Source organism: Heteronotia binoei, chromosome 13 (assembly GCF_032191835.1).
Source record: "Heteronotia binoei isolate CCM8104 ecotype False Entrance Well chromosome 13, APGP_CSIRO_Hbin_v1, whole genome shotgun sequence".
Taxonomy (NCBI): Eukaryota; Metazoa; Chordata; class Lepidosauria; order Squamata; family Gekkonidae; genus Heteronotia; species Heteronotia binoei.
This window is the reverse complement of record NC_083235.1, coordinates 57,866,654-57,938,742: the sequence shown is the minus strand read 5'-3', so window position 1 is coordinate 57,938,742 and position 72,089 is coordinate 57,866,654. Positions and strand designations below refer to the sequence as shown.

Sequence of the window (72,089 nt, the reverse complement as noted above, 5' to 3'; positions counted from 1 at the left end):
CCCAGACCTTCTCAGCTTGTCACCAGCGGTGCTAGCTCTGTCTCAAGCTTAATCACAACTGTAGGGCCTTGGCTGTTATTCAAGACAACCCCCTACATAATGTTATGTAATATAACTGTATTATGTCTGAAAGGGGAGCACTGGCCTAGAAATTAGCAAAGATCAAGTAGAGGGAACAACCCCACCCCCAGAGGATTAGCCAAGGCGGGGAGAGGAGGGCTCCTAAGATTCTTGCACAAAGTTACGCGTTACCCTGACATTCTTAAATGAGCAGCAGTCTGCCCTTGCAGCAGCTAACTGTGCTGTGGATTACAAGGCTCCTCCCAACAAATTAAAAAGCACCACAAGCCAGAGTGTTGACTTGCCTATGCAAAAACCAGTAACCCTAAAACAAAAACTGGAGAGCACGGAAACACTTTAGCATTTACCAGTAACAGTTAGAACAAGTGGCAGACTGTAATTTTAAATACTTTCACACCAGTATCATATGGACAGATCACAGGGAGTGTCATGCCATGATTGTCCACTGACGAGGATAGTCTGGTTCCTTTAACTGCAGAAAAATGAAATTTCCATTAGTTGTGGATTTTGCATTGAGAGCTGGCAATGGCAGACTTTCTGAGCTGCCACACGACCTACCTCATAGAACTGTGTGGATATGTATGAATGCAGACATGGCTGTTCCAAGCAACAGAATGGGTCGATGTGAGCTCCCCAACATGCGCTTTGCTAAACAATATATACTGGAACTTGGAGCCTGTCTAAATAAGAAAGAGAACTTTTGATAGCTGTCTGAAGTTGCATTGCTATGAGCAGGGATCATTTTGTAGAAAAATAGGTGCTGGAGCTCATCCAGGGATTGTTATGCAGCTGCACAAATGGACAAGGTGGAGGAGGAGGAACTCTCAGAAAGGTGCAGGAGCTACGCTCTTGTGAGCTCCCACTGAATCTGAGACCTGACTATGAGAGTATATCTGCTGGCAAGTGTTTAATGATCGCTCCGAGAAGTGTGGTGAATGAAAACACAATGATGGATCTCTATCTGCACCCCAAAATTCCTGCATATGAATGAAAGATGTACACAGTATGAGAGAGAAGCTAGGAGCCTGTCTTCTGAACAAGAGCAACTCTTATCCCACTGAGGCCAGCATAATCTGTGATTTTACTTACTAAACAGTGTGTAGTATTTGACTGCAACATCACAGCATTTGGATTTGATTTTTTAAAAATATGTTTTCCAAGCTCTGAATAATTAGCACCAATGACAACCCTGAAGATAATTTTTGCTGCATGCACAAGAAGGCTGGGAAAGCCACCCCCACAGTAGAAGCAGCCATGAGAAGGGTGCAGGTGGGGAAACAAAGTGAGACTCTCTCCCTAAGATAACTCATTATGACCTCATCTGGGAACAACATGGGCTACTAAATGGCAGAATCAACACTACCACTTCAGACCGAGGTCAAGAGAGAACTTTTTTCAACTGTTCATAATAATTCCCATATAACTTCTCACAGATGTGGGGTTTTTTGTTTTTGTTTTCAGAGAGATTTTAATATGAAGTATGTTAAAGATGTGACCTCTCCCTCCATAGTGACAAGCCCATTCTACCCTCTTTGAATTCTACCACATAAGTTGATTGTTTGTGTAGACCATGATTTAGGGTCAACCTTGACAACACAGCATCCTTGAGTTTGCCCCAGGGAGGTGCCTCCCTTCTGTAGAGTGATCTCCTCCTGGGGAACTTCTGTTAACAAGACTGTAGAGACCCAATTCTGCTCAGGACTCGATAGCATAGGGGAAGAGGAGCTCTTGCATGCTCCCCCATGCTGTTTTCCCTAAGCCAAATAGTGCTAGGGGCATTATTTGCCAAAATGCACCAGCACATTAGTTTGTATCAGGAAAATGGCACACAAAGAAGGCAGGAACCTCTCCTACCCACATGTCAGTTCTGACCAGAATCAGGACCCCATGGCTCTGTTAAAAGGCCAAACTAAACAAGGTGGTGTCTCCAAGTTCCCCTTGGGGATGTGCCTCCATTTTGTAGAGTGAGTTTCCATGAGGGTAACTAATTTTACAAAATGAAGGCACATCGCCAAGGGGAACTTGGAGACACCACCTTGTTTAGTTTGGCCCTCACTTACTGTCATTTCTTGTGTCCTTAACCCTTGGGGACAGTGATAGAATAATCTAGATGTGCTCAAAGTATTTCATTTAGTCAGTCCAAAATCACATCCCAGTAATCACCTTCACTTTACCTAATGGTTTGTTTTAATTGTTTTATTGATGGTTTTAATCGTTATCATGTTGTGATCTGCCATTATAGGAAAGGGTGGACTATAAATTTACAAAATAAATAAATAAATGAATAGAAACTTCCAAGCCATGGCAACAAAAATCTCATAGGTTAGATAGCTTCTTTATACGAGATGTCTTGCATCTTATTGGGAGAGACTGCATACTATACAGAATCTCAGTGTTGGAAAGCATGCTCCCATCCCACTGCCCTTTGCATGGATATTCCACAAGAAGACAATTAGCTCCTTTCTCTCATTCTTTTCAAGTTTTACTCCCCCCACGATTGTTTTGAGCACAGCAACATTATGTGACCAGTTTGCATACACCACTTTAAACAATAAATCCCTCCTTTGCCCTCCTACCCCTCATCTGAAACAAAGGGGCTCTTTCTAGTGATGTTTCCCACACTGGATTTCACACGATTAAATATTTAAAACCTTGGCACTCATGAAGAACTAGTGCTGCAATTAGCACCATGACTGGCACTGCCATGCTCTGCCCTGGGCTGATAAGAGTTTGTGTGTGCGGGGATATATTCCTCTAAAACATCCCAGACTTAGCGAAGGAAAGCATGCACACAGACACACACATTCTCCAAAAGGGCAGTCATTTGCATAGCAGGAACTTACTAGGTTCCATGTGTGCTTGGTGTAACTGCACTATGTAGTTAAATCCACCAGTGGTACATCTGCCCACACAGCCCAATTCTATCCAGAAGTAAATCCCACTGAGCTCCATAGATTATTCTGTCAGTATATCCAGTCTACAGACCACAGCTAGATCTGCATGATCTAAATGACAGCTGGACAAGCTGGCATTGCTCCAGGTTGCATCAGCCAAGGTGATGTAATGGGGTAGTGCTTAGTGACTAAGCTGATTGGGTACTGAATTGTATAAATGTGCTATAGACCTGTTCTGCTTGTGGTGTGTGTATAGTGGATGTGTAGGTGGAGCGCTTTGTCAGTCTGTATAAATATTGTAAATAAACCTTGTATATAGTTAGCTTAACAGCAACTATGTACAGTCTTCATTCTGCAAGTCTCGAGAAGACCCCACGCTAAGCACAAACAGGGTTATGGGTCCAGCACGCTTCCGCTGCGCCAACACACACTGAGAAGTGGTGGTCTTCGAACAGCAAACGCAGAAAGAACAGAAGCGGAGGGAAGCTCCAGCAGTGCGGGAGAAAGCAGCTCTGAGGAAGAGAACAGCGAGGCTGCTAACCAAGTGCATAGCGGTATGGCTCAGGCAACAGCTATGTTGTGGTTGAGAAGCTCACTCCCGTGAACTATAATGTGTGGGCTGTACGAATGGAGCACGACCTGAAGAGAGAAGGGCTGTGGGAAAGCATATCAGAGCCTTCTACTGCACCCACACACGCAGAGGAAGTCCGTGACCAGAAGGCCCTAGCCACCATAATTCTGAGTGTGGCAGATCACCAGCTAGTACACGTATCAGGGAAGATGCACGCCAAGGAAGCCTGGGATAGTCTGAAAGCCGTGTACGTCCAACAGACTGCTGGCTCTCTAATTGCACTGACACAGAAGATGTATCACAAATGGATGCAGCCGGAGGAGTCGGTGAGAGAGCATCTCAATGCCTTGTCGGTGTGTTTCCAGGAGCTGGAGCAGAGAGGGAAAGTGATTCCTGAGGAGGATAAAGTTTATATTATCCTAATCTCCCTCCATGAGCGTTTTTCTATGCTGCTCATGGCCTTTGAAGCACAAGACACAGATAAGCTCACTCTGAGTTATGTGACCAGGAAGCTCTTGGCTGAGGACCAGCGGCAAAAGGAATGCAGAGAGCAAGCCGCCCACGCATGTCCCAGCCAGAGGCCGGAGAAAGCGAAAGAACCAGCCGGAGAAGGATTTTTGTCCAGCTGGAAGCAACTGGAGGAGAGAGCTCTATGTGTGAAGAAATGTTTTTTCTGTGGGTCGGAGAAACACCTAAAGAAAAACTGCCCAGAGGTGAAGAAAGGCAGGAAGAAGTCGTCTTATCAGAGACAACAGGTCACGTTGGTGAGAACAAACTTGCCCTTACAGCACGCTCCATGGATTGTAGACTCAGGAGCCATGCAGATATTCTGCCGGGAGAAGGGCCTACTCCAGGACGTTGTGCCAGCAAGCCTGAAAAACGTCAGTCTTGCGGATGGCAGGACAGTAGAGGTACTGTGTATGGAGAGTATCCATTTCCCTGAGCTTGAACACACATTTGAAGGTGTTCTGTGTGTTCCTAGCTTGGAAACGAACCTGCTGAGCATGTCAGTCCTGGACAAAGCAGGTTTTACAGTTTCCTTTGCTAATAAGAGGTGTAAAATCTTTAAAGGGAGCAAGCTGTTAGCCAAAGGTAATTTTGAGGATAATGCCTATGTATTAGAGAAAAGTGCAATGGGAGCAAAATTGGTAGTGAACAAAAAGCCTCACCACAGGTGTATCCACCTGCTACATAGGCGTTTGGGGCATGCAAGCTTTAACACCATAAACAAAACCTTGGCTATCTTAACGGGGAGAAGGTCATGCCCTGTGCTTCATACTTAGACTATAATATTTGTAAGCAAGCTAAATCAAAAGCGTATCCTGTGGCAAAGAAAAGTAACAGGATGTCAGCAAGGCCATTGTAATTAATTCATGCAGACGTAATTAGCTCATTTCCACATAGTATGTCTAAGAATCGGTTTGTCCTGATTCTGGTTGATGATAAAAGTCGTTTTGCCTGGGTCTATGCAATGAAAAACAAATCAGATGTGTTTAGTACATTCAAGTATTGGGCAAACAGGGTGCAAAAGCAGCTATGTTGTAATATTGGTGCTTTACAGACGGACATGGGGGGGATTTATCGGGCATCAATTTGAATTCTGGTTGAGAGAACAAGGGATAGAGCATAGGATAGCTAACGTGTCAGCGCCGCCTGAAAACGGAGTAGCTGAGAGAAAAGGCGGCATATTACAGTCTATGATGCATGCTATGCTCAAAGACAGTGATTTGAAGATCTCATATTGGTGTGAGGCATTAAAAACCTCCTGTTTTGTAGTGAACAGACTGTGGACACAGGCCATAAATGATATTCCCTACAAAGCACTGTATGACAAAAATCCCAGTCTGGAGTTCCTAAGGATTTTTGGTGCGAAAGCTTGGGTAAACATACCTGTAAACAAAAGGAGAAAAGGTGGAGCCAGAGCTAAAAGGTTATTGTTTCTTGGTTACCAAAATGGAATGAAGGCTTATCGGTATGCAGATGAACATAATATGTTAAGCTTCAGTCGCTCTGCCACTTTCTGTGAGGATCAGAATTGGCAGAGAATTCATGCAAATGAAGTGCCTTCTACCGCAATGTTGCCTCTGTTTCAACAAGCAGAGGAGGGGAGTGTAACTATAAAACAAGAAGTGTCTTCACCAAAGGCAATTCAGAGGTTACAGTTCTCTGAAGATGCACAGAGTGCAGAACAGAAAATAAGGGCGTCTGACAGATCTAACAAAGGAGTGCCTCCGGCAAGGTACGATTTTAGTGCTGCTATAAATTATGTGTACTTGCAAGAGCCGCAGAGCTATGAGGAGGTATTAACCTTAGACCGGGAGGAAAGGGGGCATGGATGCTTGCAATGCAAAAAGAATTTAACTCCCTAAATGAAAATAAAGTCTCCACACCTGCAGCTAAATCAGTCATTGGATGTAAATGGTTGTTCAAACTAAAACGATTGACAGATGGATCCTTTCTGAGAAAGGCGAGGCTGGTTGCCAGGGGTTTTACACAGCTGGAGGGCAGGGACTTTGATGAGAGTTTTGCCCCCACTGTACGAATAGAAACCCTAAAAGCAGCATTGTGTAAAGCTGGAGTGAGTGGCATGGCAGTCCATCACTTTGATGTCACCACCACCTATCTAAATGCCAAAATCAAAGAGGAATTGTATTTACAACAAATCCCTGGGTTTCCTGCTATTGATCTACCAGTCCTAAGGATCAACAGAGCACTATATGGTCCTAAACAGTCAGCAAACAAGTGGAATAAGTGTTTGAGCAATGCACTGGAAAGTTTGGGTTTTACTCAAAGTGTGGCTGATCCTTGCTTATTCTGTCATAGAGTATATGAACAGGAATGTTATATTCTGTTTCATGTTGATGATCTGTGTTTGTTATGCAAAAGTACTAAGCAGCTTGAGTGGTTTATTAGAGAAGCTCAAGCTCTGTTCAACATAAAACACCTGGGAGAGATAAAGCACTATCTTGGTATGGAGGTCACTAAAAGTACTGAAGGTCATTTCCAATTATGCCAGGTGGAAAAAATCCAGAATCTCTTAAAGGTATATGGGATGGCTGAGGCTAAGGTTGTACGGAGTCCTATGACAACTGGTTTCATTAAAGAAAAGGATGGCACTGTGCTAGAGAATAAAAGCATGTATCAATCCTTGGTGGGATCTCTTTTGTACTTGGCATGCTGGACCAGACCTGACATTTGCATGGCTGTACATCTACTGAGTCAAAAGTGTGCAGAGCCACGTCAAAGGGACTGGGTTGCAGCCAAACGTTTACTTAGGTACCTCAAAGGCACATCAGGGCACAAATTGGAAATGAGCACTAACAGTGAACAGGTTTTGATGGCTTATTGTGATGCAAGTTGGGGGGAAAGACAGGATGGCAGGTCTACCTCTGGGTGTGCAATATTTATGTTTGGTGCTCTGATCATCTGGAAATCACTAAAGCAAACGCACATATCTATGAGTAGTTGCGAGGCAGAATATTCTGCGATAAGCGATACTGTTATACAGATTGAGTGGTTGAAACAGTTATTAAGTGATCTAGGAATAAAGAATTCAACATCTGTAAATGTGTACTGTGACAGTACGGCTGCCCAACATCTCGCAAATGACAGAGGAATAAAGGGCCGGAGCAAACATATTAACATCTGATACCAAAATGTAAGGGAGGCTGTTAATAAAGGTTTGGTAATCTTAAAGCATTGTACATCTTCTGAAAATGTTGATGTGTTTACAAAATGTGTAACAGTTGACAGGTTAAGGGAAATGTTAATGCTGATGGTCTGAGACCTGAGGAGGGGGTGTCAGTATATCCAGTCTACAGACCACAGCTAGATCTGCATGATCTAAATTATCTGAATGATCTAAATGACAGCTGGACAAGCTGGCATTGCTCCAGGTTGCATCAGCCAAGGTGATGTAATGGGGTAGTGCTTAGTGACTCAGCACTAAGCTGATTGGGTACTGAATTGTATAAATGTGCTATAGACCTGTTCTGTTTGTGGTGTGTTTATAGTGGATGTGTTGGCAGAGCGCTTTGTCAATCTGTATAAATATTGTAAATAAACCATGTATATAGTTAGCTTAACAGCAACTGTGTACAATCGTCATTCTGGAAGTCTCGAGAAGATCCCACGCTAAGCACAAACATATTCTTCCAAACAAGCATGCATAGAATTATCAGTCTTATCTAGAAAAACATTTCAACCCAGTTATCATCAGGTCTGTTTCAGATTTTGGAATCTCCTTTCCATTCAAAGGCAAGAGGTGGGTGAGAAAAAATTCGTGTGCTTTAGTCAGCCTCATTGCAACATTAACTGATGGCCAAAAAAGGATGTTAATGGGTACATTAATTTGTTCTTTGATCGTGAGTATACATTTCATAATGCATAACTAATTCATGCCCAAATTAAAGTCAGTGGTAGGTAGAACAGGCAAAGCCAAGGGAGAAAAGGGGGGAGGGGGGAGAATCAGCTTTATCAACTAGTCATGACAATAAAGCATTGGGTAGCTTGGCTGTTCATGTCAACTAATTCTGTAATTGGTTAAGCTTTACTAGATATTAGTTGCACCACTCAAAATACCCAACAAATGTAAATAAAGCAAACTGAAGTATCACGGGATTACCCGTGCATAACTTCAGTTCAAGATTTCTTAAGACTGTTTGAAACCAAAAGTTAGCCCTTCCAAGTAGGCAACCAGAGGTCATAAACATATAAACACATTGGTAACACTTTTAATTCTGAGCAAAAAATAACCAAAACCCACAGGGATTTTGCTTGCAGCATGGGCAGTTAATTGGAGTACATGCCACTGGCCTGAAGACAACTATGTGCCTTAATTATGTCACAAGGATCAGCACAAGTGGCTGTGGATATTACTAGGAGATAGGATGTGGGGCTAAATATATCTGAATGCATATGTGCTGGATATTGAAAGACAGAAAGCTAGCACACCATTTGAAAATTTGGGAGGGGGTCAGCTTGTCATATCTGGACACAATGTCATGCAAATGAACAATAAGTGATGTTTTCTTGTTAAAAAGGATGTTGGAGCCAGGCCATGGGTAGGAATATATGTGTGTGTGAATATATACACACAAACACCAGAAAGCACAGAAGTCTTGGCTGAAGGCTTCTGCATCACTTTTGCCTATTAAGGAACAAATGCATTGTTCCATACCAAGCAACAATTAAAAAAAAAGCAGCAGCTCTAGAGTAGTAAAAAAGGGGAAAGGATGACTAACAACTTTATAATTCCCTTCTCATTTGGTGGCCAAAGTATTTGAGCTTCAGCTTCAGCATCTGACCTTCCAGGGAACAGTCTGGGTTGATTTCCCTTAGGACTGACTGATTTGATCTTCTTGCAGTCCAAGGGACTCTCAAGATTCTTCTCCAGCACCACATCTCAAAAGCACCTATTCTTCTGCGCTCGGCCTTCCTTATGGTCCAGCTCTCACAGCCATACATTACTACTGGGAATGCCATCACTTTGACTATATGGACTTTTGTTGGCAGGGTGATGTCTCTACTTTTTATTATACTGCCTAGGTTCGCCATAGCTGTCCTCCCAAGGAGCAAACATCTTTTAATTTCATGGCTACAGTCACCATCTGCAGTGATCTTGGATCCCAGAAATGTGAAGTCTGTCACTACTTCCATGTCTTCCCCTTCTATTTGCCAAGGTGTGATGGGGCAGGATACCATGATCTTAGTTTTTTTGATGTTGCGTTTCAAGCCTACGTTTGTGCTCTCCTCTTTCATCCTCAACAAGAGGTTCTTTAGGTCTTCCTCACTTTCTGCCATTAGAGTGGTATCATCTGCATATCTGAGGTTGTTGATGTTTTTCCCGGCAATCTTAATTCCAGCTTCTGTTTCATCCAGGCCAGCATTCCGCATGATGTACTCTGCATACAAATTAAATAAGATGACAGTATGCATCCTTATCGAACTTCTTTTCCTATTCTAAACCAATCAGTTGTTCCATATCCCGTTCTGACAGTTGCTTCTTGACCTTTATACAGGAGACACATGAAGTGGTCTGGTACTCCCATCTCTTTAAGGACTTGCCACAGTTTGTTGTGATCCACACAATCAAAGGCTTTAGCGTAGTCAATGAAACAGAAATAGACATTTTTCTGATACTCCTGTGCTTTCTCCACAATCCAATTGAATGTTGGCAATTTGATCTCTAGTTCCTCTACCTCTCTGAAACCCAGCTTGAACTTCTGGTAGTTCCTGATCTACATACTGCTGAAGCCTATTTGTAGGATCTTTAACATTACCTTGCTGGCATGTGAAATGAGTGCAATGGTGCGATAGTTTGAACATTCTTTGGCATTACCTTTCTTTGGGATTGGAAAATAAATTGACTTTTTCCAATTGTAGCCACTGTTGCGTTTTCCAAATTTGTTAACATAATGTGGACTTCCGGGGTTGGAAAATGCCGAGCTGAACTGCTTCTCAGAAGGGGAGCAGGCTGGAACTTCTGTTCGGGGTAGTGGAAGACAATCTAATGTCTACTGCCTACTTTTCTCAGTCAGAGATCAGTCCAAGATATGCACAGGAAACTTTGAGGAGATTTACCTTGGCTAAAAGGAAGTCCCGGGGGGGGGGGGGGCTCCTTTGAGGGATCTCTGGAGACAAGTTGCATTTTCATCATCTGCAGAAGTTTCCAGAGTCATTTATTTGACATAAGCTCGACAGGATCCTAATCTTCTTTGATACCGCTAAATACCTAAAGCTATACAAGACTGGTGTTGATCTGGATAACTACAGAAAAGGTACAGATTGCTATCTTTCATTCTGGGACTAATTAAATTTAAACAAAATAAAATCAGAAGGTGGGAAATTGAAATCTAGAAAGATTGGAAGGAGGGGAGAAATTTGGACTTTGTAAATTTAAAGGACAGGGCTAAAAAGTGGAAAGGAATTTATTGTTTGGTCTACTTGCGGTTTTGGAGAAAAAGCCCCATCATAGATTTGCAGCTCCCACAGTCAACACAAGAAATACGTCAAGTATCGTGAGATCTCTCTACCAGCGAAAAGCAGGCTTTATCCGAGGTCACTCGGGAGCTGATAATTGATAATAGAAAGATTGGAAGGAGGGGAGAAATTTGGACTTTGTAAATTTAAAGGACAGGGCTAAAAAGTGGAAAGGAATTTATTGTTTGGTCTACTTGCGGTTTTGGAGAAAAAGCCCCATCATAGATTTGCAGCTCCCACAGTCAACACAAGAAATACGTCAAGTATCGTGAGATCTCTCTACCAGCGAAAAGCAGGCTTTATCCGAGGTCACTCGGGAGCTGATAATGTTCGGTTAATTACTGACTTAATAGCCACTTATGAGAAGCCGGAATCTGCGTTTCTAATCTCTATTGACGCTGAGAAGGCATTTGATCGTGTGGACAGAGGGTTCCTGAGGAAGACGATGACATACCTGGGCTTTCCGGAAGAATTCCTTTGGTGGACCCAGTTGATATATCAGAATGCGACCTCGAGAATTAGAGTCAATGGAGAGCAGTCTGGAGTAGTCGATCTGGCATGCGGCACAAGACAGGGGTGTCCGCTTTCCCCACTCCTGTTTAACATCTGCATTGAGCCTCTCGCCCAGGTGGTGCGCCAAAGGACGAACATATATGGTATGAAGCACGGTCTCAGCGAATTTAAAATTCTGTTATATGAAGACGATGCCCTTTTGATGGTGACTGAGCCAGAGTCCTCTTTTCCAGCAATTATTAAGCTTACTGAAGAATTCGGCTAACTTGCAGGCTACAAAGTGAATTGGGGGAAAACAGAGGTACTCCAAGTGGGCGGTAAGAAAACTCCTGAGGCAGTGGGAAGGCGGTTTAGACTTCAGGAGGACTCGATTCAATACTTAGGAATACAAATTCCCAATCGAAGTCAAAACTTAGTGGGGATGAATTTTAGAAAGCTCCTGGAGAAAACACAAGCTGACTTTACCCGATGGAAACCCATCTCACTGTCATTGTGGGGTAAAGTGAATGCCCTCAAGATGGTTACATTCCCCCACTTCTTTTATGTTTTCCGAGGTCTCCATCAGTATATTCCACAGAAGTGGTTTAAAAGAGTCAATACTCTAATAACAAACTTCTTGTGGGAAGGGAAAAGGCCGTGACTTTCCTTGGCTAGGCTCCAGCTCCCAATTGATCAAGGTGGCTTTGGTATGCCAGACTTAAGTGCATACCATAGGGCCTATATGTTGGCAAGTGTTAGTAAGTGGAGGCAAGATGTAGGGAAGGAATCTCCAGACTGGGTGGCCCTCGAGGCTTCAACAGTGGCCCCTCTTTCTACGCTAGAGGTTTTGGGTTCGAAGCACCACCAAGGGGAAGTATTGCTTCCAGCAGTTCAGGCCACCAGGCGATTATGGCAGCTAATAGGTACCAAGCAAGGCTTTAACGCCTTCCTACATGGATCAATGACTCTTTGGGGAAACCCAGAATTGAGGATTGGAGGGTGCCAAGTGGTCTGGAAGGGTTGGATCGAAAAAGGGATAACAACTCTTGATCATCTACGAGACCCAAACAGAGAAGAATTCTGGACATTTAAGGAGCTTCAAGACAAGTATAATCTTGAATCTAACCAATGGCTACATTATTACCAAATAAAGACGGCGCTGACGCAGTTGCTGGGTCCGGATGCCTTGGCTGCCCCTGATCCACCATCCCTTTTAGCTGTCTTAAGGCGGACATGGCAACAAGACAACCCAGTGCAAGCCCTGTACACGTACTTTCGATATGGGACGCAACAACAACAGCTAATTGAAGAATTACGGATAAAATGGGCAGATGAACTGAACCTTAATATTCTACCATTCCAATGGTTCACAATCAACAGGGCGATCCGAAAAGTTTCTAAAGATCAACGCTTGATATTAATTCAGCAAAAAATTCATTTCCGTATTTACTGGACACCTGTTCGACTACACAAATTTAACCTCCTGACTTCACCAGCATGTTGGCGATGCCAGGGAAGTGAAGCGGGGCTAAGCCACATGATCTGGGCATGTCCGGTGCTGCTTGATTTCTGGGGCGATATACTCAGGTGGATAAACCGCATATTGGGAGGTCAGCACAGATTCACAGCCATGCAAGTTCTTTTAAACCACTTCCCGTCAACATGGGTGTTGTCTCGCCCACAGCAATATTGGGGATTTCGGGCACTGATGACGGCAAAGAGGATAATCATGCAGATGTGGAGAACGGATTTTTCAGGAACCGTGGCGCAATGTTTAGAGGACATGCTGCGATTGGCGGTGGATGAAAGGCTGGTCTACCGACGGATGATGCAACAACAACAATTCGAGGACATTTGGGGACCATTTTTGGCGGCTGTCAATAATTTACAGGGTCCGGGATGTGATTTTGAATATAGTTCCCTCTAGGCTGTGGGGGCCAAGGTGGTCCAGAGAGCAATACCAAGTATTAGGCATACAATAGGCAGTGATAGATAAGTATGGGCAACAAGGGTGACGGGTCACAGGGTGTTGGATGAGTGGATAATTATGAACTACGTAATTTTTGCTTGTTTAATTGTTAAATACTTATTATTACTATGGATTTGTTATATATACTAATCTCAATAAATGATGAATGTTTTAAAAAAAACAACCTGATAGTTGAAATTTAATTTGGTGAGGTCAAAATTTTCGGTGTTCTTACATGTCAGATCACAAGCAAACCTATGCAAGTAATGCTTCACTGGAGAAAATGCAGGACCAATTAGATGCAATGGAAGCCAGGATAATGAAAGGGATGAAAGAGATAACTGCTTCCAAAAAAGAAATTAGAAAAGATATTGAAGAGCTAAAAAAAGATATAGAGGATCTCAGAAATGAGACTGTGGTGACATCAAAAAAAATGCAAGAGGTGGAAGGGAGAGTGAAAGTACATGATTCCACCTTGTTAAAAATACAAGAAAAAGTGGCAATTAATGACTGCAAATTGATGGAGACCCAGATACATCTGAGAGGAGTACCTGAGGATGAAGAAACTGATTTGAAAGAATATATAATAAAAATAATTGCAGAATTTTTGGAGGAAGATCCTGAAGGGGCTAGAAACATGTATGACTATATGTATAGAGTGAACTCACTATATGAAAAAAATAATCTACCAAGAGATGTGGTTATAAGATATATGACAAAAAAAATGGTGGGAAAAATCATGAATTAAAACTTTGAAAATACACTGATAGTGGGAGGCAGCAGAGTAAGAATTATGAAGGAGTTGCCAAGACAAGTGATAAATGACAAAGTGGCAAAATAGAATTGAAAACTGCTGAAGAGCTGAATAATAAATATGATTGGTTCCAAATGCAACCAATAAGGAGCTTGGTGGATAATGATATTAAAACAGAAGGAATAAGAAAAGAGCAAACAGAAATGGAAAGAGTTCTGCTTGGAGATAATGAAAAATTAATTTCAAACTATATAAATTACTTTTAAAATGGTCTACGGAAGATGAAGTAGTGAAATCTCAAATGATTAAGTGGGCAATAAATGTAAATAAAGAAATACAGATGGAAACTTGGGAATATTTGTGGAAGAACTCTATGAAGCTTTTGACGTGTCATAGTATTAAAGAGAACTGTTCTGGAAGAAAAACTTTCTCCAGTAGAACACGGCATTCAATGCACAGCAGCCAAGAAGGTCAGAACACCTGCTCCGGCTGCAACGCCACTGAGGATGTTCTCCGCAGATGAGAACGAAACGTCTGGAAGAAAAACTTTCTCCAGTAGAACACGGCACTTGAACCCGAAAGATTCTACAAACCCTAATTTTTATTAGTAACATATGGTAACAATATCTTATTCCTGCATCATTAATAACTTGAGCCCGAAAGATTCTACAAACCCTAATGATGATGCCAGCCGTGAAAACCTGAAATCTTTGATAAATAAAAATTGTTTTAAACCAAATTTGTTAACATAATGTGTGCATCACTTTAACAGCATCATCTTTTAGGACTTTGAATAGTTCAACTGGGATACCGTCATCTCCGCTTGCTTTGTTGTTAGTAATGCTTTCTAAGGCCCATTTGACTTCACACTCCAGAATGTCTGGCTCAAGGTTAGCGAATTCACTGTCATAGTTGTCAAAAGATATTGAGATCCTTCTTGTATAATTCTTCTGTGTATTCTTGCCACCTGTAAGGAAGAGAGCAACTTACACTCAAAACAGCACCTCTGACAAATCAAAAGATCGCTGATTTATAAGTCTTTGCAGGAATGGTTTGCTAGAGCTGCAGCGTCATTGCAATTAACAGCTGGACTGGAGGAAGAGAGGGGGCCAGGGAGTCAAGGTTTCCTCCTTGCAAAATAAAGCTAAGCAGAAAGAAGTGGGTGTTTTTTTTACATTCATTCCAGGTTTAATTGGGATCAGAGACCTCCAAATGTACTTTACAAAAGGCAACTCACTCAAAATGACTCATTATTCATTGGAATATTGATTATTTTGGAAGAAACAAGGACTTAGTACCTGTTTCCTGGATTCTCTTGTGTGATTTTTTTTCAAATTATAAATCAAATTTTATTATAGACTCATTATAATTCATACCTATTCCAACAGAAAAGTGTACAACAATAACAAATCAAAAACAACACAATTTAATAACATCTCATCTGAGTTAACATAAACTAAAGTTGATCTATCTCTTTGGAGATTAATTCATGTGTTACCATTCCACACTTCTTAATATATATATATGTATGTCTATTTATATTTTTTTTATTATTTTTTTCCGTAGAGGAATAATTAAGCTTAACAATACTATCTTCCCTAACACATTTTTAAAGTTTAATACCACAAGCATTCAATATTTCCTTCTTCTTCTATAACTTCATTATTCCTTCTACTCTCACCCCCCCCCCCCCCAAAAAAAAGCAATAAGATTAAATTCCAACAAAACATCTCAGTCCCTGGAGACCTCAAGAGTTAAGGTCTAGAAGAGATACTTCCCTCCTTCCACCTGGACTGAGTTAGCTATGGAGGGATATTACCCAATTGCTCGCGCCAGCTGACCCCACCCAACCATAAATTCCGAAAGAAAAGTCTTTAGATATAAATTATAAATTTCGTCAACTTTTCCATTTTCTTGTTGCTTTAGTTTCTTTTTAGATAGAATCCATATTTTGGAAGAAGCTTGTTTTTAGTTGTGCACATCTGCCTGGGCTGGAAACTCTTCTGCCCTTGAAGTTTGAATTTGTTTTTAATTGTCATTATTTGTGGACCTCTGGGAGCATTCCAAACTTTCATTGCCTGCTTGTTAAGGGGCATTTGAGATCTTTTTTGGATTTTTTTTGCATTAATAAAGTGCCTTTGCCTTATCTGTCGGAGTGGAGTGTGGACGGTTGAATGAGCCTTCTTGCAAGTGACCTATGCCTGAAGTCATACACCACCTCTTCCTGATCTCTTCTGCTTCTGTTAGGTCCCTACTGTTTTTGTCCTTTATCATGCACATCTTTACAAGAAACGTTCCCTTGATTTCTCCAATTTTCTTGAAAAGATCTCTTGTCTTTCCCATTCTGTTATTTTCCTCTATTGCTTTGCATTGTTCCTTCAGGAAGGCCTCCTTATCTCTCCTTGCTTTCTCTGAAAATCTGCATTCAGTTGGGTGAATTTTTCCTTTTCACCTTTGCCTTTCGCTTTTCTTGTTTCCTCAGCTATTTATAAAGCTTCATCAGACAGCCACTTTGCTTTCTTGCTTTTCTTTTTCTTTGGGATGGTGCTGATTGCTGCCTTATGTACAATGTCACAAACCCCCATCATAGTTCTTCAGGCACTCTATCAACTCTAGTTCCTTAAACCTATTCTTCACCTCCACTGTATATTCATAAGGGTTGTGATCAAGGTCAAACCTGAATGGTCTAATGGCTTCCCCAGCTTTCTTCAGTTTAAGCCTGAATTTTGCAATGAGTAGCTCATAATCTGAGCTGCAGTCAGACTCCAGGTCTTGTTTTTGCTGACCGTAAGGAGCTTCTCCATTTTTGACTGCAGAGTATGTAATCAATCTGATTTCTGTGTTGCCTATCAGGTGATGTCCATGTGTAGAGTCGCCTTTTAGGTTGTTGGAAGAGGGTGTTTGCTATGACCAGTTTGTTCTCTTGACAAAACTCTATTAGCCTTTGCCCGGCTTCATTTTGTTCTCCAAGCCCAAACTTGTCAGTTGTTCCGGTTACCTTTTGACTTCCTGCTTTGGCATTCCAATCTCCTATGATGAGGAGGACATCTTTTTTTGGTGTTAATTCTAGAAGGTGTTGTGGATCTTCATAGAACTGGTCCACTTCAGCCTTTTCCATGTCAGTGGTTGGGGCATAGACTTGGATTACTGTGATATTGAATATTTGCATCTGGTGCCCTTCCTTAAAACATCCCCCAAGATTCAAAAAGATTGGACTGGGGGCTCCGATTCTGTGAACCCCAAAAGGAGGTGCCCCTGTCCTTTATTTTTTCCAAATGGAGGGAAGGCATTTAAAAGACATGCAGTTCCTTTAAATGTTATTGAAGTTCAGTCGTGCTTGTCATACCCTTGCTCCTGGTTCCACTCCCAAAGTCCCCAGATATTTCTTGGGTCGGACCTGGCAACCCTACTGGGATCTGTCCTGAGCTGGTAACCAACACACAACGTAGTCAGTTTTGACAGAGCAACAATAATGGGTAGGAAAGGAGATGTAAGAAAAGGGGTGAGACTATAGGGCTCTGTGTCTTTTACAAGTTTTATAATTATTTTATTGTGTTTTTATAACATTCTGCTTCTATTGTAAGCTACCTGGAGTTCTGATGTGAGGAGACAGTTCCTTCTGATCCTAAATAGGGCTATCAACTCCTCTGCTCCTTCCAAGTATGAACAAACAACTATTTCAATAGGAATGTGTTGGTGGGGGGAATCTAAGATCACAGGGGGAAATGCTGCTGATTCCAGTGGGCCAAAATCATGAGTTCACTTCTTCCCCAGTAACAATGAGTATTGTGATCAACTCGTTGCGGGGATTTCTCAGATGCCGGTGCTCATGCCAAACATAATAGAATCCAAGATCTCAGACAACCAGTTCTCAGCAAATGAAGTATTAAGCTGGTGAAGCAAGGTCAGTGAGGTAACTAGTTGAGCATCCTCTGAGTGGGAGAAACTATTTACTCTAGAGAACACAGAGGCCCTGAGAGAGAAAAATAAATCACTGCTACACAACCATCTTACAAATCAGTTGGACTTTACTTTGAAAATACATCGATGAGAACTGGCATACTACCCAGGCTTCTTGTAGAAAGAGGTCAGATCTCAGGCACATGGAAAAGAACATGTTAAAAAAATAATAAAAAGAACAATAACCCCTCCTCATCTACATACAGGTTAGTGTTCATTTTATTTTGGACTCTTCTGGACCGCAACAGAAAATTCTGTTTTGCTGCATACGACTACTTGACTCGGTCCTTGCAGTGCTATAGTGGTGCTTGGGGACCTGCAGCTGCTACTTGGCTGCTAGCAGCTGCTTACGCTGTTGTTCCAAGAGGGCCTCTAGGTGGTCTGCCCTCTTCACGGCTGCCTGCAAAGACAAGAGAACCTAGTTAACAGAGAGTATCTCAGGGTTGAGGAGTGCGATGTGGAAATTTTGGAACAGGATGATCTGACATCTTTTAAGGACGGGGGTTATCAGGAGAAAGCACAAAATTACTAAAGATGATATAATGGAAAGCAACTTTTATTACACAATATTTCAAAAAAAATAATATTTCAAAATTATTCAGATTTAGAAAACTGTTGTAAAGGGAAAATAAATGGTTTGACTTTTCTCTAATTATTATTGATTTTAGTAGGAAAACAGAGACCAACATCCAGTTATTGTAAATTCAAATGAAGGGGAAAAATGAAATTGCAGAACAATATGGAAAAATAGTGAGTTGAAAAGGTATTATTCTCTTCTTGTATGCAGAATAAGGAAGAACACATTTTAATGCAGCCCAGTTAAGATCTGGCACATTTGTTATACTCAAAAATCTGTAGTGCAGTGGAGGCAAAGCAATATATATCTGAAATGAAATTACCCTAAAATTCAGCCGTTCAAGAATAAAATATTAAGTATCATTATACAAGTTATTAAACACCAAGAAATAGGGGATTAATTCACTGATTACTTTTCAAACCCATAATTAATCATTAGGAACTTTGTAGTGATTACAAAGATGATGGAAGTAAAATCCAGAAAGTGTGATACACAAAACATGGGTAATGGAAACCTGAGATACCATTAGGATGCTGAATCAACTCTCCATGAATGTAAGGAAAAAAGGAGCAAAATGCTGAAGGGTTTTAAAAGAACTGAAAAATATTTGTTAAATATTGGAATAATCAACAGGAGAAGACTAATGTAGAGTTTCTTTATAAAAATTACTATTACAGTGTAGAACCATATAGCTGAAATGGTGTCTTGCTGCTGTGACCCCTAAACGCGTGGGAGCGTCATGAGCCCAGTTACTCAGACCCTGCAATGTCTGGAAAAGATAGACGCTCTCACATCAGTCACATTGAGACAAGATATTTTGGGAATTTGCTAAACTACTGTGGATTTTTCGCATGCTAAGCAGAATATTTTACATGCTTCCTGTGAGAATCTTTGTGTTGCTATGAGTTAAGCTGAGACCTGAACCCTATATAATAAAGGCCGCTTGCTTTGCAAGCTAAGCATTTTCTCCTCAACACTGTGTTGTGTGGTTCATTCCAACGTTACAGCAACTTTGTGCAAGTATGATAATTATACTGATTTTTTTAAACCTTTAAAGGAACAAATACAAATTCTTTTTCAAGGTTCTGGTGATTTTTAGTCCCTAGCAGTACTCTGGCCCTGTAACAGCTGGTTCAGATATCTTTAAATTACACACTTTGGGTTGATGGTGTTGGTCTGATTTGTTTTCCTTTACAGCCCTGCAATGGGTAGCTTTCTTGGATTCCATGCATTCAAACCATTATTATTCACCCTGCTGGTTTTTTTCCTCTAGAATGAAGGTGATAAGGACAAAAGGGCTTGCAACCCACAGAGAAGCTCACCTCATACTGCTTTCGAAGGCTGTTCACAGTCTCCTCTTTCTTCACAATGGCTGTCTTAACTCTGCAGAGAAGATGAAAGGGGCTTAAAGCTTACAGCTACCCTGCTAGGAGGGAAGCAGCTGCTTCTGCAACAGCAATGTTAAGTCTCCTCTGCATCCCACTGCAGGTTCTCTCTACTACATTTCTAAATCACCCTTCTTCCAAAGGCAGCATATGAAAGTCTCTCTTCTTCCATGTTATCCTAAAACATGGAGATTAGGATAACTATATTTTAATGTATTTTTCTCCTAATGACAAACTATATGTATATTGCGTGTTAAAAGGTAAATTAGTTGGATGGGAAAACTGCTGAGATAGAAATTCCTTCCTTTTGAAGAAGAAGAAGAAGATGATATTGGATTTATATCCCGCCCTCCACTCCAAAGAGTCTCAGAGCGGCTCACAATCTCCTTTACCTTCCTCCCCCACAACAAACACCCTGTGAGGTGGGTGGGGCTGGAGAGGGCTCTCACAGCAGCTGCCCTTTCAAGGACAACCTCTGCCAGAGCTATGGCTGACCCAAGGCCATTCCAGCAGGTGCAAGTGGAGGAGTGGGGAATCAAACCCGGTTCTCCCAGATAAGAGTCTGCACACTTAACCACTACACCAAACTGGCTCTCCAGTTTGGCCCAGGTTTATAACAATAGCGTCATTAACAGACACTCTCACATTTTGACATACTACCATTTTGCTGCTTTCACATGCTCATGCTACTCAGATCAAAGGTTTGCTCAATTTGTTAATTTTACTATTCTGTCATTGGATCTTATATTTGTACCATTTTGCATTCTAAACGCCTGCCTACCAGATAATTTTACTATTCTGTCATTGGATCTTAAATCTGTACCACTTTGCATTCTGAGCCACTGCCTACCAGCTATGTGTGGCTCTGCTCACTGTGCCAGATTCCTCACCTGATGAAGTGTGCTTAGAGCACACGAAAGCTGACGTTCTGAATAAAACTAAGTTGGTCTTAAAGGTACAATTGACTCCTATTTTGTTCTACTACTTCAGACCAACACAGTTGCCTACTTGGATCTGACTCAAGAGAGCTTCATGGTAAAATGGAGGACTTGAATCTGGATCTCCCCAGTCCTAGTCCAGCATTCTAGGTTCTCAAATAGTATACAGGGAGCCTCCCATGGCCATCTAAATATTACTAGTCTCTCATCCTGTTTCATTTATTTATTTATTATTTTCGATTTATAGCCCGCCCTTTCCCAAATGGGCCCTGAGCGGGTAACAGTTAATAATACAACGTTAAAATCAAATATGTATAATAAAACAATATACAATCTAAAAACAATATAACTGTCTAAAAACAAACTTCAATTCTGCAGTTGATGGTTATCAGTTGCCTCCACTCAATCATAGGGGGAAAAAACCAAGCCAATGTAATGTTTATTCTTGCTCACGTAACTACTAGGCCACTGACAGCCACTTGAGATTCATACCCATTGTGTGTGTGGACCTGCACTTGGTGGCAGCTGCACAAACATTTCTAACTTGCTGCCTTGCATTCAAAAGGGAAAAAAAGTAGTATGGTGGCACATAAAGCCTGATGCTATGAAACGCAGGAGTTGCAAATAGTCACCTGACCGCAAACCAAATACAGACTGAGCACTAAACAGCATTTCAAGCAAACTGCCATGGATCTTGAGGTCCTAAGAATTAGTCCTTACTCAATGTGATAAGACAAAAGCAAAAATAGAAGCATCGTCTGTTATTGTTGTAATAAATTGTTCTTTACAACAACTATTCCACTTTTTGCAATTAAAACAACAAAATATATATCCAGCAATACAAACTGGGAGAGGGAGAAGAGAGAGGGTGACTTAAATGGAGACTAACTAATAAACAGCAAACCATTCTCAAGGCTATGTACATCCAGTAATTCCATATTTGTATCATACATATTTATATTTATTATAGAATTCAGTACTGAGAATCTGTTTTCAAATGCATATCCAGCCCTAGCACAATCACAGTAGCATCAACTGGAGTACACAGTGCCATAAAGTCAAATACCTGCTATGTTTGCACCTGCACACAGCTGCCAATTAGCCAATGCCAAAAGTTATGCTTTGCACATTTGGCAGATGTCGCTGGGAGGAGAACACACAGTGCAGTGCCATTTTCTCTGCAGCCAGGAGGAGATTGGATTTATATCCCGTCCTTCACTCGGAGTCTCAGACTGATTTACAATCTCCTAATCCTTCCCCAATCTCCTTGAGCAGACTTTGGAGGATGGTGGAAGACAGGAGGGCCTGGCGTGGCTTTGTCCATGGGGTCTCAAAGAGTCGGACCCGACTGTGCAACTGAACAACAACAACAATCCTTCCCTTCCCCACTACAGATACATGTGATGAGGTAGGTGAAGCTGAGAGAGCACTTTTGAGAACTGATCTTGAGAGAACAGTTCTGAGAGAACTGTGACTGACTCAACATCACACCAGCAGCTGCATGTGTTTATGTTTATGTGGAAGAATGGGAAATCAAACCCAGTCCTCACAGATTATTGTCTGCACTCCTAACCGCTACACCAAACTAGCTCTCTGGGGCAGGGAAAGGCATGGCCACTAAAAGGAGATAAGCCAATCAATGGCGCTAGCATCCTTCCGTACCAGATCGGAACTCTAGCACAGGAGGTGCAAACAAATTCTCACCTTTTATGCACCTCTTCCAGCTCTTCTTCTTTGTCCCGTGTCACTCTATCTAGTTCCAATCGTTGGCGGGCGCGAAGCTCAGCTATCTCTCCTTTGAGCCGTTTGTTTTCCTCTTCTGTGCCCACAAGCCGGTCAGCAAACTCCTGCCGGATAACCTCAGAGAGGCTGCTGCGTTCTTGAGCAAGCTGGTCCCTCACCTGTTAGAGTAAGCAGAAACAGTGGACTTGAGAGAAGGCAATGCACATTCTGTCACCCTCCAATTCCTAGCCATTTTCATCTTCATGCTCATCTAAGCCCAGAGGAAATCCCTACATTCAGCATTTCACTCCCAGACCAATTACTCACTAGCAGTTGCTCTGCCCCCACGCTTCAGCTTCCCTTGGATCAAGCAATCAGTTCCCCACCAGTTACTGTGCAGGCGCATTTTGACCTCTGGCTCCCTCCTATTTTCCTTGCAGTTTCCTGCTTTGGTTATTTTTGAGATCTGGAAACTGCGAGGGAGATTGGAGACAGCTGTGAGTCAAAATGCAGCCCCGCAGCAACTGGTGGAGAATCGATCGCTTGCTCCAAGGAAAGCAAAAGCCTGGGGGCAGAATGACTGCTAGTGAGGAATCAGTCCTACTGTGATCAGTAGTCCTAAGCTTTATCCAGAGACAAGAACTCATGCCCTCTAAACCATGCGCCACAGAACTGCTCACGGTCAGGCTTCTCTCCTCCCCTATTCTCACAAAGGCTTTGGAGAGAAGACCCAGTGGAAGAACTCACCTGAGCAGGAGAAAGCACTGGGAAGCCACTGCTCCTTTCTCTGTGATGCACTCACCTTGCGGATATCCTCTGCCTCCTGTTCCTTCTGCCGTAGCAGACCCCGCAGATGGACAATCTCGCCTTCTGCGTCTGACAGCCGCCCTTTCAGCTCATTGCAGCGCTCCTGGAGCTTGCGTTCTGACCGCTCCAGCTCCTGCAGTTCTGCTTCATACTTGTCTCGCACTCTCTTAATTCTGAAGAAAGGGAGAACTCAGTACTACACTGGCTCACACAAAGCCTGAGATCAACTCCCAGAGTTGTCAGAGGATTTTTTTTAAAAATTCAATTTTATGAATAGCAAAATTTGAGTCCAGTAGTGCTTTAAAGACCTACAAGATTTACAGGGTATGAGCTTTTGAGAGTCAAAGCTCCCTTTGTCAGACAAAGTATTGGACAAAGGGAGCTCTGACTCTCGAAAGCTTATACCCTGGAAATCTTGTCGGTCTTTAAGCTACTACTGGACTTGAATCTTACTCTTCTACTGCCAATCAACACTGTTACCTATCTGAAACCATTTTATGAATCTGGCAACTTAAGGAGGACACAGCATGCTCTGCAGCCTCAAAGATGCAGATAGCGCAGCTGCTTTGTGGCTAGGCTCAAATCCATGCCTGGGATATTGGTCAAGACACATTGTTGTGCCATGCCTTTAATGTTGAGTATATAATGAGGTATAAGAGGGAGAGGCTTCTCCTGTGACTGAATCCACAGCACAACTTGTATCCCCACACAGACTACAAACCACTTTCCTCCTCACTCCTGCCAGACAAGACTGCAACCAGATCTGCCACACTGCAATTCGATTCCCTGTAATGAGTTTGTCTACAATGGCAGTGAGTTCAAGAAGGTAATGCACAAAATTCACCACCCGCATAAGAAGTTGTAGTACAAACATTGTCAGAGGCATGAAAGAACTAGGTTTAGTAATCAAAGCATTAGACCAAAATCTAAAAGATTTATGGGCCACAATTCCCCAAACCTTTGAATGTAGGAGTAATGGGTTTCTTATACTTCATAGGATCCAAGCTCCAACCTAAACCTAGAAATATAGCATTTTAATTGTTACTGATAAATATGTGTTTTGTTTTCCTTGTCAGCATGTACTACATCATGTGTAAAGAAAACCTAGGTCTGAGAAAATCTCTCCAACCCCTCAAGTTTAAAAGTACGCAGAGTGAGTATCTGGGGAGACTACAGCATAACCCAGCTCTAGTAAATGCCTGAGGACATGAGTAAGTGAAGAGCCAAAGGAGGATGTCTGTGTGCTGGAGGCTGAGGACAAGAAGACACCTAAATGATGAAGGAACATTGGCAATACCATCTGCGGAGAAACACCATTTTGGGCCTGTGTTGATCTGGGAGTTGGCTGGAGGAGTCTCTCAAACTGGAGTCAGGTTTCAGCTAATCTCTTCCCTCTCTCCCCTCCCCTCCTGTCTGGAACCAGCAATTCTGGGGGGAGCCTCCTAGAGAGACAGGCCTGTCTCCCAGAATGCTGCAAGAGGTAGATTAGTTCCTGGGCGGGAACTGTATTTTATATTGGAGATTTTGGGAAGGAAAACAAACAGTTAAAGTTGACAGTTAGTTGAGATCAGTCTTGGAGTTCAGACAGACTCAGGAAGGTATGGTCAGGCTTGCAACAATCTAAGTGAAGTGCCTGCCCTGCATGATATCTAGTCAGGGCAGGTATTAGAACAGGGAGAGAAGGAGTGTTTTTTCCTACTGTGATTTGTTTCTTCTGTTCACTTTTTGAAATGCCTGTAAATAACTATATAATGTAAATAAATATTTTGTTTGTTATAATCTTGAGTCCCTCTGTGCCGCATAGTTCCCCTAACCACTTGGAACACTAGGAGTGGGTTGGGGAATCCCTTGGGTGGAAAAAAGTGGTGAAATTTCTGGTTGCCAACTCTCCAGGGGAACCCCAAAGTTCCATGGGAAGCCCTGAGCAGGGTTCCTAGTGAGTCCAGAGGGAGGTTAGGAGGCTGTCCCACCTAACTAGAGACAAGGACAGTGGTGGCAGCAAATACCCTGCAGCAGCAAAGTAGAATAGCACTTTCAGGTCAGTATACCGGAAAGGGATGGGCAGGGCTGGAGCCAGCTAGCAGACGCAGGACCGGTCTGCTACACCATCTGTAAAGTCAAGATGGTTACCTATCACAACAATCAGCTGATCAAGTATACTGACAGTGCAATCCTAAGGAGAATTACACCCTTTTAAGCCTATTTATGTCAATGGGTTTAGAATAGCGTAACTCTGATTAACACGTGGAATTCACTGCCACAGGAGGTGGTGGCGGCTGCAAGCACAGACAGCTTCAAGAGGGGACTGGATAAGCATATGGAGCAGAGGTCCATCAGTGGCTATTAGCCACAGCGTATTGTTGGAACTCTCTGGGGCAGTGATGCTCTGTATTCTTGGTGCTTTGGGGGACACAGTGGAAGGGCTTCTAGCCCCACTGTTGGATCTCCTGATGGCACTTGGGTTTTTTGGCCATTGTGTGACACAGAGTGTTGGACTGGATGGGCCGTTGGCCTGATCCAACATGGCTTCTCTTATGTTCCTATGATTAGGACAGTGCTGCAAAAGTCACCTGCAAAGCTATGGAGGAAACTCCAGCCTAGCAGAAGCCCCTGTCAACTCAAAGAGCCAAGAATGTTTAAGAGCCCGGGTACTCTCACTAGTGACTATATATGCAAGTATACTTGCATACATCTAACTACTTCTTACTAGGTGCAATGCAACCCTGGCAATAGGTTTACCACACAATTGCATACCATATGGAGAAACAGAACAGGTTATAAAAGGACTGAAAACAATGCAGGAAACATCTTGGGAGCAAAGTTGGAGCCTTTGCAACTACCTCTGGCCTTGACTTAACAGTATCTTACCGGTTCTCTGTGGCTCTTTCACACTCCTCCTTGGCAGATGACATGTCAGCCTCCAGCCGCTGGATGACTAACTCAATCTCTTTGTCCCTCTCTTTCCGTACTTCCTCCCTCAGCTCTCGTTCACGAGTGTGCAGCCAGGCCTCCTGAAGACAACAGTGAGAGACCTGATAAGTCCCATCCAAGCAAACAGGACTGTGACTGAAAGGTAATAGCTATGAAACTACCTCCTTCTTCAGGTAATTGGCTTCCCAGGCCTGCTTCTCTATCTCTAGCCGCACCTTCAGGGCCTGGACCTCTGCCTTGATGAAGGAAAAGAGAAGACAGTGAGTGGGAGAGGAAGGAGACAGAAACTGGTCCCAGTGTTTCCCTCCAATCCACAATATATTAAACCTGGCAGAGTCTCTATATTAACATCTTGTAGCAGAACATAAAGGGCATTTGGTTGCTGTGGTTACCAAACTGATGCTCAAGAAGGGCTAAAGAACAGTGTCCTTCCGCATAGGAAGGATAAAACAACAATAGGTAATATTCATTTTCTCCACAGCATTGTTCATGGATCTAAGCCAGGACAGCATTGGCCTTTAGCAACTGAAGCCCACAGCAGCAGAGGTCAGGCTGGAAACAGATAGTAGTTTTTTTGCAGGGATATGAGAGTGACAGTCCTCATCACTCTTTTCAGGCGCTACAAAACCTAGTATAACTAGAAATTATAATGGAACAATGAAATGAGTATAGAGTGCTTCCATCACAGCACCTCTTAAACACTATTTTTGTAAGCAGCCTCAGTTTCATTTTTGCAAGCTCATGTTCTATGCAGCATGTGGAGTCTATGACCACAGTGAACGATAAACATACAGAATGGTGTTGTGTTTAGTCCACCCACTGCCAAAATGATCATACCTTAAGCAGAATTGATTATGGGGGGAAAGGATTTTCTGGTGGCCTATATTATACAGAAGTCAACAGCTTAGAAAAAAGTAGCCCACTCCAACAGGGTAAGGACAGCAGAAATCTGTGTTACACAGTCTTTCTGCATAACAAGGAATTTCTTTGAGGTCTTTTGAGTAGCAAGAATTGCAGAATCAAAACCACAGAGCTCCAGTGTCAGAAACCAGAATGATCAAATGGTATAACACACACACAAAAATAACCGTCAAAAACCAGCAGACACTTCTGGGGTTCTCTAAGACAACACAGACCTGATGGCGTTGCTCCTGCTCTTCTCGCCCCTTCTCATATTCCTCCTTCAATGCTTTGGTGACAACAGAGCTGTTTTCTTCCAGCTGCTGTCGCAATTCCTCGAGCTCAGCTCTCTGCCTGTGGAGTAGAGATCAGTACTGTGAAACCAACAGTTATCAACAGTTGACAAGATAACCATGAGACAGATCAGATCTCACCCCTCTGAAGAAATGCGGAATCACAGAGTTTTAGTTTGTTCCTAGCTCATCACCCAACACAGGGCTAAAAGAAAGGGACAAGGTGGAAATACTATAGCCCAACAAAATTGGCCAATGTTTGCTAATATCTGCAAGAGATAAACAAAAGTAGAACTCAAGTGTCCTCCAGTTTGGCTATGATCCCAACTATAACTGGAACAAATTGCTCCTGTCTCAACTGGTACATTAACCACCAAGTTGCAGTTCGTGTTTACCAAACCAGTATGCTCTAGGCATAAGATCTACCTATATGAAATCACCAGGATATGCCATCTAGATATTAAAAGTCATAGCAGTATGCCAATAACACAAAACTCTACTTTGCCTCTTCAGTGGAGTGAGATGAGACAGTGAGTGTTCTGAACAGGGATCTGAGAGGTGAGAAATGGCTAAATTAGGGTCAATAAACTGAAGCTCAATCCAGACAAGACTGAGGGACTATCAGTTGATAACATAGCCAGCTGAGGAACAAGGAGTAAGCCTGTTCTAGATGACATTGTCCTAAGTGAGCATGTTGCAGCTGGAGGCTGCTACTACACGTTCAGCTGCAGATGGACATTCAGGCATCATCTGTTAATCATACCCCCTTTCGCCAGCTTTCATTGGTACACCAGTTTTGACACTTCACTGAAAATCAAGATCTTACCAGTTATCTATACTTTAAATTGCAACTAGGTTAATGGCCATAATGCACTCTGTGTGGGGCTGTCATTGAAGACAGTCTGGAAACACCAGCTGATCAAACATTAACTGGTATAATTGCTGGCTGGTATAGATTATGGAGGAATGCAAGACTTTTTTTAAGCAGGAACACAGCTCTGGCAGGTTTAGTGCCAGGAGGTGTGGCCTAATATGCAAATAAGTTCCTGCTGGGCTTTTTCTACCAAAAAAGTTCTATATGAAACAATAGTGGCCAGGGTGTGTGGCCTAATATGCAAGTTAGCTCACGCTGAGCTTTTTCTACAAAAAAAGCCCTGGAGGAATGTATCTTGTCAATCCTGAAAAAAAAAATACACTGCTGCCAATCCATTTCTAGATACAAAGCACTAGTTCTTCTTTTTGAAGTCTTGGAATTCGGGTATTTTTGTAAAAAAAAAAAAGTTGGATCCTATATGAGCCTGCCTAGCAGTTGAGATCTTCTTTAGAGAACCTGTTTTTGGTCAGCTTCTATTTGCTTCCTTACAATGTTTGCATTTACTGGGGGGAGGGGGGGCTGAAGTAAGGGTTGTCGTGTGATACCGACCCCAAGGAGACACTGACACCATAAGAATATAAGAGAAGACATGTTGGATCAGGCCAATGGCCCATCCAGTCCAACACTGTCACATAGTTGCCAAAGACCCTAGATGCCATCAGGAGTTCCACTAGTGGGGCCAGGACACTAGCAGTTCTCCCACAAGCACCAAGAATACAAAGCATCACTGCCCCAGACAGAAAGTTCCATCTATACCCTGTGGCTAATAGTCATTGATGGACCTCTGCTCTATATGTTTATCCAATTTCCTTTTGAAGCCATCTATGCATGTAGCTGCCACCACTTCCTATGGAAGTGAATTTCTATGTGTTAATCCCCCTTTGGGTGAAGTACTTCTTTTATCTATTCTAACCTGACTGCTCAGCAATTTCATTGAGTGTCCGCAAGTTCTTGTACTGTGAGAAAGGGAGAAAAGTACTTCTTTCTCTGCCTTCTCTATCCCATGCATAATCTTGTAAACCTCTATCATATTACCCCTCAGTCGATGTTTCTCCAAGCTAAAGAGCCCCAAGCATTTTAACTTTTCTTCATAGGGAAAGTGTTCCAACCCTTTAATCATTGTAGCCACCCTTTTCTGGACTTTTCTCAGTGCTACAGTATCTTTTTTAAGGTGTGGTGACCAGAATTGTACACAGTACTCCAAATGAGTCCGCACCATCAATTTATACAGGGGCATTACGATACTGGCTGATTTATTTTCAATTCCCTTCCTAATAATCTCCAGCATAACGTTGGCCTTTTTATTGCAATTATACACTCTCAACATTTTCAGTGAGTTATCTACCACAACTCCAAGATCTCTCTCTTGGTCAGTTTCCACCAGTTCACACCCCATCAATGTGTATTTATAGTTAGGACTTTTTGCCCCAATGTGCATTACTTTGCACTTGGCCACACTGAACCTCATTTGCCACGTTGACACCCACTCGCCCAGCCTCAACAGATCCCTTTGGAGTGCCTCACAATCCTCCCTGGTTCTCACTACCCTGAACTATTTAGTGTCATCCGCAAACTTAGCCACTTTGCTGCTTACTCCCAACTCTAAATCATTAATGAACAAGTTAAAAAGCATCAAACCCAGTACTGAGCCCTGTGGTACCCCACTGCTTACCACCCTCCACTGTGAAAACTGCCCATTTATACTCATTCTCTGTTTCCTATTAATTAGTCAGTTTTTGATTCACAAGAGGACTTGTCCTTTTATTCCATTACTATTGTGATTACTTAGGAGCCTCTGATGAGGAACTTTATAACAAGCTTTCTGTAAGTCAAGGTAAATAACATCTATTGGGTTCCCTTTATACACATATTTGTTCACCCCCTCAAAGAACTCTAACAGGTTAGTGAGACAAGTTCTTCCCTTACAGAACTCATGCTGAGTCTTCCTCAATGAGGAATTGAGTCTTCCTCAATGTTCATCAACACGCCTACTAATTCTCTCTTTAATAACAGTTTCCACCAACTTTCCTGGTATTGAAGTCAGACTGACTGGCCTGTAATTTCCCAGATCTCCTCTGGAACCCTTTTTAAAGATGGGGGTGAAATTAAGCTACCTTCCAGTCCTCAGGAACGGAGGCAGATTTTAATGAAAGATTACATATTTTTGCCCCAAAAAACCCCAGTACAACCACTTTTAACTTTAAAAGGGGTAACGTCTCTGAGATGGAGGCATGTGAAGAGGAAACTGAAAGGAAAGATTAAAAGGGTCAAAACCCTTGGGGAAGCTTGGAGACTATCTAAAACTACTATCCTAGAAGCTCAGATAAAATATATACTGCAGGTTAGGAAAGGCACAAATAGGTATAGAAAAAACTGCATGGTTAACAAAGTAATGGAAGCTGTAAAAGGTAAGAAGGATTCCTTTAAGAGGTGGAGAGTTAGTCTAAGTGAAGTTAATATAAAAGGGAACACAGGTTGAAGCAAATAGAATGCAGTTCTGTGACCAGGGAGAAAAAAAGGAGGAGCATATTGCAAAAAACATAATGAGCAACAATAAAAATTGCTTCAAATACATTAAAAGTAGGAAACCAGCCAGGGAGATAGTGGGACCCTTGGATGACCAAGGAGTAAAAGGATTACTGAAGGAGGATAGGAAAATGGCTGAGAAGCTGAATGCATTTTTTGCCTCCACTGTGGAAGATGAGAAGCACTTGCCCACTGCAGAACCTCTGATTTCAGGAGGGGTGTTGAAAGACCTGAGTCAGATTGAGGTGACAAGAGAGGAGGTCCTACAACAGACAATTTAAAAACTGATAAATCACCAGGCCCGGATGGCATACATCCAAGAGTTCTGAAAGAACTCAAAGGTGAACTTGTGAACTTATTTTATCTGAGCTTCTAGGATAGTAGTTTTAGATAGTCTCCAAGCTTCCCCAAGGGTTTTGACCCTTTTAATCTTTCCTTTCAGTTTCCTCTTCACATGCCTCCATCTCAGAGAAGTTACCCCTTTTAAAGTTAAAAGTGGTTGTACTGGGGTTTTTTTGGGCAACTCCCTATTTTTACAAATGGTGAAATCAACAACATTATAATCACCGTTCTCAAGTGGTACAATCACTTTTACATCTCTCACCAGGTCTTGGGTATTACTTAGGACCAAGTCCAGGATCGCCTCTCCCCTGGTAGGTTGTGTGACCATCTGCTCCATAGCACAGAGGTTGAGAGTGTCTAGAAACTCAATCTCTTTCTCCCAGCTTGAACACATATTGGCCCAATCAATGTTTGGGTAGTTAAAATCACCTATTATGACACAGTTTTTACGTCTAGCTGCTATCTTTAATTCTTTCATCATTTTATAATTATCCTCTATCTTTAGATCTACTGGGCGATAAACTCCCAGAGCTAAGCTTCCTTTTGGGCCCACTATTTCGACCCAAAGCATTTCAATAAGTGAATCTAATTCTCTTACTTTCTCAGTCTTACTGGACTGTACACCCTCTCTGACATAAGAGCTACCCCACCTCCAACCCTTCCTTCTCTATCCTTCCGATATAATTTATATCCGGGTATCACCGTGTCCCACTGATTCTCATCATCCAAGGTGGGTTCATCATCCTGGTAACGTAATACAGTACCCCTTCCCTTGACCACCACGGCAACTGAGTTTGAGCTACTGGCTGTGCCTTAGTCTAACCTCAAATAGCAGTGAACTTCCTTCAGCACCCAGTCAAGCATGCAAGCCCTCACTGGTCACGGGGACTCCTCTCTCCTCTTCACATCTCAGTCAGTAGGAGTGAGGCCAGCCAGTGGGTCCAGCTGGGATGGCCCACCATAGCTTTTTATTAATTTTATGCCAGATTCTATGTTACTAATTTCATTTTTCATAGTCCTATTATTTGTTACAAGCACTCTATCCTAATACAAACAAACAAATAGGACAAGAGTTGTTCATTATAATATTCTCTCATCAGTTTTGTACATTGAACTGCAACATGTGAGCAAACCCCACCAGATTTCAAACCGAGCAATAATTCCCCCACCTGGCTGCCTGCTGGTTAAGTCTCTCTTTTTCTTCAGCAACTTCATTGTAGAGTCGGCGCCGCTGTTGCTGCAAAGCTTGTTCCTCCTGCTCCAACTGCTTCTCATACCTGTGTAGAACGACACTTTCAGAGGGAGCCTTATCAAGGGAGATGTAAACATGACTTAGGCTACTGTCTAGCAGAAAGCAATGAGACCAATAGCTTCCTCTTTCAGAGAAGATGCAAAGGAGGTAACAAAAAGCCATTTTAAAAACCCAGCTGTGGAGCTAACCACAAAAGGAAGACAATAGATCTCACTCAGGAATGTTGTGGGAAGACAAGAAGCCTCACAGCAGATGGCATGCTGAGTGAAGATTCAAGATGAACAACAGAAGCAAGAGCAGCTGTGCATGCTATTTTCCAGAAAATGCCCACCGACATCTTCCTGTGTTCATCTACTGCCTTCCCATCTCACTGAACTCTTGTGTAGCACTACACAAGATCCTTGTTCAAATCCTTTGAAGGAGACTACCATACTACTGCTTCTAGGATTTTTTTACTGTTTCCAGAGCATATCTTTTCTCTCTCATGGCCTTTAACGGCCAGTGACACACATGGACAGTTTTCACTAAGGTAACCACTAAGGTAAGGTAAGAGCCCTGTGGTGCAGAGTGGTAAAGCTGCAGTACTGCAGTCAAAGCTCTCTGCTCACGACTTGAGTTCAATCCTGGCAGAAGCTCGGTTCAAGTAACTGGCTGGTTGACTCAGCCTTCCATCCTTCTGAGGTCGGTAAAATGAGTCCCCAGCTTGCTGGGGGGAAAGTGTAGATGACTGGGGAAGGCAATGGCAAACCACCCTGTAAAAAGTCTGCCGTGAATATGTCGTGATGCGACGTCACCCCAGAGTCGGAAACGACTGGTGCTTGCACAGGGGACTACCTTTACCTTTAAGGTAAGTTAAATACCTAATCCACACCCAGTCTTTTGAACCAGGCTAATAAACACACAAAGAGCCCCATGGCGCAGAGTGATAAAGCTGCAGTACTGCAGTCAAACTCTCTGCTAACGACCTGAGTTCGATCCCAGTGGGTTCAGGTAGCTGGCTCAAGGTTGACTCAGCCTTCCATCCTTCCGAGGTCGGTAAAATGAGTATCCAGCTTGCTGAGGGGAAAGAGTAGATGACTGGGGAAGGCAATGGCAAACCACCCCGTAAAAACGTCGTGATGCGATGTCGCCCCAGAGTCAGAAATGGCTGGTGTTTGCACAGGGGACTACCTTTACCTTTTTAATAAACACTAAGTGAAATGTTTGCAGGACTGTTGCCTCCTCCAGTGGCTCCTCATCAATCATTACACACACAATATCAAACAGCTTGCTTTCTGTCATCACCCTGGTTTCTGAGGTGCACACCTTTCCTGTGCTATCCCACTGCCATGCAAGATTCATCTTATTCTGTTCGCCTCCACACTGGATTGACTTGTCAGCTCCTCCTTCTCTGCACCATCGCAACTGCCCTTTCTCATTTTCCCATTCCTTCCTGATAATCTGCCAACCTTGCCCCTGGCCCTTCATACCGTTGCCTTGCCAGCTCTCTCTCTCGTTGCCCCTGTTCTTCCTTCTCATGCTCCAGCATCGTCTTCAGCTCCTCAGCTTGGCGTACAAAGCGCTGGGCTGCCCGCTCGTCTGACTGTAATAGCTCTGCCTCATGCAGTGCTTTCAGCTTTTTTATTTCCTGCTTATGCTTAGCAATAAGTTTCTGAATCTCTGGTTCCAGACCTGGAGGAAAAAACGAGGATGACAATCAGGAGATGATGATCAGGTATGCAAGTGTGAGTGAACCACTATCAGACAGTCCTCTCCCCTCACACTTACTCCATACCATCTTATTCCGCTATTTACCGAAACAGCCAACCTTTGCACCAAGTTCTCACAGATATATAGCAACTGGCAAGCTCTACCTGACTTGGAGAATGAAGGAAACTTGTGAACTCTAGATATGGATGAAGAGTTCTTGCATATCAAACCAAGTCTCAGGCTACCCCAATCTTGTCAGATCTCAGAAGCTAAGCAGGGTTGGCCTTGGCTGGTATCTGGAAGGGTGACCTCCAAGGAATATCAGGACTGTGACATAGAGACAGGCAATGGAAAACCACTTCTGAAATGTCTCCTACCTTAAAAACAAGTTTAGCTTTCTATCTAGTGGCGTATAAAGCTAGAAGAGCTAGAACTTCTACACGCCAGTTTGGTGTAGTGGTTAAGTGTGTGGATTCTAATCTGGGAGAACTGGTTTTGATTCTCCTCCAAATGCACCTGCTCAGTGACCTTGGTTAGCCACAAGTTCTCTCAGAGCTGTTCTCTCAAGAGCAGTTCTCAGAAGAGCTCTCTCAGCCTCACCTACCTCACAGGGTGTCTGTTGTGGGGAGGGATAGGGAAAGGAGACTGTAAGCTGCTCTGAGACTCCGAGTGAAGGACAGGCAATAAATCCAATCTCTTCTCTTCTTCTTCCGGCTACCAGACTATCTTAGGATCTCCTGGCTAAGCTGCACCCCCTGCCATCTAATTATTATTAACCAAGGCTCTTCTTGGTCATGAGCTTGTTTCCAAACAAAACACTATCATCAGTACTTCGATGGAAAGAGAACGTTCAGGAACAATCTGACGTGATCTCAAGAGCACAAAGCGAAGGCGCAATGCCCACCATATACTCTCCAAAAGGGAAGACCATTGGAAAACCACTGCTGATTCTCCTCACTTTAAACAGCTTTCTTTGCAGCATGCAGTTGATCTAGGGCTAGACTATTCCCATTTCCATCCCTGCAGATCAGGCATAATACTCCCTCAGGAAGGAGGGGATGCAACAGACCAACTCAAAGTGATTTTCTTTGCTGTACTAACTTCCCATGGAAAGGGTACCTAGATGCATGAGGGTAGCAGCAAACATGGCCCAGCATACCTTTAACAGTAATCTCTTTGATTTTCTTTGTTTTCTCATCAATCCATTTCTCTCTGCGAATCTTCTCTGTGGCACTCATGAGCTCCTTCAGTTTCTTTATTTCCTGCATTGGAAAGACAAAGTCGGTGGCAAGACACAGATCAGATACAATCTTCATTAGATAACCGTAAAGTGATATAATAAAGCTGCCTGCACAATCATGAACAGTGCCTTCCAGAGGTGGAGAAAGTAGCTAGTACACTATTTTTAACTGCAATTTTTATTGCTCGTTCTGGTTGGGCTTCTATCAAACTTGTATTGCGAAGAGAATGTTTAAAGAACTTTCATTCTGTATTAGAAATTCATACCCCAGGAGAATCAGTTAATAAGCACTTACTACAATTGTATTTGAGGGAAGGGATATGAATGCGAGCGAAGTAAATATACAAAGTTTGTATTGTAATGTAGAATAATTCAATTGCTTCTTGTTAGTAAAGAATTCAGAATGAGATACAAGATTCTGAAAGGAGATGTTGCAAAGTTATTGATGCCCTTGGGGCCCACTAGGCTCAAAGCACCCACATATCCCAAACCTCAAAGTCTCTGGAAACATCAAAGAGTATGTCAAGTTCTGCTAGATGTTATTCATTCTTTGCACTTTAATACCCCAGATGTCTGTCTGAATCCAGCTTCAGATGTTGTATTTGTGTCTGAGTGAGACAAAGTACATTTATACTTTGCTCAAACTGCAGACATTTTGCCCTGCTGCAGAAAAGAATACTAGAGGGACTACTCCACAGGTGGCTGTCTCCTCTTTGACTGGTGATCAAAGAAAACTCATTAGCATTTTTACAGCATTCATAGGTATTAGCCAGTGAAATGAAAGCCTTTTGAAATCCCATTAATTTAACCAAAAATTAAGCATGTGCTTGAATATCTCCCACTGAATCCATGGGCTTTAAAAATGCTTACTACTTACTACTAGTAAAAATACTAATTCATAGGTATTAGCCAGTGAAATGAAAGCCTTTTAAAATCCCACATTTAACCAAAAATTAAGCGTGTGCTTGAATATCTCCCACTGAATCCATGGGCTTTAAAAATGCTTACTACTAGATAGATTACATAACTATTTATTGTCACAACCACCCAGTGAGATAGTGACTTGGGCTGGAGACGGGCAATAGTGTTTAAGACTTGAGAGAGATGTCTGAGAGACATTTTATTTAATACAGGGCACACAGACTTGCTCGTACATGCACACACTGTTACCTTTGCTCAAACATATACTGGAAACACAACAAAATTCACCAAACCTGTTTAATGGGTACAAAAACAAGTTGATCATGAACAGCATAAGCAGCCATTCCTCTTTCATACCACCATTAAAGTTCTAAAAGCAAGGATCCTCCCTGCCTTCCCTGAGCCTATCCAAAGAATGCTGTGAATGAGTGGGGATTTGAACCTGGATCTATCTACTGCACTATATTAGTACAAAAGACATATGTGAAAGCAGGAAGGCATGCCAATACTGAATGTTGACTGGCTTGTTTCATAACAGTGCTACCAAAGCTATTCAGTTCCTTCTACCCCAAAGATGAGACATTACTGAAGAGGAGACATTACTGGCTGAAACAGCTTCTGCAGCAGGTAGTAAGTCACTAACGCAAAGGCTCAGAGTAAGTCATTAACAGTGAAACTTCTTTGCACCAAGAAGTTGTTCTTTTTCTATCCTGCCTATATCCCTGAAGAATGGAGAGACTGGGCACCACTCATTCAAGTTAAGAACTGCTGTGCCTATATGATCAAACCAGGCAGATGAAAGGGACAGAGGCTGAAGCCCAGGAACATGCACAGAAAAGGTTTACCTCGCAGAGAGGGCCCAGAGTGCGCCAGACCTAAAGAGAAAGAGGGAGAGATGAGAGACAGAGGGAAACAGAAAGGCATGTTGGAAAACCAGCACAAAGAAGTAGCTGGAGCAGAAAGCAGGGGGGCGGGGTCTGTGGCACATGGATAAAGCCTTCAAGACATCCCACATGGGAAAGTACTAAGGGGTGAAGCTGCTGAGCTACTGTATCTATCCAAACCACTTTCTAAAAGAAGGCCAATTCAAGCACCAGAAAGCTGTCACCTCTGTTGGGAAGGCATATGCCATGCAGCAAGACTAAGTAAAGAAGCTTCTTAGGCTTTGGCAGCTTTGCTGATGCAAAAGCTTTAAGCAGATGGAACCTTTTTCTTCAATTTTCCTCCATGAGTAACTAAGCCGCAATGACAGTTAGGACTACCTTGCAAATGCTGCTGGCCTTACAGAAAGATGGAAGCATGGAATCCATGCATCCCTTCTCCAGTACTACAGCACACTTTTCATTAATTGCTACAGACCCCGGCAAGTACTAGTATAGGTTAATAAGCCAAGAGAAAAAAAGGCCTGTAGTTAAGCTCCACTGCCTTAGGGAAACAGTATTACCTACCTTTTCACAAACATTTACAGGCAAAAAACAAGAAGAAGGTCAACATGGTGGATCTCAGACCAGTTTCTATGGCCATCCAACTGTTTCCAGTCAAGTATGTTCCAAAGGAATTAACAGTTGAGGCAGGGCACTTTTTTCTGGAAAAAGAGGTGCTGGAACTTTCAAGGAGGAAATGAGGGAGAAACACATGGGTGCCCCTCATGAACTTTTAAACATTTTTTGAGAATTCTGTTTCCCTGAAAAGGTTCTGGAACTCCATTCCGCCATGTTCCCCCAGAAAAAAAAGTCCTGAGTAGAGGAATGATTCCGCAGGTCTAACCAAGAAGAAACTCACTGGCTTGTGAATAACAACACATCTCTCACTTAGATGTATACCTTTATTCTCACATAGTATTGTCAGTGCAATGCTCTTTCAATAGACATGTTGAGACAAACTCATTTTCTCCAGTGTCAGACACAAAGTCTAACTTGCACTGGCCCTGGACAATGTGCTATAGCTAAATGTTACCCTATTCCATTCAGTCTAAACAGCTGACTAAAGAAAGGGAAAAGGAAGATGAGCCCAGGGCCCAGGCAGTTTTGCCCTTTCAGTCATGTTTTTTCAGCAGTAACTGACAGATCCACTGTGGCCATTTTCTGGAAGCACAGTGTTAGTGGTTACAGTATTGGACTAGGATCTGGGAGAACCAGGTTCGAATCTCCACTCTGCCAGGGACGTTTGCTACCTAATCTTGGACTACTTATTCTCTCTGCCTAACCTACTTCACAGGGTTGTTGGGACAAAACTGATGAGAAAATAATGGTGTAAGCTTCTTTGGCTGTCCACTGGGGAGAAACTTGGGAATAGATATCTACAATTAATAAATACTCTCTGGAGCTAGCAAGAACCAACAAAACACATTTTGTCACAACTGGTGTGCTACAGATTTCTGAAGAGGGATCTAAGTTCTACTTATAGATCTCCAGTTGTAGTTATGTCTCTCTGCTTTATTCCTCTATTTCGTTTTAGCTAAAAGAGGATCTCTGTCCAACACAAGAACTTGGAAACCAGTCTATTTACTAATGAACAAACATGGCGCTCCAAATGCATCATTTTGCAGCATCCCACAAAGTCAGCATTTATACCACCACCCCTTCATAATCATGTTGACCAAATACAAAGCATCCAATATAGTAGGAAAATGTGTTAATGGGTATAGCTGAGATCTGCCACTCTCACAGCGCCAGCCCAAGGGTGCATGGTGCCCCAGCCAGGTGCCCCCCCTGCCGCCACCCCCCAGCAGCACTGCAACCCCTGCCATGGCGGCATGCCGAGGTGCGGCGCTTGCTTACCCCTTCCTTCCCTTCCTGTCCCATCACCTCCCCCCACGCGATCACAGCACTCTGTGATTGTGCTGGAGGAGGCGAAGGGACAGGAAGGGGGTGACGGGCAAGTGCGCAGGAGGAGGAGGCAGGTGCGCTGCAGTCGGGATGGGAAGAGAAGGAGGGGGCGGGCAGCATGCGGGTGGAGGTGGGCGGAGGAGGGGACGGGCAGCACATGGGTGGAGGAAGAGGCAGGCGTGCTGTGCGGTGCAGGGGGGGAGGCGAAGGGACGGGAAGGGAAAGGAGGGGCAGGTGGCGACAGTGGCAGCAGCAGGCAGGTGCACGGGCAGTGAAGGCAGGCGAACTAGGCGCTTGCCTGGGCCACTGGGAGGGGAGCCCAATTCAGCGCCCCCACCCTCCTGGCACCCTAGGCAACCATCTAGTTTGCCTAGTGGGTGAGCTGGCCCTGCACTCTGGCCATTTTTCCCTACAAAAGTCCAGCATACAAAAGAAGCCTCCCCCATTTTCTCCCCAAACTGGAACTATTCAAACTAACCACAGTGATAAAACTTCTAGATCAGGGGTGGCCAAACTTGCTTAACATAGAAACCGCACAGAATAAATGTCAGATGTTTGAGAGCCGCAAGACATGAACATCAGATGTTTGAGAATCGCAAGACAGGGAGGGAGATAGATGGGGAGGGAGGTGGAAAGAAAGCAACTTTAATTTTAGATGCACTCTCCAAGCCACCGGCTGGCTTGGAGAAGTAATTTAAAGAGAAGGCGGTAGGGGCTTCAAGAGCCACACAATATCACTCCTGAGCCACTGTTTGGCCACCCCTGATCTAGATAAACATAGGTGATGGAGGAGTAATCCTTTTATTTGTTTTCCTCACCAGTTCATGCTGCTCTTGCATCTGCGCAATCTTCTTGGTATATTTCTGATCCACCTGCTTCAGCTCAGCCACTACAGCTTCACATTTCTCACTCAGAACCTTCTTATCATCAATCAGCTGTAGTGATGATACAAGGATTAATATGTCAGAGTATGCCTAGTTACTGAAAGCAGTAGAACAACACACTAGTCATCAGAGAATAAACCCTAAGATTGCCATCTTATCTAGGGAGCAAATGGGAGCAGAGACCTCCACCTCACCATCCTTTTCTTTCTTTCTTATTCTTCTCCTCTAACCTTCAGGTCTAGAGTAGTATCTGTCAGTCCCAGCTGGTAATGAGGAAGAAAGGAAGAATTCAAGCCAGAGAGAACAAAGGCATGCCACATAAGAGAGGATGTCCTGTTACAGGTTGCCCAAGTTCTTACGGTCTGAACAAGAAATTTAACTTTAAAAAGAATGTGCTCTAATCTAGAATCTATTAAAAATTTAGTAACTAAAAGATCTGGGTGAGAATCATTCCTCTGTTGGATAAAGAAATCAATCAATTTCTCTCTAGCCTCATTATACTCATTATAGCATGGACATCCGAACAGAACATGCATCACAGTTTCTATCTCCCCTAAACCACAACCACAATATCTATCTGAGAATGGTATCCTTAACATACATGTTTCAGAAATTGCAGATGGTAGTGCATTTAATCTTGTGAGCATAATTGTTCATCTATACCTTGGAACAGTGAAACTAAACAGGCATTTTGGGATTGTGAAGAGCAGTGGGATACCCACATGGAGAGAAGAACAAACATGTCTAGCTTGGCAGATGGTAATATTATTATCAATCTCCATAATCAGCTGCTTAATAGTCTTACAGGCTAAAGGCCATTCTAATGACAAACTACATTCTCTGGACACCCAAAATATCCAATTTTTCTGCTATAGCCTGATTCCATAGAGAAGTTACCTAATTTCATATAATATCCTCAGAAAACATTATTTTGAGTTTCATATTTAATGTCAATATCCAGGCTCTAACTTTGACAGAATGCTGACTGAGTTCCAATCGGAGGAGACTGGATTTATACCCCACCCTTCACTTGGAGTCTCAGAGCAGCTTACAATCTCCTTTCCCTTCCCCTCCCCACAGCAGACATCCTGTGAGGTAGGTGGGGCTGAGAGAGTTCTCCAAGAACAGTTCTTTAGCAGAGCTGCTCTGAGAGAGCTATGACTGACCCAAGGTCATACCAGCGGTTCCATGTAGAGAGGTGGGGAATCAAACCTGGTTCTCCCAGATAAGAGTCCATGCACGACACCAAACTGGCTAAGAGTGATACCAGCCACAAATTTTGGTATCCCACAGAGTTGGCACTGAAATTGTATTAGTAGCTTATCTATAGTCTCTTTTATCTTATATGGACCTAGACTGCTGCACCATATAGTAGTTGAGGAAATCTTAGCAATGAAATCTGAAATTGCTGAAGGAAGTTACTGTCCATCTTTTCCATAGAAAAAATGCTTTATTGCTATGCTAGAGCAAGCTGCTGATGCCATCATAGCCTTGCATTGGGGTTTCCAGGTCAGACGTGCACTGAATGTTAACCTCAAATATTTAAAGGACATGACTTGTTCTAATTCATTACCCTCTAACATCCATTTATAACTTAGAATTCTCTCTGTTGTAAAGACCAATACCTTTGACTTTACAAGGTTGATTGTTAGGCCTTGTTCCTGACAGTAGTTTGAGAAGGATCGTATTGGTCTTCAGAGCCCAATAGGAGTCTGTGATATTAAAACTGCAATCAGCATGTAATAGGTATTTCTAGAACCCCCAAGCTTTAGCTGGTGGAATGGGTCTTGTTTCAGAGAGGGTGCTAAATCATTTAAGAACAGGTTAAAGAGTAGTGGAGCCATCCATCAGGCATTCTTGCTTAACTCCAGATTTCAAGATAAATTTGCTTGTCAATTGCCCATCTGGCCCATATCTGACCTGGACTGTTGGATTATCATACAAAGACTGTGCCAGCCACAGCAATGTACAATTGATCACGATTTTCCTAAGTTTTTGTCATAAACGTACCCAGGGGATTGAATCAAATGTGGATTTCAAATCCATGAAAGCTACGCATAACTTTCCCCTAGCATAATAAGTATATTTTTCAGTGAAGTGACTTAGAATAATACAGTGATCAATGGCTGAGGCTCCCTGTCTGAATCCTGCTTGCTCTATTCCCTAAGGAGTATGTTTCCATTGTTTCAGGATTTTACCGGTCAAGTTGATTCTGGTGAACAGAGATACTAATAAAGTACTCCACCACTGTGGCCTGCTCTTGAATATTTCAGCTGGTATTAGGACAATTTCTGGAGCAGACAATTTCTGTCTGATTTTAAGCATTTATCAAGATCGACACCTCTTTGGATGGCATCGGTGGCCATGTCAGTAAGCTATGTTCCTCCTCTATAACAACCCCAGATGCAGCTACCTGCTTGGTAAATATGTTACAAAAATAAGTTTCCTGTATATAAAAATATATATATAAATAGGTTTATACTAGCTTTGTTAATGATCTGATCTTTAGATTTCTGATGGGGGGGGGGATTCAATATCTATTGATACCTGTTCAACCTTTCTCAGAAAGAAAGCAGTATCACTGGGACCTATTCTCACATTAAAACCAGGGGTGTCAAACTAATTTGTTACGAGGGCCGGACCTGACATAAATGGGACTTTGTGGGGCCAGGCCATGCGTATCATAAAATGTAATGCCAGGTAGTAGAGATATAAACTTTATATACGACACAGACAAACACAATTAAAGATTTTTTTTTTTACTTAAAATACAAACGTGCTTAAAACTTGCAATGTTTTGTTTCAAATGGAAAGGTGGGGGAATAGTGGGATTTGGCAGTGCAATTTTAAAAATAAAACATCAAGAAAAAGCACAAGGATCACAGCAGAAACTAAAAATATAAACCAAAAATATAAAATGCTCTGGGCTTAGGAAAACATGAAATGGCTGGGCATTGCAAGCTTCTACCCCTGCCCCCAGGTCTACTCAGACTGGGAATGGCTCGTCAGTGTAATATCCCCCTTTGACTGTGGGTTCCCAGGTTAGAGTACTCACTAGGCACTAGTTATAAGGTCCATTCAACAGAGACATACTGTCTTAAAGCATTAACCTTTTATTTGCTTTCCAGCAAGGAACAGCTTCTAACTGGCCATATAAATGCTGGAAAGTGAAACTGAGCTCCACTCCATTAATACACATTGAAGCACAGATAAAGGAAAACACAGCATGGATTTTCATTAAGGTCTCTGCGCCCAGATAGACTACTCCAAGAGTAATCTATCTGGGCACAGAGACATTAGTGGAAAATCCAGTCAGCATTTTCTTTGCAGCTTTTAAAGCCCAGAATTGCTTCCTGCTTCAGCCTGCAAAGACAAGAAGGAACTGGGAACTTTGGCACCCTTGGAGCTTCAAAGGGTGAGGACAGGAGGGAGGAGGGGGGAGGAAAGAGCCCTAAGGGCCTGATTAAGGCCTGGGGGGCTGGTTCTGGCCTGTGGGCCAGGTATTTGACACCCCTGGGGAAATCCATGATTAAACCATCTATAAAAAGTCCCAGTTCCTCTCTTCTACAGAAGATAAAGCAGATGGGGGGAGGTATACTGACTCCACAATGCAAACAATCCTTTATTGGAATAGCTATTGCAGATAGATGACAATTTAGGATTTCTATGGAAGTCATATCCAACCTGACAGACAACATGTATGCAATTGCACCTCTCAGTCTTCCACCTTTGTTACCCCTAGAAGCCATTATCATATAAGTCTTGAATCCTTGCAAAAATATATTATCAGCTGTCTGTGTCTTCTGTAATAAGATAACATCAAATGTGGCTAGAAATTTAATCTTCAGGACGGCATATATTCCAAGATAATATGCTCATTCTTGTTCTATCAGAGAGTCATTCTGGATTGTTCAGTTCCATAACTGAGGCACTCTCTTGTGAGACCTCATGAGTAAATTTATTGACCAAAAATGGAATAATCTCCGTTATTATAAAACTTTTCTGTGGTATCTACCTTGTGAGGTCTAGTTTTAAGAGTTACTTTGTCAGAATGGGATTGTTCCCACTTCGCTCTTTCATCTTGTATTTATTTTTAAACCCCTTTTATTATATTCGCTAAGGTCGAATGTAACTTTTTGTAATCTGTTAACAATATGGTCTATTTCTGGCAGAGCTCCAAAAGAAGTTAACAGTTGATTCCACCACATCATTTTGCAGATTACTCAAGGGATTAGCTTTACATGCCTTAGGGGTATTGAGATCTGCAGTAGGATCAACAAAAGATGTTGCTACTGTATTAATGTTTTTTTCTGCAATTTCCACAGAGTGATTAAATCGTCTTGCAACTTGCTGAAATTAGGTCTTTTGCATTTAATATTCCGAGAGGCTGAATATCTAGAAGTTTTTTTGCATAGCAACAAAGGAGTTATCTCAGTGTTCTCTCAGCGTTTCTAAGCCCCACAATCCTAGTCAGCACTGCACTTTGACCTCATCTGTTAAATGAATCAGAGAGAGTGTTGGTAAGTTTTCAATGCGGGGGGTTCTAGGAAGGGGACTGTAAATAGAAGGGCATGGATGGGACTGAAGGACTTTTCAGCCTTCCCAGGCCCCATTTAACAAAAGGATGGAGGAAGGGTTACCTGGTCGATGAAGGCCAAGTGCCGCTGGACAGCTGCCTCATATTGCTCTCGCTGCAATGCTAGTTGGCGACTCAACTCCTTCTCTGTCTCTTTGACATGACGCACAGTCAGCTCCCGCTGCTGAGCCTGGCAGGGCAGGGGGCAATAATCAGGCCATATCAATGACAGCTAAAACCCTGTCTGTTTAGAATCAGTCAAATTAAACCCCTAAGGAAGGGAGAGAGTACAGAAAAATACCTATACACATGCTGATCCTTAGGCCTATGCTGATGCTCATGACTCAAGCTGGTCTCACAAGCCGAAGAGCAAAAGCATGGACTGCCAAAGCAGGTAGGGTTCTACCTCTTTAGCTGCACAGAATTTAGACCCAAGCACCTACTCACACAGTACAGCTAAGCCCTTGGTTCCACCATATGTTATGATACAGCCTCCCTCTTCTCTAGCACATGCAGACTGCCCAAGAATTAGGCTCTGTTCACCCACCAGTGCTGTCTGTAGTAATGTAATTGCTCTCTTCTTCTCTTCTACTTCTAACTTCAGACGCATAATGGAGCTGGTGACTTCTGTGGCAACAGCTGAGGCCTGATCCAGGTGAGCTAGCTCTTCTTCTGACAACAGCCCCTGGTAGATGGCACAATTAGAAAGGGACAGCATAAGAAACAAATGTCAGTCCCTCCCTCTCTCACCAATCTTCTCTACAGATTGAAATCTTAGGCTTCTGGAACCATAAGTCTTGGTGACAGTGCCTTCAACATGTTAGTAAATCAGGCTCCAAGGCATTGCCTCTATTATGGAACACTTTCTAACAGGATTCAACCCATATTTTACTAGTTGTAAACTCTTTCTTCCTTAGTTATCTCAGGCTCTGCCCCAAAAATCATATCCTGAAAAAATGAGGCCAGCGACAAGTTACAGCCCCTTTCCAGACACAAACTTTCAACTCCAATTCTCTTTTTTGCTCCCATCAGGTGGAGATATCCCTTTCCCAATGCATTCCCTGCAAGCTGACCATCCCCAAAGTTACTGAAAGTCAACTCAACTCACCTCACGTTGTGAAGCAGCAGACCTGGGTCGCTCCTGCTCAGATTTCTCCATTTCATCCAAGAAGCTAATAATGCTCTGGAGTTTGGCCTCTGACAGCAATGTGCCTTCCTCAGGGACTCCTGGAGAACAGTTCAGTTTCCCAAACTTCTCCAGGTTGTCAGCAGTAAGAGAATTTGAATCTGCCTCCTGTGTTGGAAGGAAAAAACACTGTGTATCAATGTTAGACTTGGAAAGCAAAAGCAATGCAGATCAGAAAGACTTTTCACAATTGTGGGCAGATAAAACTGCTGTGAATAAAAGCTTGTTTGTATGACCACTTTTCCCAAAAGAACCACCCCCAAGCACACTGTGAATCAGATACTGAAGTAAGTTTAGTGAAGGAAAGGAGCTCCTGGATAATGAAAGGACTCTTTCCCCCACTTCGTTTCTCTTTGAAATGAATAAGCAAACCATCACAGTGGAAGCAGCTGGACCTCACAATTCATAGCAAACCTGCTTTAACCAGAGAGCAACATAACATAGTCATCAAGGGCAAAGGGGTGCATCTCTCACATGCTGGGATTCTATACCGATGCAAAAAAAAAAAAAACCCTCCAAAAAAAAAAAAAGAACTCAAATTCAGGCTCATCACTTTAGAAAAAGCCAGAGAAAACGGATAAAGGTAGTGCAAACTTTTCCCCTTCTTTATCCCACTTATATTAGTTACCCCATCAATCCAGGCATATTTATCCTCCTTGCAGGTCTTTGGCTGTGGCAGCAACTCTGGCTCCTCCTCCAATAGCTTTAGTGTGTCCAATAACTCATTAAGGGTAACTTTGGACTGTGCCCTACTTGCCGCAGTGATCATTGCCTCCAGGTCTTCACTGGCCATCTTTCCAGAGCTGATATCCTAGGCAAGAGAAGGAATCCACGCATGGTGAGACTGCACAAAGTGCTAAAAGGGCAGAATCACTAATGCTTCATTCAAATGGAGGGGACAGAGTAAATTTTGCAAGGGAATTATTTCCTAGCCAAAACAACTGGGAATTGCGCAAACTAGGAAGTGAGACGGTAAACAGTGAAAAAAGTAAGTCGCTTTTAGAAGAATGAGAAGGTAAAAGGCAGTACCTGTGGCTGCTCTTCAGGTAGCTTGTTTTGTCCTGGGATAGAGAGACATGCCATGGTAGTGTTTTCTTCTACGTCTGTAGCTGCCAAGTTGAAGTTAGCATCTGTAAATGACAAAAAGTAGCAATTGCAACAGCCGGCGCATCATACCCATGAAAATTTCAGAGCTTAGTGTTTTACAGATGTGCAAAGGAATATTTCTGAAGCAATAAAGATTATGAATATTAGGATGGGAGTTTCTCTATTACATGCACAAAGGTACAGTTTGGTAAAACTTTAACTGTTACAGCTCATTAGCATCTGCATCTCACTACAAGGAGAAAAATGGGCATGCATTACATTGGACTCCTCCTTGAATTCCTCATATTGTTGGGTATACAACTGTAGTACAATGGAATGGAGAAAGCTTTCCATTATAGGAACATTTAAAACTGGACCAATACAATACCAGCATACAGTTCAGGTATGATGTTTCCAGTGGACCTGATCCAGCTTAAGATCACACATCTTCCTAGCTTTCACTTCCCTCAGCAGTCTTTTCCCACTTCAGCAAAGTTTATTCCCAGAGTTGTGGGACCTGCGTGGAGTTACAGCCACATAAGTCAGTGAGCTTCTGTGAAGAGGAGGAAGGGGAAGAAATTGCTTATTTCTTCCTCTCTTCTGTCAGTGGAGTGCTACTGATAGAAGAGCAAGGAAGGGCAATTTCATTTCCTCCCCACTGCAGCCTCCTGACAAGTGTGGCTACTACTCTACATTAGTTCAGTGACCCTGGGAATAAACTCTTCTGGGAGAAAGGAAAACACAGGGATGGTCTGTAACCATCAGTACCTTCTGCTTATAGAGTACTGGATCCCATCTGGTAGGTTCTATTTTTCAAAACTACCCAGGTCCAGGGTCCTGCCCCCACCACCAGCAATCCAGAGCTTTGGCAATTGCTGGTTTGGAGCACTCCAGAATCTGTATGATCAAGCAGCATTTGCTAATAATCACTGGGAATCCAATATAATGATTCATCTACAAGGTCCAGATTAGTGCACAGGAACTGGACCACAGGGGCATTCTGGTGACCTTTGGACCTATACCTTCCCAATCTGTCAGTACTTCTTACCTGCATTATTGGCTTTGATTACACTGTTGGCAGGGCTGCTATTCTTCACAGAGCCAGCCTTCCCAGGCTTTTTTCTTCCTGCTTTCTTGCTTTCTTTCATAATCGCCAGCTCCTCCTCAACCAAGCGTTGTGTATCCAAGACTTTTTGGGCCCGTTTCTGCTGCAGTTCCTAGAACAGACAATTGGGTGTGAAAGCTCTGTCATTCATTTGCTCTTCCAACATGAAGCACCAGTAAATGTACCTGACCTAACTTTCTGTTCTTCACTACAGACCAATAACATCTTCCCAAGGGTGCAAAGTTCATAATGAGCCTGACCTGGATGGCTGCTTTCCTGGCCAATCGTGCCTTCTCCTCTCGAATCTTCTTCCGCTCTTCTTCTCGCCTGTGCTGCAAATCTGAGAGGTTGCCCTCCTCTTTGAGATGCTGTTGTCTTTCCTTAAGTGATACACAACAGAAGAGATCACTCCAAGTTATCAGCATTCTATTCAGTGCAGAGTACAGATGGATCTCTGCCCCACTTCCCTGATCAAATCCTTCAGTTACCCCCAAGGGCAATTCTAACTTGTAATGGTATTTTAAAGCTCTTGTTAATTATACCCTTATTTTTACTGTCAAGGAACACCTACAATGAGTTATGATTATTAGATATCAAGGTATTCTTAATGATCTACCATCTGAGTTTATATAGACCAATGACCTAAAAATAGAGGCAAATACAGCCGCTGCATTCCTAGAACATTGATTTAAAAATATCAGAATGCTTCAGAGGATATACCCCAGATCATTTTAGATATAGTGCAATTAAGATTCAGAGTTCTGTTACTATAGGACAACAAATTAAAAAATGCATTGCAGCAGTCCTGCATGAACTACTGCCTTATTACTGTTGTCTCCATGAGATAATTTAGAGCTTTGGGGGGGAAAAATTAACATATGAAGAACTGTGAAGTTTGGATTATTTTAGAACAGTAGGCACATGATTCAATTCTGCATAAAGCAGCACAAGTAAATCTCTTTGAATTAGAATTGGGGTTTTCTTTAAAGACAAGCTCATTTCTCTGAAAGCTGTGAACCCCCCCCCCCCCATACACACACACCTGGTGAAACTGAAGTTATCAGAGACAGCCTGAACAGACCCATGCAAATTTAGCAATAAGGACATAGGCACTGGAGCCCTGCACATCTTCTCTCTCTTCTTCCTATCATTCCCTCACATCTTTCTCTGTATTGTACCTTTAACCAATATTCACATTCTTTACTTTTCACCAAACAATTGCACATTCTTTCAAAATTTCCTCAGGAAATAGAATGAGACACACAATACAGGCAAATATCCACACATCTGTATATCTGCATAATTAATTTAGGGTTCCTATCCAAAGAATTGGGATGGTGGACATCCAATACAAAGATACACAGCCCTGGCTAATCTGGAGCCAACAAGCCCCTTTGTTTAGTCTGGAAATGGTTAGTGCAATAAAAGGTTATTCCTTCCAAAACACAAATGTCAGGGACAGACTCAGAGGTACTATTTCACAGACAGGCCACCAGCTGGGTCACAATGATCTGGCTACTGAGAATAATCTGAAAAACTTGCATCTGGCTCATTCAGCCTCTTAAATTTAGCAATGTGTACTTCACTTCAGCCTTCAGCAGCTTACTGTATAAGCTAAAAATCCTTATCAAGCCATCAAGATTCTTTGAAGACTCTGGCATGCTAAGAAAAATATATCCTGTTTGGGGAGCAAACAAAGTTTGCCCTTTTTCCCACAAGGTAGGTGTACAGAGGAGACTTCATTAAAATACATATATGATTAGGGACTGTGGGCTGTACTACTGCATACAGCTTATTGTAAGAAGGATCTTATAATGTAATTTTTGCACTGCTTAATGTGTCATGTTAATACTTGTGCTATGCTTCAATTTCCTCTGATTGATTCCAGACTTCTACAATCCTAATGCATTGTTTACTGAATGTCCCATATTCTTGATTTGTACTGACTCACTATGTGTAATCTGCCTTGAGTCCCTATGAGAAAGGTGGACTATAAGTGAATGAATGAATAAATAAATACGCAAAGCAGACCTCTCTTTTGGAAGTTAGTAAGCGCCCGAGCTGGGTCATGCCTTCCTTGTGCCTCTGCGAGTGCTTTCTGTACCAGCGCTGGATGGTCACAGCAGCCAAATTGACCTGGTTAATGAACCTGAAAGGGTAGGAAAAGGCTCCAGCAATAACAAAGCAGCTTCTGCTCTAAAGAGGTGCCACACTCAAAGAACAGTCCTTGCCCACCAGATTATTATGTCTGGAAAGAGATGTTTCTTCTAGGCTTTTATTAAACGTGGAGTACAACACCCAAACAATTTAGGCATTCCAGAAGGTTATATTTCTGACAAGCATAGAAGAGAACCAAGACCTAAGCTGCAGTTTATCAGTACTATTTTACAGAAATTATTATCATTACAAAATTTATATCCTGCCTTTCTGCCCTCACAAGGGCCACCAAGGCAGCTAACAAATTAAAACATACATAATAAAAGCACGTTTTAAAACTAACCACACACACACACACATCATCAAAACTATTAAAAGGAGAGCTAAAATACGTATAAGGGCAAAAAAAACAACAATTAAAACATTATTCAGGAAGGAGGGATCACTGAGGTAATGCCAAATGAAACACAGTCTCTTCCCACCAGCAAAAGATGGCAACAGACAGGAGAAGACAAATCTCCCTGGGGAGACAGTTTCAGAATTTTGGTGCCATGACTAAGAAGGCCCTCTCTCAGGCTTCCACTTGCCTAATCTCAGGAAATGGGAGCCCCCAAAATCAACTATTGTGGTCAAGAGGGTTCATAAGGGCATACGTATGTTGGTCCCAAACCATTTAGGGCTTTAAGGGTCAACATCAGCACCTTTATGGATCAACACACTCCAGTCAACATCCTAGTGGCAGCATTCTGTGCCAACTGAAGTTTCCAAACACTTCTCAAAGGTGGCCCTATTTAAAGCATGTGCCAGTTATCTCGATGTAATCAGGGCATGTACAATGGTGGCCAGATCTTTTCTGCCCAGGAAAAGCCCACAGCTGGCTAACCAATCAAAGCTGGTAACAGACACTCCTGGTCACAGCTGCCACCTGCTTATCTAGCAGTAGGATTGGGTCCAAGAGCACTTCTAGACTACAGACCTATTCCTTTAAGGGGAGTGAAACACATCCATGATGGGAGACTCCCTTAAATCCCAGGTCAGACCTGCTGCTCACCAACAACACGCAAGAAAGTCCTGTGGAGGATCTGATCTATGAATTGGAAATAACCAGATGCCTCTTCAGATGTATCTGAAGAAGTGTGCATGCACATGAAAGCTTATAACAAAATGTTGTTGGTCTTAAAGATGCCCCTGAACCCAAACTTTGTTTAGATGCACACCAGTTAAACTACCAACAAGCAATGCACTGCATCTCCCTTTCTGAGCTGTGTGGCTTCCTCTTAATGGGTCTATCAAATCTGCCACCCTTTCCTCCAGCTCTCTCTTCCCTTACCAGTCAGGTCTTTCATGCTTACCGTTCAGCCTCCTCTTCTGACACTTCCTGCCTCCTGAGGGGGATGCTACTGCTGGCATTATTGTTCCAAGCCAATATGTTACTGCTGGAAAAGTTTTTCTGGGACTTCATATAGCTGCTGCTCTCTGTATCTTCATTGGAGGTGGCTTTGATAATGTTGCTAAGGAAGGAAGTCAAGACTCTAGTCAGAAGCCTAATAATGGACTTCAAGTATGCGCATGATGTCACAAACATCAGGGAAACCTTGATGGAATGATCTGTCAGTTTTCCAGATTGTGGGGCACAGAACAACACAACAACACACTGAGAGAAGGAACTGCTCTATGCCCATTTTCACAACACTTTTCTATTCCTTGAAGCAAAGATAATTATACAACACTGATTCCCCTTTTATGTAGACAAACTGCTAGGGTAATTAATATGTTGGAAGTAAGAAAATTCAGTCATACAGCATTACATATTGGCCACCAATCCATTAAAAATGCTCCTATGCTCTCATCTGCATTTATACTTGTCCTGGACAAGGGATGACAGCATACTGGAAAGAGAAAGAAAACTTGAACATTTAGCATATGGTAAAGGGAGCTTCCTTTTGCTTACATCTACCCCAGTTACAAGAGACAAATGAAAATTTACACCAGCAAGAACACAGTGCTGAAATTCCCACTATGACTTTTGACACTTGAAAGCAGCTGTATGTGTGCAGGGGATACATATTCCCCAGCACCACCTGGGACTGCTTTTTAAGATAAAGAGACACAGAATTCCAGTAGCACATGTATCCTGAAACTCAAGTGTTCTTTGTGGGACTTGTCATTCAAGACTTGTAAGTGGTTATTCAGGACACTGAAGGTGAATATTCATTCTTGCCACTTTCCCCACACCTAGATATGTCTTCTTTCTTCAAACCCTCTCTGATCCATATACTTGCTTGTACTGGAAATGCAGGAGAAGCTGCTACAATTAGGCCCTTCGAGCTGCTCTCAAGGACTTACTTCAGTGAAGTTGTAGCCTGGTTGGAGCTCTTGGGTGCGGGGGTCTTGTCTGCAGTGGAGTAGTTGTTATGCACCATGGTGGTGACACAGTTGCCCATGGCACCTTTGTTACTCCTCACAGAAGAAAAAGACAATGTTAGCTTACTTTTTTCCTAAACATACTTTCTCCAATATCCCATCCAAACAGAGAACCACTCAGAGACTTATCAACTAGGCCACCCCCTCATTCACAACTTAGGTAAAGCTTAGCTCTGGAGCAGATTACCTAACAGATTCTCCTGCCTCTCCTTCTTCTTACAATCATGATGACAAAGAGTTTGAAACAGGCTAGCTAAATCGTCTTGGAGTCTATATCTTCTTTCCACTTGTACTCCAACCATAGCAGGGGCAGTCCTTTGCGGCAGAAAACACTTTCCTCTGGTGCTACACACTTCTGCTTGTTCAGAGTCAATGTCTTTCAAGGAACTGGAAAGTGGCTAGCTAAAAGGAAAGTATTTTCCCCAGCAGAGGACCACCTTGGTAATGGAGAATGAAGAATATGAGTGGAAACAAGGTACAGGAGCCAAGCCTGTCTTTCCTGCCTTGCTGCTCCCCTGCTTCTTTCATCTACTCTTCTCTTCCACTTGCCATGTAGCAATATCCCACTTCCCACAGCAGGTAGGAAGAAAAAGTAGAAGGCATAGTAGCTGCATTCTCTCAGTGATATGGTACTTTTAAAGAGCCATGAACCACCTCTAAGCCTTAATAGCTGTAGTGTGGAACAAAAGAGCCATGGATAGGGGAACTGGGTGTGTTCAGCCTGCAGAAACACTTTTTGCAAGCATACAGAGGTCTGCTACATGCTGGATGAAAGTTGTGCTCTGTAATTTTCTAATTTCCTGAGTCAGGAAGGTATGTGCTGTGCACACTCACATATCTCTTGAACATTCAACTCAGATTCCTTTGCTGCTGTTCTCTCCAATATATGCAAGAGACAAAGTAAGGAATCCTTATGTGTGATACTGGGCAGTATCAGGGGAAATGCTGGGATACAACTCTGTTGCACAGAGGTAGTTCAATCTCCCCACAGAGAAAGTTAAGCTAAAGAAATCTGGATCAGCTCTACTATAGATGTCAATCTGCAGCTCTCATAAGAAGTCCTTTTCATAAAAATTACCGCATCTTCAGCTATTCTGGCAATAGCACTAGCAGAGCACCTATCAGTCAAACTTAAGACTTGGGGGGGGGGGGGGGGGGTTAATGTCTTTCTCACCTGTTATTGGCAGTGAAGTTGGCTGCAAGTGGCACACAAATTTCTTTTTTCCTCATGCCTGCAGGGGTCTCCCTGGTGCTGGATGGGACAGGAAAGGTTCTAGGCTGCTCATCCTGCACAATGTAACCAGAAATAAGCATGAGAGGAAACCAATGCCATTGAATACAATAACACACATCCAGATACTTTAATAAGCATCCTTATTTTAACACATGACCCATACCAACCCTACCATGATTTCCACCAAATGTATGGTAATGCAAACTGATCCCATATAATCTGCCAAAGCCTACTGGAGACAACACCTTTCAAAAGTGATTGCAATGTAGCAAGCGACACTGGAATTGCTTGGGTAGCACAAGACAAAAATAAGTGGCAGCACAGAAAACAATAGCAGCAAAATAAACAACTGTGCAACACAAACACATAAAAGTGTCACAAATTCTTTCTCTATTATCTCAAAATATTTTTGTACAAACTAACAACCAAATCACTGATACCATATAGTCAAATTCCAAAAGTGGACAGGACTCCAATAATTCAGTCTCTAAAGAGGCAAAAACAACTTCTCCATTTTTCTGTCCATCCTTATTAGTGCATCAATTGCTTAATGTTCATAAATACAAGATGGAGTCCTCCTCATGTAGATGTTGGTCCCAGGAATAGAATAATTCCTCCATATGATAAACCACATTTCACATACAAATTGCTTTCTCAATAATCTGAGATTTCCAAAGTTCTACAGGTAAAGTACAACAATCTGAAGATATTATAAACTCTGTTACTTTAAGGCAATAAAGAATGTTTGCAATAAATAATAAACACTTGATAATATCACCTGAGAATTACCTGAACATTCCAAAGACTACTAGTGGCAATTCCTACATCTATTCACAATGATGCATGCTCAAAACTGACCACAGTTACATAAAAAGAGACACATAGGTGTTGTACGTTTACTCAGTTTAAAGGTACCTGAGATCCATTTTGTCATAATGCATAAACATTTCTATATAACAAAAGCATAAACATTTCTATATAAAGCAGGACAGATCACAAGACTGGTTTAAAACCCAAAATTCAATTGTTTTTAAACAATGAATCCATTCCTTCTGAAGTAATACCTTTTGTAAATCCCCAGATTTATATTTGGAGCTCTCTAGCCTCTGGATAACAAAGAACCTCATGGAGTCAATACTATGGTAAGTTGCTCTAAAATGCTCCACCGTGGGAACACTGGGAGCCAAATGATGTAGACGGGAAATATGTTCAAGAACATGTGTTTCAATTGGTTTTACTGAACATCCAATATACATTTCAAAACAACTGCAAACCAGGGTATAAATTGTAAACTTGGAACTACAATTGCTGAAGGAAGTTAATCTGATCTTTACACCTTGCTCAGGGGGTCCACATATTTAGATATGGGCAAGACATATTTACAGGCTTTGCAAACCCCCCCCTCCCCAAAGGAAATGTCCTATGGGACATCTTGGCTTACTCTGAATAGAGGAGTCTGCTTTCATTAACATATCCTGCAAGTTTTGGGTTCTCCTAAAGCCCAGAAGTGGTGGTATGGAGCAGCTCAGAATGTCAGACACTATATTGGGGAGGGATGGTGGCTCAATGGTAGAGCATCTGCTTGGTAAACAGAAGGTCCCAGGTTCAATCCCCGGCATCTCCAACTAAAAAGAGTCCAGGCAAATAGGTGTGAAATACCTCAGCTTGAGACCCTGGGGAGCTGCTGCCAGCCTGAGAAGACAATACTGACTTTGAAGGACCAAAGGTCTGATTCAGTATAAGGCAGCTTCATATGTTCGTATGTTATGTTCATATTCCAATGCTGTAAAATTATTTTCTTAATAGTTAGTGCCTGTGAAGTGTATTGCAATGAACAAGCAATCCTATGGGGATCATTTCTACTTTAATACTTCAGACTTAGATCTGATGTGGTGGAAAATACTGCTCAGATGCAGCTTTAGGGGATTTTCCAGATGACAAAAGAGCAGATAATGCTGTATTAGCATTAGTTCTGATCCAAAGCAGTGGAGAATATCACACCCTGATAATACAAATGAGTTATAACTGTTCAACAGAAAGATGTACATTCCAATGCTGTACAGGAATGAACAGCAGTTGCCCATAACACTCACACAACCACATTTCTATTCACTATTGCAAAATTACTGCACCGTGCCGAGGGGAGAGGGGGGGAGAAGTGTGTTTTCCAGTGACAAATTACTACTATTTGAATACTGTGAGAGAGCAAATTTATTCATATCAGCTATTAACTGGGGGAAAAGGCTTTGGATCCTTTGAAAGCGAAAAGGAATGGGCCCATAATACAAATTTTCTCTGCTCATCATTCTCAATTTTGTTATGAGTCAGTCATCCTTCCTCTGAAATTATTACTCTAATCACAATTTTAAAAAATGTATTTCAAGCTTTCTGACATGTTCCAAGTCAGCATTCACAAGTCTAAGCAACCAAGGCTAGTAAATGCTATTGGATTATACTCAGAATTGGATGAAAACACTCAGATTGTTGAAACGGACTTGAAATTTCTGCAAAGGTAAACAGAAATGTAATTTATTGAACAATACAACATGCAGATTCACGTATGCACCAAGGTATCAGGTAAGTATGGCCCATAATTCCTGGACAAATAAGAAGCATGTGCAGCCAACCAACTAACCAGGGTCAAGGTGTCATGATGCATGACAGACACAAAACAAAAGGCACTGTGCAATGACACTATACAATCTGGGCAATGCTCTGCCTTTCACTAAAATCCCAAAGTTTACTTTTAGCACCCACTTTCTCAGGAAAAAAATGCTCACAACGGCTTAAAATGGCAAAAACCAGAACATGAAAAAATATAATGAAATTACTACGAACAAAATTATACGCAATAGTGAAGACATGAGGATAAAAGATGCTATAAAAACTGTTCCACACAAAAGAATTCAATGTAGGGTATAAAATTAGAACCACTAAGATAAAAATATTACAAAAACAACTAATCACAAGGCAATCAACAAAACTCTCTAAGCATTAAACAACATCACAAAGCAAGTAAACAAACAACTGAGCAAAAAAAAGAATTTCTTCTAGCACGCAAAACTTAGGCTAGATGCCTGGGAAACCACCATGGGGAGGGCATTCCACAACTTAGGGCCCACAACTAAAATGGCCTACTCTGGTTGCCACCCATATTACTTCAAAAGGTGAAGGCAAACAGATTAAGGCCAAATGCCAACCCTGCCAGAAATGCTGTATGAGTTACCCTTACAGTCAATTAGACTATTGGTCCATCTTCCTCATTATTGTTAACTGTGCTAACGGATCTCCAGATCTCTGGGCAGGCAAAGTCTTTTCTAATAACTTCTTCTGCCTGAGATCCTCTTAACTTTCAGGGATCAAGCTTGTGCTCTGATACTGGCTGTGATCCCCTTCTCCCAGTAGATAGTGATTCATACAGATAACAGTGTAAGAAAATGCATCTACAAAAAGTGAATCATTTTGTAATTCTTAAAAAAAAAAGTTTAACTTTTCAAGTTTTCACAAATGCTACTCCATCAATAAGCCAATTATGATTCAAGATGTAGGTAGTTCTCTATTCACTAGTAACAATGGAGCAAGAGCTGTATACTTATGGTATAAAATTGAGAAGACCCCAAATATATTCATGGAGTTGTCCTCCTTAGGAACACGGTGACTAAACGTTAGCACTGATCCTAACAGTTCCTTCTACTGTGCCCTTCTTGATATGCCCTTACCAGAATATTCCATGTGGTCTTCTTTTCTGGAGAAACTTTGCTCAAACTTGCTAATTTCTTTCTTCCACCTGAGCTGCTATCAAATAATGTCAGAAAGTCTCCATGCTGTTCTGCACTGCTAGGGAACAAAAAAGAATTCCTGAAAACACAATTTTATTGATAACATATGGTAACCATATCCATTAATACCTTCTTTTTATCCATCCCATATGCTATTTTCTAGTCCCCCCTCCCCCCATTACTTGACTCCCGCCGAAGTTATATACTTAAAATACTAACATTTAAGGGTACCTTTAAACCATAAGAACCTATATTCATATTCTACTTTTTTCTAGTACTTGAGCATTATTAAAAAATTGTCCAATATCCTTTTATATTCCATTCTTCTTCTACATAACATCTAAACTTTTTCCACTCCTTTTTATATACTTCCAAATCATAGTTTCTTAAGATTCTTCTTAGTTTGTCCATCTCACTCCATGTTATAACTTTTGCAATCCAATCCCATTTTTCTGGTATTTTTTCTTGCTTCCATAACGGCGCATACAACATCCTAGCCGCTGAAAGCAAGTACCAGATCAAAGTTCTATTTTCTTTTGGAAATTTTTCAGTTTGTAATTCCAATAAAAAAGTCTCTGCTACTTTCTTGAATTCATATCCCAAGATCCTTGAAATTTCTTGTTGAATCATCTGCCAATACTTTTTCGTTCTTTCACAAGTCCACCACATATAGTAAAAAGAACCTTCATGTCTTCTACATTTCCAACATCTGTCTGGCATCTTTTTATTCATCTTTGCCAATTTTTTAGGAGTCATATACCACCGATACATCATCTTAAAACAATTTTCTTTTATACTCTGACATGTTGATAATTTCATAGAGTTCTTCCAAAGATACTCCCATGTATCCATCTGTATTTCTTTATTTACATTGATTGCCCACTCAGTCATTTGAGATTTTACTACTTCATCTTCCATAGACCATTTTAAGAGTAACATATTTCTTTGAAAATAATTTTTCATTATCGCCAAGCAGAACTTTTTCCATTTCTGTTTGATCACGTCTTAGTCCTTCAGTTTTGATATCATTCTCCACCAGGCTTTTTATTTGTTGCATTTGAAACCAATCATATTTTTTATTCAACTCCTCAGCAGTTTTCAATTCTATTTTGCCACTTTGTATTTTTAGTAATTGATTGTATGACAACCCTCTCTCTTCACTGATTTCAGCTGTTATTTTTATTACTTCTGCTGGCACTATCCATAATGGCTTTCTCTCATCACCATATTTCTTGTACTTCATCCATGTATTTAACAAATTATTTCTGATATAATGGTGAGAAAAAAACCCATCCATCTTTTTCTTCCCATAGTATATATAAGCATGCCAGCCGAATTTATTTCCATGAGCTTCCAACATTAATTTTTTTTTATTCAGCGTCATCTAGTCTTTTATCCATACTAAGCAAACTGCATCATGATATAGTCTTAAATCTGGTAGCTGGAATCCTCCTCTCTCTTTAGCATCTGTTAAAATTTTCATTTTGATCCTTGGTTTCTTCCCAGCCCATACAAATTCTGAAATCTTCCTTTGCCATTTATTAAATTGTTTGCTATCTTTCACAATCGGAATGGTTTGAAACAAATACATTATTCTCGGCAGAATATTTATCTTAATTGCAGCTATTCTGCCCAGCAATGACAGATTAAGTTTATTCCATTTCACCATTTCTTCATCCATTTTATGCCATAGCTTTTCATAGTTATTTCTGAACAAATCAATATTCCTCATTGTTATCTCCAAGCCCAAATACTTTATTTTAGAAGTAACTTAACATCCCGTCAGTCTCTGCAATTCCTTTTGTTTATTTACTTGCATGTTTTTACATAAAAATTTCGATTTTTCTTTATTAACATAAAGTCCCGCCAGCTCTCCATATTCTTGTATCTTGGCTAACAGCAAAGGTATTACTTGTATAGGATTTTCAGCTATAAACATTATATCATCAGCAAACGCTCTATATTTATAAGTAAATCCTCTAATTTTCAGCCCTTCAATTTTTTTATCATCTAATACTTGCATCAGCAAAATTTCAAGAGTCATTATAAACAGCAATGGTGAAAGCGGACAACCTTGTCTTGTACCTTTACTGATCATCATATCCTCTGTGAGGTCTGCATTTATACACAACTTTGCTCGCTGTTCCATATATATTGCTTTTATCATTCTTATGAAGTGTTCTCCAAGTTCTATCTTTTCCATTACTGCAAACATAAAGTCCCAGGTCAAATTACCAAAGGCTTTCTCTGCATCCGCAAAAAATAATGCGACTTCCTTTTCTGGATGTTTTTCATAGTATTCTACAATATTTACAACTGTTCTTATATTGTCTCTTATTTGCCTTTTAGGGAGAAATCCTGCTTGATCTTCCTTTATGAAGTTAATCAAATATTGTTTAAGTCGTTCTGCCAAGATTCTTGTGTATATCTTATAATCATCATTTAATAATGAAATTGGTCTGTAGTTCTGTACATTCGTAACATCGCTATCTTCCTTGGGGATCAACGAAATTACAGCTTCTTTCCAAGTGTTTGGTATTTTTCATTTTATTCTTATTATATTCATCAATTTTTGCAGTTTTGGTACTAATTCTTCTTTAAAAGTTTTGAAAAATTTAGCCATATATCCATCTGGTGCCTTTCCCATTTTCATTGCATTAATTGCTGCTTCAATTTCAATTTTTTCAATTGGATCATTCAAAATTTTCCTCATATATTCAGTTAAGGATGCTATTTTAATATTTTGCAAATACGCTTCAATCTTTTCTTTTTTTATCTTCACACCCTTAAATAAATTAGCATAATACTTAAAAAATTGTCTTTCTATTCCTTCTTGATCTACTATCTCTCTTCCATCAGCCACAATTTTATTAATAATTTTACTTTCTCTCTTTTTCTTCAGTTGCCAGGCTAAATACTTTCCAGGTTTATTCGCACCCTAAAAAGATTTCTGAGGAACAAAAAAGAATTAACCAGAATTTATAGAAGACTACATTTCTTGGACTGTTTCCAGGAAGCATCTGTTCAACTACAGTGCAAGACAGTAGAACCCATTCATCCCACATACTATATGTAGGTTCCTAGAGCATGGAGGAAGGCTTCAAAGGATATTCTGAATAAGGGCTCTCAAAGAGTAGCATGAATCAAATAGGCTCTATAAAGTTCTATGCATTAATGCAAGTTGTCTGGCTTTTCAGTAAAGAATTTATTTAAGACTCACTTGAAGGTACCATTCACTTGCTGATTGACCTGAGTTGTGCTGTTGGATCTTCGTAAATTGTTCATAGCTCTGGAGGTGCCAAACCCTGCATCTTCCTAGTAGGCAGAGAAGAGAACATGCCAACAACAGTTCAGAACACAGGACTGGTTATCAACTGGATGGTTTTGGGACAAATTTTCATCTAGACATGAAGAGCATCCCTAAGATAATGATGTTATCAACACCTACAATGCCAGGGTGGCAAATACTTCTGCAGGCAAGTTAAAGGGTGTGCTTGCTGGTGTTCCTTAGCTACTGATCACATTTTTTAAAAAAAGACAGGATGAGGGAACACTTTTATATAAATCAAAATAGGAATATACAAAATAGGAACACTATATTTACCATGAAGGTTCCTTCTACACTGATGAAGGAGGACATCTTAGCATGAGTGAATTCCACCAATCAATCAAGAAGACAGATTTCAAACTGCCTGTCTCCAGTGGTGGGAGCACCCTGCTTTTGGGGTAGCAATAACTGCAGAATCACCACCCAGATCTCTTCATCTGTCATTGTTTGACTTTTGCATTCAATGCTGGCAGCCTTCGCAGATAGGTATTCATATCAGTTGTCCAGGCTAAATATGTCAGCCATTCCCACCCAAGATAGGAGCAACTACTTTTATACATCCCGTCAAGACTGAGAGAATCCCTGATATCCCTTTTACTAGCTGCTGCTAAAATGGTGTTAGCCCAATTTTGGAAATCTCCCAATATTCCTCCAGTTAAAACCTGGTATGCTAAAATCTGGGAGGTCTATGCTATGGACAAGATAGCAGATAGTTTATGCAATATAAACAATTCAGAAAGTAATGAATCTCTGATGTACAAGTGGCTTCCATTTCTTAAATTTTCTTTTGGTCCTGTAGATCAGATGCGTACATGTATACCTGGTAGATATTATGACATTATTAATTTGATGTAATTAATATATGGACAGAGTACTTATTTTTTAATTCAGCTGCCAATTATGTATGTGTGAGTGAATGTATGTATGTTTTGTTTTGTTTGTATTTTGTATATATATTTATATTTTGTTTTCTGTTGGTATGCTATACTTATACACAAAGAATGATTGCAGATACAGTCATTGATTGCTTTATTTGTATGTTTATTAAATTCAATAAAAAAGTTTTTGGACAAAAAAAAAAAAAGACTGAGAAAGGAACATTAGGCTTACTGCGAAAGTCCCTTCTATTCTGAGGAAAAGAAGGCATATTATCCCACTCTGAATTAAAGGGGGAAAACAATCTAAGCTGATGATACTCTCCTTATGTTGTTAATTTGTTTTGTCTTTTTGATTATCTGCTGTCATCACAGTTGCACAGTAATCCCTTGGCATGTGTGCCTCTCCATAGTTTTGAACATGTATGAAGCTGCCTTCTACTGAATCAGACCTTTGCTACATCAAGGTCAGTATTGTCTAATCAGACTTGCGGAGGCTCTCCAGGGTCTCAGACAGGTCTTTCACAACATCTCCTGCCTGGTCCTTTTAACTGGAGATGCCGGGGATTGAACCTGGGACCTTCTGCATGTCGAGCAAAGGCTGATCCACAGCCCTTTCCCGCAGCCCTTTCTCTCTGAGTTTTAAGAGGTTATTATACAGCTTGGGGAACACCTGAACTGAGGAGTATGGTGACCCCCACCACTGGAAACAAGAACTTTGAAAATTAAAACCTGCCTCCTTGACTGACTGGTGGGAATCACACATGCTAAGATGCCCTCCCTCTCAGAGTGGGAATGTATATATTAAATAAAATATGCATTCTCTCCTCATGTTTACCCAGTTCTTTAAATGAGTACTGATGAGTTAAACTGGTTCTTTTCATAATGAATCACAATCGTCTATACATTTCAAAGTAACTTGAAATACACAATTAGGTTAGATCATCTTCTTCTAAAACTGAATATGATATTAATATTTCATTCTGATCTATTTGACCTGTAGGGTTGGGAAGAAAGTAGAGAGAATTGTAAAACTCCAATTCTCAGTTCTTCTGGAGGAGAGAATGTAGCACAAAGTACTAGGCTATACTCTCAGATATCCTAAAATTGGTACCTTCTTCATTTCTTCCCAAGAAGCAATTATTTCCTTCATGAATTTCCTGTGTGTTAACTGAGGAGTTCCATAATATCCTATTGTTTCCTTATGGCAGGCCAAAGTATTATAAGATGCTGTAGCAGCTTTCTGTTCTAACAGTGGAAATGGAATGACTAGATCACTGTATTTGTCTATGCCCAGACAATAAAGATATCATCAATGTATTGGGGGTATAAGAGAGGTGTGAGTGGGTAGGAGTTTAGGAAGCACAGCTCCAAGTCGGCCGTGAAGATGCTAGCATTCTGTGGGGTCATATGGGTTGCCCATGGCTGTACCATTGGTCTGAAGGAACAATTTGTCACCAAATCTGAAGTGGTTATGGGTGAGAACAAAATGACAGACTTTGGTGGCAAAGTTAGTTGTGGTGTTGTCAGAAATCATGTTTCTTATGGCTCGTAATCCATCTTTGTGAGGGATGTTAGTGTACAAAGATTCCACAACCACATAATCATGTTATTTCTGCATCTGGACTCTAATTGGCCCTTCCTGGCAACATCCTCCTCATCCTTTACCTATATTTAATGGTTGGTGACTTCTGTTTCAATGTATCTGAAGAAGTGTTTGTGCACACAAAAGCTTATACCCAGAATAAAACTTAGTTGGTCTTAAAGGTGCCACTGAACTCAAACTTTGTTCTATTGCTTCAGATGAACATGACTACCCACCTGTCCTGCCAGCGCCCACTTGGGACTCTGCCCACTGCTCCCCAGAGGCCCCAACCCTGGGAACAGCCAGCCCCACAACCTGCACACCCACCTGGGAAGGGAGCTGTCTGGGAGGCAGCTCAGGGCCCCACGCTGAGCAGAAGCCACCGGTCAGGGAGGAAGCTGGGCCCTGTGAAGCTGGCAGGACTGAACCCACCCTGAAGAGCCCGCCCGTCAGGCCCCGGGAGCACACAAAATAATGCCTAGCCCCAAAAAGGCCTGGAGGAGCTGAGAGGGCTGCACTGAGCCCAGGGAACCCAGCAGGGCTTGTGGCCAGCACTGCCACTCTGAGGCGGTGAGGGAAGGAACCTCCTGACCTGCGGCTCCTGAGAACAAGTCCAGCCCACATGGCTGCCAAGAGCCAATGCTGGACTTCCTAGCCTAAAAGGGGGGAAGGGGCCTAGCAGACTGACCAATGAGGAAGCAAGGCATGGAATAAAAGGGGGAGGCGGCCAAAGCAAGGGGGCCAATGAAGAGAGTTGGTGAAGCAGCATGCTGGCAAGTGGCTGAGGACCTGAGAGAGAGGGAGCCAAGGTGAGAGGCCAGTCTGGAAGCAGCTGACAGGGTGACATCAACCCGTCCTTCCCACCCAGTCTGAGACCCCCTGGCCGCCACCCAGACAAGAGACAGTTGAGAAAGGGCAATACTGCCCAAGGGGCAGGGGAGGAGGCGGGGTGTCACACCACCTGAATCTATGCTTGTAATTTAGTGAGATAATGTCTACATTACCACAATAAACAAATCCACGAAAACCTTCTTATGGAGGGCTGCAGTAGTTTTGCAGATTTTTCAAGTTAAAAATTGTTGCATTACAAAATGATCATTTTTCTTAGGCTACTCCCATGCTGGACTCTATTCAAAAAAGTGATAGAATACATTCAACAAGAACACCAAGCTAAAAGCTATTCTTAAATAAAAAATATTTACAATTAAGAAAAAGAAACCACATAAATTACACAGGAAAGCAAGCCTTCCACCCATAATACTCACTAGGATATTCCTCTTTGGCTTGTTTTCTGTGATGACGGAAATGGAGCGAGCGATGTGCTTGCCTGGAGAGGCACTGCTTGGACGTTGCAGCACTTGCATAGGTAGACCAGTAAGGCTAAGATCGACACCACTGGAACTTGAACACTGGAAGGAGGAACTGCTGCCACGGCCACTCTTCATGATGAGCTCAAAGACGGGAAGCTGTAGAAATACAGGTAATGGAGAGACTGTGAACAATACCATAACTGATTCTAGTGTACTGTATATTCCCAAATGCATAACACTGTAGAAACCCCAGCATATTTCTGGGGCTACACTAGATTCATAGGGATTCTAACTTCCTTGAAATCTAGTCTTTGTGGTTGAAAAAAATCAAACATAAAAAGAATGAAGGAAGACAATGACTGATAATATCTCTAAGAACATAAGGCCCAATAAGGGTTTTTTTTTTTAGGGAGCAGGGCATGGCAATCTTTTCATTTTTCATCCTGTAACTAATTCTTCACCTGGCCCCTGTGTGAACTAGTAGATGTGGAGAATGGGGCCAGGTACAGAGAAGACTAATTGTTCTATAAACCTGTAGGGCCAGCCCAGGTTAGCAGAAAAATATAAAAACAAACACTTGCACAGACAATGTACACTTTGCTTGAGAGCAGGAAAGGAAGAAGAATTTTTTTTATTTGCAGTATGCAATCGTAAAGTATCAGGATAAATTAGATATGCCTATGTATCTCAAAGATAAGAGAGAATACTGAAAACTGACTCTCCTACCAAGACACAAGGAGCTTAATATTTGACACTTCTGAAGAAGATGATGACTTGGAAGCTAAAGCTGGACACATTTCATTTAAAAATAAGGAGGTTTTATTTTCATTGTAAGAAAGCTTGCACCTTGTTTTCTGAAGAACTTGAGGTGAAGTGCCCTAGAAGCTGCTACATAAAAACCAAAATGTCTTTTAAAAGAAATGACCCCATGATAAACTTATTCTTGTTAGATGGAATGAAGCCAGAAGACCTTGGTGAAAGATTTCACTGTCAGAAAAAGCTGCAATATGAATATGACTCAATGTTCAACATCCTAGATTAATTTAATCAAAGAGGTGCAACTCCACAGATCACAATGTCTTCAACTTCCCACACTGCCTCAGCTTGTCTAAACTCACAGCATCATTTTTATAAAATCTCTCAAACATTCAGATTGTGCACATATGACTCTTGAAGGGCATATGACAAATATTCAAAGCTTGTTTACCAAGCAGAAGTATTAAGTGCAAGCTATCTGCTATCCACATAGTTTACTTCCTTAGGTGGGCTCCAGAAAATGCTTCTCACATTTCTTGCTATTATGATAAAGAATGTTCCAGGGAACAGGGGAAACGACTGTGAGGAATATCTATCTTTGGTTTCCACTGATGTCACAGGCATGTATGCTTGTGACACAAAGCCATATTCCACACAATAAGCTCAAATACAGTAGGTACATTTGTGGGAGAAAAATGCCATTTGCAAGTGATTTGCTTTAGTTATACAAGTGCTTTGAAACTGCAGTTCTTTCAGAACAGAAGCATCTGGTAGATGAATGTCATCTGGATTATGTGCAAAGATTTAGTAACAGCTGTTGTTACCGTATATGATATAGGGAAACACATGTCTGTGTGAATGTGCCCCACTTTTCAACTTTCGCAGTACGATAACCTGAACAAAACAAAGCTACCTTCTTTCTGCCTGTTCTCACTGCTGTGCCAAAGGAGCTGTGTCTTACATTCTGCCTCTTTCTTTAAAAAATGCATCCAGTCTTGGCTGTGCTGTATGCAAATAACAAAGGCATCTACTAACAAAGTTCCAAAACTCCTTTAGAAATTTGGAAGGAATACTTAGAATCTAGGCATGACAAAGTCAGAGACAGTTTACTGAGGGAAATAATTAGCAAACTCAAGCAGTCATGATAATACTGATCATAGAGCAAAATACCCCAAATTAAAATGAACATGTTAAGACACAAATTTTCTACAAGGCCACAAATACACTCTGTAATGTGTTTCATTCACAAAGGATGAAGTGGGAGGCAAAAGAGGGAAGATAACACCCAAACTACCCAAACCCTGCTGATTCCAAACAGAAGTCGGAGCCAAAGTGAGCGCTAGGCAATCAGGCAGCAAACAATTTAAAAGGTATATCCAAACAGGGGGAAGCAGTGAGAAGACACATAATGGGCTGTCCATACAGAGTACCATGTTGCTTTCAAGAAAGAGGTAGTCATGGGCAGATCAAGAACCTTTGCCATGATTCCAGCTCTATCTGGGGACAGAAGTGGGCTCCTATTGTAGGGCCAGAGGTTTGAGTTTAAAACAAAAGATTCTTTACAGCAACCTTTTTGGCTCCAGAGACTGGTTTTGTGGAAGACAATTTTTCCATGGACCGGGTGGGGAGGGCATGGTTTCGGGATGATACAATTGTGCACTTTATTTTGGTGTGGTGGTTAAGTGTATAGACTCTCTTATCTGGGAGAACTGGGTTTGATTTCTCACTCCTCCACTTGCAACTGCTGGAATGGCCTTGGGTCAGCCACAGTTCTTGTAGAGTTATCCTTGAAAGGGCAGCTTCTGGGGAAAGGTCTCTCAGCTCCATCCACCTCACAGGGTGTCTGTTGTGGGGCAGGAAGATAAAGGAGATTGTGAGCCACCCTGAGATTCGGGGTGGAGGGCAGGATATAAAACCAATGTCGCCATCTTTTTCTTATTATTACTACATTGTAATATATAATGAAATAATAATATAACTCATGGCCCAGTTGCTAACAGGCCACAGCCTGGTACCAGTCCATGGCCCGGGGGTTGGGGACCCCTGCTTGACAGGCTTGCAGGACAGGTAAGAAGTCACGAGAGTCAAAAGATGGCTGAAAGGGGCAGCTTTGGGTCCTGGAAATATTTCCCAAATAAGAAAATAGCAGAAGGCTGGAAGTGGGTGGGGTGTGCATGCTGAAGGTAATCTTGGTTACATCATTGAGTTGAGGTTTAGGCAGAGAAGTCCAACAATTCTAAATACATCTGTGTAGAAAATGCTGAGGTGGATTTGGGTGTTGTTGAGTGCTAGGAATTCAGATCATTTGTGCTAAACATATTTTGGTTAATTCGATGGAAGTCTTGCTTAACAACTGGAGGGCTAGGTACAGGACAATATTTGGTTTTCCACAGGATCTGGTACTGTTAAGTGAACAGAAGACTGAGGGTTGGTCCCACACCTTCTGCTAGTTTGTGGGTGTTCAACTGTTAATGACCAGAAACCTGATGACTAGCAGAAATAAGCTGGTCCCACATCCTCATGATGGAGGCAGAAAGAGAAAAGCCAACAAAAATGGAGGTTAGATGGTAATAAACTACACTTCTTGTGAAACCTCCCCCCCCCCCCCCACCGCACATCTAATACAAAGACAATGCATGGACATTTTTTGCCTGACATTTTCTATTTTAAACTAAAAAAGGAACAGAGGCTGTTACTAGGAGAGCAATGAAAAAGAGCTATTTAACACCTTTTGTTCACACAAAAATCCTCCATACTCAGACAAAAAATATGTCTATTTCTGTCCAGGAAGAAAAGCATAACCATTCTGAACAGACAGTTAAATAACCCTTTCCTTGACAATCTTTCATTGAAATGGAAAGCTCACTAGAGTTGCAGTTTAGTTAGTACAGACTGTTAATACAGACTGTGAGACTGTTCACACATCCTCTAATTGGTCTCAATCCTTTCATCTTCTCATACTGAACACGTTTTACAGCAATATTCCCTTTATGGTTCAACATCTAGCAGGATAGCACAGATCAGAATGTAATGGATCACGCTGCCCCCTCCTCCTACTTTTTCCATTTGATAACTACAGAGTGCCAGAAAATTCCACATGACAAAAGGACATAGAGCATTTAGACTTCTGCAAAAGCATATGATGCAAAGCTAAACACTGTGCACTCTTCCAGTTCAGCTACAATGCCATCCTACTCTTCCAACATTCTCCAAGCAGGTTATGCTGTTCTGGGGTGATGAGTTGATTCTCTGAAGACAATATATATCCAGTTCCAATAGATTATCCTTGCTTAGTTTCTTGGATCACAACCCTAATATATCCACTCCCTTACAAATGATGGTAAATAAATTGACAGGAAAAATAAACAAGCAACTCTCTGTGGAAACAACAAATGGTCACCTCAGTTCTATGAGTGAGGCCAGCAACTAAGCAGCACATAGCTGGCTTATCAGATAAACATATCCATTGGTATTAAACACCTATAGACACTTCCCCAGATAAAACAGAATGAAAATTAAACTACAGACTGGGCTTGCTAAATTTTAGGGTCAAATGCAAAACATGAAAGTGAAAAATAGGGTTGCCAATCCCCAGGTGGGGGCAGGGGATCCTCCGGTTTGGAGGCCCTCTCCCGCTTCAGGGTCGTCAGAAAGCGGGGGGGAGGGGAGGGAAATGTCTTCTGGGAACTCTATTATTCCCTAGGGAGGTTTATTCCCATAGAAAATCATGGAGAATTGATCCGTGGGTATCTGGGGCTCTGAGGGGGCTGTTTTTTGGGGGTAAAGGCACTGAATTTTCAGTATAGCATCTAGTGCCTCTCCCCAAAATACCCCCCCAAGTTTCAAAAAGATTGGACCAGAGGTCCAATTCTATGAGCCCCAAAAGAAGGTGCCCCTATCCTTCATTATTTCCTATGGAAAGAAGGAATTGAAAAGGTGTGCCGTCCCTTTAAATGTGATGGCCACAACTCCCTTTGGAGTTCAATTATGCTTGTCACAGCCTTGATCTTGGCTCCACCCCAATTTCTCCTGGCTCCACCCCCAAAGTCTCCTGGCTCCACCCTCAAAGTCCCCAGATATTTCTTGAATTGGACTTGGCAACCCTAGTGAAAAACCACCCATCTATTTTTTCCTCAGAAATGAAACACAAATAATACCATCCTTGTTTTTACTTATTGAACATATATTGGTGTTGTTATAATTCAAATCAGCATTGCCTAAGCATCTGTGGGATACACTTACCAGGGCCCAGCATTCCAGTTACCATGGTATGGTTTATTTGTGCCATTCCAAAAATAAAATACATTTTTCATGAGTCATGAGACTGTAAGTGTGGGTGGCATGAGATTATGCAATGGAACCATCTTACAACATTCTACCAGGCCCAGAGAAATTATGCATTGCCCTGATTCCTATCTTGTTGGTACCTTAACTTCTGAGTTTCTGGGGTTTCTGCCATGAGCCATAGCATCTCCTAGAAAGAAGACTTCTTCTTGACATATAAGCTTTCCATACAAAATGAGAAACTGATGTGAAGGTATTTCAAACACATTATATCATCCCCATGGGCACGGTGAACTGATACATGGCCACGGAAACCCTGACCTAGCACACGTCAGTCAGCTCTGAAGATTTAAAAAAAGTACTAGCAAAATGAGCTTTTCCTTAAATTTCTCAGCATATTCAGTTTAAAAATTTGCAGGCACTTTGTTAATTTGTTCATTGCACACAATTTGCATAACTGCAAATTCTTTTTCTATTCGGTATTGATTTCTATCGCTGACCCTCTTCACCTTAGGTAAGAGCACCATTATGGGGATCTCTGGCCTGTTACTGGAGTACAATAATGACTACTAATTGAGTTTCAAAGGTCTTTCTCTCAAAGCAGAATTTGATTTCAGGCACCACACTGACCTTGTAGTGAGCACTGTGATCATGTTTCAGTGATTTCACACTTTTATTCAACATGTTTATACATATACCTTACTAATCTAGGAGTAAAAACATTGTGATAAACCAGTGAACACATTTTATGCTTGCTGAAATTGAAACAAAGTGGTGAAAACACATATAGGGCTTGGGAAGAAGACAAACTCAGTGCCCTTATTGCCTATGTAGATGATTCTAAAACAACAACAAATAAGGTTTTTTTGCTTCGGCTTTGCATACATGAACTTATGAAGCAGATTTATACAATAAGACCATTATACTGACAATTATAAGACGTTATTCTGAATAAGACCTCCTATGAGGAATGGCTGAAGGAGATAGGTATGTTTAGCTTGGAGCAGAGATGACTGAGAGGTGATATGATAACAAGCTTTAAGGGCTGTCATATAGAGGATAGTGACAAGTTGTCCCAGAAGGCCAAACAAAAACCAACAGGTTGAAATTAAATCAAAACAGTTTTCAGTTAAACATTAGGAAGAACTTCCTGACAGAAGTTCCTCAGTGGAACAGGCTTCCTTGGGAGGTGGTGGGCTCTGGAGGTTTTTAAACAATGGCTAGATGACCATCTGACAGCAATGCTGATTCTGTGACCTTAGGCAGATCATGAGAGGGAGGGCAGGAAGGGTTGCATCAGTGCTTAGTTCTTGTGATCCTTTCTTACAAGTCCAGGAAAATGCTGATGATTGCCACTTTGGGGTCAGGCAACAATTTTTCTCCAGGCCAGTTTAGCCAGGAATCCTGTGCAGGTAACCCTGGAGGTCCCTTCCAACTCTGATCCTATGGCCAAAGTCAGTACAGTCAACTCTGACTGGCAACAACTCCCCACAGTCTCAGGCTGAAGTTTTTTGTATCATTTATGACATACTGGAGATGCTGGGGATTGAACTAGCACCTTCTACATGCCAAGCAGGTGATAAACCACTGAGCCATGGCCCTTGCCCAGCACACACAATCAATACGTATGATGAGAACAGCTGCCCTTTACGAGCATTCACATATTTCCAAAATAGGGAATATTAAAAGTGAGTAATGTTTTTAACAATAGGAGTCATTATGAACCATACGCTCTTAGTGTATGTGTATCTCAAGATCTACAAAATGATATCATGCATTACCCTAAACATGGGAGTATAATATACAATATCAAAATAGACGCTATAGCAAGTCAATGGCAAGCCATTTCATAGAAGATACCAAGCAGGTAAAAATGAGAGCAACTCTTACCTTTTTCAGATTCCTGCAGCACTACAAATGTGCAGAGATGACCAGAGTTGCTTATTTCAGCAAAATTCTCTGTCTTGGAAAAGAAACAGCATTTAAAGTGTCTCCCGATTTCAAGGCAGCCAAAGCTTGCCTAGCCTTTATAACCAGCAGCTGGAGTTCCCCCGCCACCCCCACCCCCCATCTTAATGACCAACCTTCTGTGGCTTTGCAAGGCGTGAGCTGGTATCTGATGTTAACCAACACAAAGAATTAGGGAATAAAACCACACCAGCATGCAACAGCTTGAAAACGGTGGTCAGACCTAAGAAAGCTAGTGAGGTCTATCATCTATATCATAAATCATATCTATTCCCCCACATTCCTCGGACAACTATCCAAGGTACGAAGCCTTCCCCACCACCCCCCGCTCGAAGATGTTCAGGAGATGATAGGATTGTTTCCCCTTGAACTGCTGCAGAGGTCTAACCTTGGAAGGTGGGGGGACACGCCTTTTTGCGTACCCCAGACTCACGTGCAAACCGGCCTCCAGTGCGATTGCACCCCACTTTTCTACCTCCAGCTCTTTTATTAGGGGCCTAGCCCTGTGCTGAGGGTCATTCTTCTCTTTACCTCAGAAGCACCCCCCTCCGCGAGCAAAAGCATGATGGGAAATTCCCGCCCCCAATCCCCTACTGCTGTTGTATCTGCGTCTCCTGGCAGAGCC

At 41.9% G+C, this 72,089-nt stretch overlaps 1 protein-coding gene across 1 annotated transcript; it reads right to left on the bottom strand.

The window, feature by feature from the left end:
- Positions 1–17,752: 17,752 nt before the first annotated feature.
- On the bottom strand, positions 17,753–71,523 carry CEP131 (centrosomal protein 131). The gene is made up of 27 exons (XM_060252839.1): positions 71,387–71,523; positions 64,412–64,612; positions 60,579–60,673; positions 57,299–57,416; positions 53,520–53,632; positions 52,268–52,381; positions 51,274–51,432; positions 49,796–49,913; positions 48,025–48,144; positions 47,708–47,876; positions 46,603–46,703; positions 46,202–46,384; positions 45,496–45,681; positions 44,935–45,072; positions 44,452–44,577; positions 39,746–39,862; positions 36,945–36,974; positions 35,098–35,200; positions 33,719–33,920; positions 32,167–32,274; positions 27,199–27,316; positions 26,224–26,298; positions 26,000–26,142; positions 23,127–23,304; positions 22,307–22,503; positions 19,602–19,662; positions 17,753–18,102 (listed from the first exon to the last, which is right to left on the bottom strand). Exons 2-27 carry the CDS (start codon positions 64,589–64,591, stop codon positions 18,028–18,030), a joined length of 3,327 nt encoding a protein of 1,108 aa, XP_060108822.1. The 5' UTR covers positions 64,592–64,612; positions 71,387–71,523; the 3' UTR covers positions 17,753–18,027.
- Positions 71,524–72,089: the final 566 nt, after the last annotated feature.

Coding starts and splice junctions, on each gene's coding strand:
- CEP131 (XM_060252839.1), bottom strand. CDS start 64,591: ATGAAGAGTGGCCGTGGCAGCAGTTCCTCCTTCCAGTGTTCAAGTTCC. Junction 36,975..39,745: donor TGCAAGAGCAGCATGAACTG/GTGAGGAAAACA, acceptor CTTTCTCTTTAG/GTCTGGCGCACTCTGGGCCC. Junction 32,275..33,718: donor AGAGAGCTGGCAAGGCAACG/GTATGAAGGGCC, acceptor CGTTCTACACAG/GTATGAGAAGCAGTTGGAGC.